The sequence below is a fragment of the Coloeus monedula genome (genome assembly GCF_965178545.1).
Source record: "Coloeus monedula genome assembly, chromosome: 8".
Taxonomy (NCBI): Eukaryota; Metazoa; Chordata; class Aves; order Passeriformes; family Corvidae; genus Coloeus; species Coloeus monedula.
This window is the reverse complement of record NC_138788.1, coordinates 38,191,035-38,261,069: the sequence shown is the minus strand read 5'-3', so window position 1 is coordinate 38,261,069 and position 70,035 is coordinate 38,191,035. Positions and strand designations below refer to the sequence as shown.

Here is a 70,035-nt window from a genome sequence, read left to right as displayed (position 1 = left end):
TCCTTCTCTGTTCTCCCTCTCTGGCTCCAGCCTTGGCCTTGCTGTCTCCTGGGGTCCCCATGGTTCTGCTGTCCTGTGTTGGGAGGGCTGTCCCTGCAGGTGGCTGACATCCCAGTTCCCAGAGAGGGCAGGCACAGGGCTGCTGCCGCTGCTGCTCCCCTGCCTCACGCAGCCTCCCCTTGGGCAGTCGCGCACAGAAATCTCCGTAAGCGTTGTGCACTGACTGACATGGAATACTGGAATAGAGAACAAGAAATAACCTGTTGCATGTTATCCCTTTCTGCTCAGCCCCGGAGATTTTCCATTCCTTCCTGAGCGGCGGGACGGGCTATTCCTTCGAGGTGGACTGGTGGTCTCTGGGAATCATGGCGTACGAGCTGCTGCGGGGCTGGGTAGGGCTCCGGCCGTCCTGGCCCTCGGATCGTGTGCTCTGGCTGACCCAGAGGGAGGGGGGACTCCTCACCTTTGTGCTCTTGTCCCCAGAGGCCGTACGACATCCACTCCAACAACCCCGTGGAGTCCCTGGTGCAGCTCTTCAGCACCGTCAGCGTCCAGTACTCCTCGGCCTGGTCCAAGGAAATGGTCGCGCTGCTGCGGAAGGTGAATGGTCCTCCTGGGCCGGGCTGGGGTCGGATGGTAGCTACTGTGTGGGCAGGACTAGCTGGGAAGTTATCAGCATGTATCCGCTGGTTTAGCTCTGGCTTGCTTGAGGACTCAGAAGAGTAGCTGGTGAGTTTGCTGTAGGAAAGATACACGCGGTGCTGGCAGCAAATAAGTGCCTGTGATAGGAGTTAATGTTGGGTGGGTAACTTGCATAATTAGATTCCGTTTAGTGAGGAGCAGCGTGGCTGGCAGAGGCTGTGCCGGCGCATTCGGCAGGTTTGCGCTGCCATCTGCCGGGCAGCCGGGCTTCCAGGGAATCCAGCCTCTCCCTGGAAGGTGCCAGCAGCCCCCTCAGCCGGGACGGGACCCCCACGTCCCCCCAAAGCGCTGGGGTACCCCGGCCCGGTGTCCTGCCCACGTGCCCTTTACAGCAGCCCTGTGCTCGGGAGCTGCAAGTGCAGCCAGCATCACCTGCTCCGTGCATCGTCACCTTTGGCGTTGGAAAAAGACCCAGTGCTGACCTTATTTTCTGGAAATAGGTTGTGGCCACCTAGGACCAGTGTGTGTAGGACTGTGCCACAATTTAAGGGGAACCGTCCTCCACGGGCACTTTGTGGAGGTCCCACTGTAGGTGCCCATCAGTCGGGAGACCAGACATGCTCAGCTGCAGATGCCCATACCGAGGGGTCAGGACTCAAATCCTGTGTGCTCTGGGAAAATGGCAAGAACTGGTCCAGAGTGAAGGTGGGGCTCCTGGAGAGGGGCCAGGGTGGACACAGCTCAGCTGCCTTGAGCATCCCGCTCTCAGGAGAGCTGGGACACGTGTGGGGCTCTGAGTATGCTCTGCAAAGGTCTCATCAGTTGAACTTCGAGGAAGGTTTTCATGGGATAGACAGGCATGGAATTTTCTGGAAGCCTTGCCCACACCCTGTGTTAATGCACGTGCACGTTGTTTGTACCCTCACATTAGACATCCCTCCAGCAGTGGGACACAGGTGTTGAATCCTTTGAAAACCAGCTCTGCCCTCAGACTGCTGTCTCGCAGAACAAGCGAGCATTGAGAACTTTATTCTCTGTGCTCAGTAATCCATGTGTGTGATGAATGGAGCGGTGTCCCTGGTGTCACAGAGGCTGGACTGAAAGGATGAGCCTCTGCAGGGATCCATGCCTCCCTGGCAGGGGGAGGAGCATGCGGGGTGGCAGTGCTGGGTGCTGTGGGGAAGGGTTGGGCATGGAGGGAGCAAACCCATGCTGATCCAGGAGCCAGTGGTACCTGGTTTCACAACCTCCAGAACATTGTATTAGGTATTTTTCCTGTAGTCAGTTATCTGTTTCCCACAGCAGAAAGGCTCCTTGACGTGGCTGAACCAGTGGAGCTGGCCCAGGCATGCTGCTGCTGAGTGCCTTGTCTTCCTCCTCTTGTGGGAATGCTCTTCTCTCCAGTGTTTTATCACCAGTGTTTTTCCCCTCCCCAGCTGCTGACAGTGAATCCTGAGCATCGCTTCTCCTGCCTGGCCCACATCCAGGCCTCGGCGCACCTGTCGGGCGTGGTCTGGAGCGATGTGTGCGAGAAGCGCGTGGAGCCGGGCTTCGTCCCCAACGTGAGTGGCAGTGATCCGTGTCCCCATCCCGGGCAGGGGCTGCTCCTCAGATTGGAGGAACCACTGTGGGAGCAGAGGTTTTCTGAGGGGGAAGCGGTTTCTGAGTTTCTGCCGTGCCTGACCTGAGTCGTGTCGTGTGTCCTGGCAGAAGGGCCGCCTGCACTGCGACCCCACCTTCGAGCTGGAGGAGATGATTCTGGAGTCAAGGCCCCTGCACAAGAAGAAGAAGAGGCTCGCAAAGAACAAGTCAAGGGATAACAGCAAAGACAGCTCCCAGTCTGTATGTACTCCCTGGGGCAACATCCAGCTGGGAAAAGGCTGGATTTGGGCGGGTATTGCAGCTGTTACTGCCACACTGCAGGAGCCACAGGTTTATTTTGATGAAAACATTTGCCCATTGGAGCGTTTTCAACAACCAAGTATTCCTTTTATGGAAATTTGACCAGACTTTCACAGTAGTGGGTGCTTTGGAAAGGGAAATGAGCAGCAGAGGTCTGGGCAGCCCGCTGTGTTCAGCCTCTGCCCAGCCTGGGCACGAGGCAGCAGCTCCCTGTGTGCCTTTGCAGGGGCTTCCACACGTGGGCTGTGTGCTGGGCTCTCCCCACGCTGGCTGTGCTTCCTTTTGGCTGACAGCACTCCCAAAATACAGGATACATGGATAAATGCGTTATGTTTATGTCAGGAACAGTGTGATCTGTGTTTTATGGAAAACTGCTGCCGTGGATGGCACAAGCCCCTGGTGAAAGCCACAGGCAGCCAGCCCTGCTGCCTCCAGCTGTTGGGCTGAGGTTCAGGGGGTGGGGGCTCCCTCACACATCTGGAGGCTCCTGCGCACAGCTGGGAGTGCTGGGGGCTGCAGGCAGCAGTGAGATGCAAACGGGGCTGCTTATGCATGTTTTGTTTTTCTTCAATAGGAAAATGACTATCTCCAGGAATGCCTTGAAGCTATCCAGCAGGACTTTGTCATCTTCAACAGAGAGAAGTGAGTGTGTAGGGTGCTTTTTTTAGGGAAAAATACTCCTTCTTCTGGCTTCCCATAGGAATCAGTGCCAGTGCCTGACAGCCAGGAGCACCTTGCTGCCGGCTTAGCCCCAGGTGACTGGTATCAGCAGAGGAGCTCAGGTGCTGGCTGTGTATGAAAAATGGTTCTGGCCACAAAGGGAGACCAGATCGGGGATTATTAACTGCCATTAAATAAAATATGCCGTAGAGAGACTTCTGGGATTGAACATGTGTGTGTGACACTGCTTCAGTTCCCCCATGGCACCTCCTCACCCATCCTGCTTTTAGCAGATGATGTTTTGGGAAATGAAGGTGAGGAAGGTTGGACCCAGTGATTGCGGATGATGATCCTATGAATCTGTTCTATGTGTTAAAGTTCCTGGTGGGAATAAGCAAGCAGGGGAAGCACTGGGTTAAGGCCACTACTTCCCCAGTCTGGCGCTGTTTGTTCCATAAGCCGAGTGTGAGGCAGGCTCCATGGAGGAGGAGGGGTGGCAGGAGCCTGGCTGTGGTGTGGGTACTCATGGCCGAAGTCTGGGTGGCTGAAGCCTTGCAGGCTGTTTTGGGGCGTTTCAGAGCAGTTCAGTGTGGTTTGCTGATGCGCTGGGCTCTGTCACGACCTGTTTGTGTGCTCTGCGAGACTCCTCACGCTCCGTGGCTCTGCCGTAGGCACCTCTCGAGCGGTGAGGAGGCACCAGGGCTGCAGCCCACCCTGCCCACTCCTGGGGGTGTTCGTTCGGGGGGTGGCTGTGCGACTTCTGATTCCTCTGCTCCCACAGGCTGAAGAAGAGCCAAGAGCAGCCGAGCGAGTCCGTGTCCGCCTCCGAGACCACGGACGAAGCGGAGGCCGAGGCCGAGCCTCTGCACATGTGCAGCTCCGTGTGCTCCTCGGGCAGCAGCTAGGCCGGGGCCGCCGGGCCAGGCCGCCCGCGCCCTCACCTGCCCTCAGGTGCGCTGAGCACCCGAGCCCGCCCCGCTGCCGCCGGACAGCGCCGGCAGCTCCCCTTGCAGAGCTGGAGCACACCTGAGTTCCCACAGGACTGCCCTCCCGGGCCGTGGGCCGCCAGCCCGGCACCACGGCTGCCTGTCGGGGGAAGATACGGCCTGTGCAACTTGTCAAGGGAGGAGATCAACTTACGTAGTCCTTCTGTTTTAATGTCAAGTTGCTGATCTACACGTTTATAATGCAGTGAGAGGACAGGGAAAGAAGCCATGACCTCGGGTCCCACGGGGAGAGACGAGCAGGGAGGAAGGCCAGAGAGGTGGTGTGAATTTGACTTCGGCATTCCCTGTTCACAGCTGCTGCTCTGGGGATGGGCAGTCCCTGCGTAAACCAGAGCAGCCCCGGGGCCTCTCTGGCACCAGCTCCTGGCAGCCTCCAGCTGTTTGGGTCCTGCAGCTCAAGGATGTCCCAGGCACCTCCTTGTCCTTGCGTCACCTGTCAGTTCCTTTCCCGATTCAAGGCAAATAAATGGGTTTTGTGTACTCCATGGATTCTTCAGGGGCTGGGAAATGTGTATTTGAGATGCAGAATGCATTTAAAATATTTTCTTCCTTGATGTGGCTGCTGCAGGCAGTGAGGAGCCGTGGGATGGATCGGAGGGTCTGGCTCCATGTGGCCAGGTTCAGAGGACACAGTTTATCATGGGCTGAGATTCTGTTGGAGGCAGATGGGGTGGCCTTGCAAGGCTACTTGGTTACGAAAGACAGGAATATCAAATTTCACCCTTTGATTTACTTTATTTTCAGTGTAACGTACAAGTACTGTATATAATTTGCCAATACCTGTCTTAACTTCTTAATAAGATGGGAAATCTTCCCTTGCTGCAGCTGTGGATGTTGCCTTTCTTGTTGCAGGGGCCTTCACTATATCAGTTGTTTAACCTGCTGCAGAGTGGTTTTTGGTTACTGTGGCTAAACCCGAGCCCTGCGGTGCCACACGACTGCTCTGGTGCCCCAGGTGTGCGGTGGGACCGCAGTCACCGTCAAACCATCGGCCGCTGTTTGCTGCCAGACACTGGGAGGCTGCAGCGTTTGCATCCGTACTGGATATTCCTAATGCAAAAATGGATGCGAGATGTTTTTAACAGGCCAGATTCTGTCAGGACCAGTTTTGTTGTGGTTTTTGTTTCCATGAAAAAAACAGAAAGGTGGAATGGTGCGAAGTGATCTTACACAAGCAAGGACACAGTGCGTGTCTCCCACAGTTTTATGTGGGAATTAGTGTGTGGCTGAAATTGTGCCGAGACGTTTTCATGGAAGTCTTTAAGGGTGTGCAGGAGGAGGGGAGCCAAAGCTCTGAGTCCAGTTGCATGGTTATTTTCTGGGCAGAGCCAGTAGATGCTGTCAGGCCCGGGATCCCACCGGGGGTCCCTGGTGTCAGCCATGGGTCCTGCACACCCCGTGCCTCGTTCGGAGCTGCGTTAATGACACCTCAGGGGCTGTGGCCATTCAGTGAGCGAGGGCCGAAATCAGCGTGTCCTCCTGCTCCTTCTCCCAGCTACAGGAGGGCACCTAGGCTGGCTCTGATCCCAGGCTGTGCTGGGGGAACCTGCCCTCTCTGCCCCCAGTGAGTTCCAGTCTCTTTACTGGGCACCAGCGAGGCCTCATTACCTTCTGTCAGAGCTTGCCTTTGTGTGCAGGTGAGCCACGTGCTCTGGCCCCTTTGCTGTGCTGAGCAGCCCCTGCTCTCCACATGGGCAGCCTGTCCTCTGCCCGGGGCTCTGCGCTCACCTCGTGTCTCCATCCCACATCTCTCAGCTGGAACACCAGCTCTATCCTGGTGCAGCAGGTGAGGATCAAACCATGCATTTAGTTATGGATTACAGGTGATTTACTCCACTGGTGTGGGTAGGGTTTTACAGTGAATTCCATTGCACTGTTTAGCAATTTCCTGTAAATAACAGTAAAATTTTGGACTATTGGAATGAGAATGAGCGTCACTGATTTTTTTGACCAAACGATCCCATAGATGAGTGATGAAGATAGATCCTATTCAGCCAGAAGCTCTCAGGCCAGGAGAGGTGTTGGCAGTTACAGGACGTGTGTAATTGATGTTTTCATTGCTTTCCTTAGGACAGGAGACAAGTGGGCCCTGAAGTGGGGGTTGGTGTGTGTGGGAAGGAGCTGACTCACTTCTGAAACTGAGTTTTCTCAGCCCAAACCCTCTCCGTCATCTGTTCCCCTTGCAGCACCCCTCTTCTTCAGTGCATTGTGCAAAACAGCTCAGCGGCACCCAGCAGAAACCAGGAGAGCTTCTGGGGGGATGCCTGGGAATGGCTCCTTCCCAGGGGAAGCAGTCTGGGCAGATCCTGGCTGCCTGGGAAAGCAGCTCTGGACTCCAGCACTGCATCTCCAGGGCTGTGCTGGGGACATTGCTGAACCTGAATCCCCGAGAACAGCACCAGGACACAGAGCTCTGGGCTCATTGTGCTGAGTGGGAGAGACACTGTGAACACATCACTGAAGCGCTTGGTTTTGATCTTAAATAATATTTGGGCTTAACCTCTCCAGAGCCCGTTGGAGACAGGCTTTCACTGACACCTGTTTGCACTCAGCCCCTGGAGAAGAAATGGCAAGAAAAGAGCAACTGGAAAAGGGACAAATGATGGGAAAGAGCTCAGTGTTGTTTTCATTGTCAGAAGCCCTGTGCTGGGTTTCAGTGCTCCTGTCCCCCCTGTGCCCCACTCTGGGCCCCTCTTGTGTCCCCGTCGCTGTGTCCCTGCAATGAGCCTGTGCCCACTGAGCCGGGCTGGCTCCTGTTGGCCCTGCACATCTTTGTGGCTCCTGCCAGGGTGTCCCATGTCTGGCTCACCCCATCCACAATGGAGTCCTGGGCGTTTGATCCTCTCTCCTCCCTGTGCCACTCCCGTGGGTGTTCCCTGTCCCTGACCGATGGCACAGGCTGGGGTGGGGATGGGGAGAAAGGTGTGGGGGCGTGGCAGGGTTGTGGTGCCCATGTTGGTGCCCATGTTGGTGCCATCATTTTGGCTGAGCCCTGGCTACTGCTGCGGAGCAAACCTCACAATGAAGTTGTGGCAGAACCCCGGTCCCAAATCCCAGCTGGGAAGGTGTCACTAGCAGCTCTGGGTTACACCTCCACTACAGCCAGAACACAGGAATTTTCTGTACATAAATATTTAAATACCTGTATTTTTTTGTATGACAGATTTATACAGTGTGTGCCATTATCTGCTGTGAAAAGTCTACAGCACCTATAAATTATTCTCCTTTAATCACTTGCCATGGGATTGTTTTCTTATCTCTGTTGTGTTACTAAGTTTTGCAAAGTTGCATATTTTTAAGTGTTTGCATTGAATTCCACAGCCTTCACTGGGAATTTTGTGCAGAAGACAAATGCCACGTCAGGTCCTGATGTTTTCTTCTGTTGCCAATTCTCTAATACTCCAGAGCTTGCCAAAAAGAGTCTAAGAGTAATAAAATAATAGCAAAAATGCCAGTAACATGGACTTGACCCTGGACAGTGCTGAAATCCTGCTGCCTTGGGAGGGTATTTTTAAAAATTATTTCAGTGCAGATATATGTAAATATATCTTTGTATTTTATGTTAATACATTCCTGTAATTTTCTTGCATGATAATTTTACCACGTCACAGAATATTTAAGTTATGACAAGGTCGTGTTTTTGCAGATACTGCCGGAAGCCATTGCACATGTGGAGTAATAAATGTGTATTTTTAACATTGCCAAGGATTTGGTGTCATTTCCAGGGTATTGAGCTGTAGATGCATGATACCACGGAAGCATCCAAACGCTGGAATTCTGGAACCCAGCCGGAATCGGGGCTGGTGGGACGCTCCCAGGTACGGCCGAGCCGTGCGGGACAAGAGCTGCGGGACGAGAGCTGCGGGCCGCGGCCGTGGAGTGCCTCGGGTGCTGAAGGGGAGCAGCGGGCTCCGGGCGGTTCCATGTCCCGCTGCGCGGTTCCCGGCGGTTCCATGTCCCGCTGCGCCGCTCCCGGCGGTTCCCGGCGGTTCCATGTCCCGCTGCGCCGCTCCCGGCGGTTCCGGGCGGTTCCATGTCCCGCTGCGCGGCTCCCGGCGGTTCCGGGCGGTTCCATGTCCCGCTGCGCGGCTCCCGGCGGTTCCGGGCGGTTCCATGTCCCGCTGCGCCGCTCCCGGCGGTTCCGTGTCCCGCTGCGCGGCTCCCGGCGGTGCCGTGTCCCGCTGCGCGGCTCCAGCCGCTGCTGGTCATTCCGCAGGGACGCTGTGTGTGCGCACGGCGGGCGGGGATCGCGGTGGGGACCAGAGCCCCAGGCATGGCCACTGGCCTGGGACAGCTCTGCCCACGCCGGGCCCCGCTGCCATCGGGGCTGGTGGCCGGGTTGGGAGCGCCAGGGTGAGGCAGAGGTGGGAGGGGAAGGCGGCAGGACCCCGCTGTGACAGGCAGGGCACAACAGCCACGGCTCACAGGGGTTTGGTATTCCCTCACACAGCCCTGGATGTTGCATCTTAACCTCAATAAAAGCAGCCCCTGGAAGTGTCAGGAGATCTCTGCTTTTTCTCTTTGATGCCCCCTGATCAGTGCAGGAATGATTTCTCTCGCTACAAAAGCTGCTCCTCACTTCAAAGGAGCCGTGAAGGCACGAGACGAATCGATGTGTGAGATGTGTGAGATGTGTGAGCCCGGGCTCGTCCCGTCTGCACCGCGCGGCGCCAGCGCTGCCGTGCCTCTGGGGCGGCATTCCCGGCTGTCCCCGAAGCACCGAGGGCACCCCCAGCTGGGTTGTTCACTACGGGGGGAAAAGGTGAAGGTCACAGAGTGCGGGCAGTTTCCCACACACAGCCCTGAAACACAGGGGAGGAAAAGCTGAGGGATGGAAAGGCCCGCAGCAGCCGGGAGTGCTCAGTGCCTGCCTGCCCGTGCCCTTATCACTGTGCCTAAACCCTGGGAACTGGAATTTGCTGGGGACAAACAGGGAACGACCCTCCCGGGCTCATCAACCAGCCTTGTCTTTCTTACCTGCTGGGATTGATCCTGCTGCTGATCAAAGTGCTGGATGTGAGGGAAATCACAGAACCACAGAATTCCAGAATGGTGTGCTTGAGAAGGGACATTAAAGCTTGTTCCTCCCTGCCATGGGCAGGGACACCTCCCACTGTCCCAGGCTGCTCCCAGCCCCAATGTCCAGCCTGGCCTTGGGCACTGCCAGGGACCCAGGGGCAGCCCCAGCTGCTCTGGGCACCCTGTGCCAGGGCCTGCCCACCCTCCCAGGGAACAATTCCTTCTCAATATCCCATCTAACCCTGCCCTCTTTTTTATTTTGCATGGCAGTGGGAAGCCAATGCAAAATAAAAATAAAGAAAAAAGATGCAGTGAGCATGGAAAGCAGGGATAAGCACAGGGATAGTTCAGTGCCAGTCTGCCAGCTCATTTGCTCCCTTAGGAGCACTGCTGTTCTGCGGGAATCGAGGGGTCCATCCCCACTCCAGGCACAAGTGTGGGGACTTGGGGCTCCTCCATTGCAGCCACGGTGCTGCAGAGCTGGGGATGTGCTGGGAAGGGCATGAAGCGTCTCCTCAGTGTCCCTGACCCAGAGCCTGCAGGAAAGCTGTCCAAAGGAATTAGGGCCAGGCACCGTGTGGGTTCCATGGGGGTTTTTTCCCGGAGGCTCTGGCTCCATTAGCAGGCAGCTGTGGGACTCAGCTCAGCCTCTCCTGGCACTGGGAGAGCTGCAGAGATGCTGCTGGCTCTGATCCCTGCATTAGGAGAAGGCTGGGGCAGCTGTGCTGGCTCCAACAGCTCCCTGACAAAGGGAATAAATGCAAACCCTCCCTCCGTAAGGGAAGGGCTGGCAGGGTTTGAGCCTTAGGCTGGCACAGAGGGTGCAGGGACCTAAACCGGGTGATGGGGGAGAGGGAATGGTGTCTCTCTGGGTCTTCACTGGCCCAAGGGCCTGGTACAAACCAGGCCAGCTGTGGGAAAAGGGACATTTACTGCACAGAGACCTCAGAACTTCCTTTGCTAAATGTTTACAAGCTGAGGGTGTTGGGGTGTCCCTGTTACCCCATGGATGTTGGGGTGATGGGGAGGTCACTGCCATCAGACTGTGACTTCTATCTCTCCCATTCCTTATGGAGGTCCTACTGCTGTAATTTAACCTCTATTCAGAAAGAAAAGAGATCATAGAATCATAAATAGTTTGGGTTGGAAAGAACCTTATCTCACTGCACCCCCTGCCATGGCAGGGACACCTTCCACTAGATGTTAATTGCTTTGATGAAATTGCAGGGAAAATCAGAAAATCAACAAATGAAATTAAGTTAAAATTAAATATAAAACATCCAAACAAATGCATTCCCATATGCTTGATGCAGAAATTACTGCAGCATTAAGCTGTGAAATGTAGGTCATATCAGATAATCAAAAAAAATAATTCAACAAAAAATTAAATCCCTCCCTGGTTTACATTTGTGGGTTCATTCCTAATTCATGGATTTGTGTATCTGGAGCTGCCATATGTGTTGTTCCAGCTCCCACTCACAAATCAGATCCCTGCTTGTGCCGCTACATCCTGTTCCCTTTCTCATGCCTGGCTCAGACAGAGCTGGAGACTGAAGTCCAGCAGTGCCCAAGGGAAATTCGGTGTCTCACAGACGCATCACAACATCTCACCAGCCCTGGGACCAGCGTGGGCCTAGAGGGAAACCAGCCCCCACCCCTGGGGTTGTGGGTTTATCTGTAAACCAAGCGGCTCCGGGGGCAGGCACAGCTGAGAAGAAGGGTGGGATTCTGCCCACACCATGGATGATGAGGCTCCCACCGCTCCAAGGGGAGCACAGTAACCTGCAAGTCAGGATGGGATTGTACAAGCCTCGCCCAGAAAAACTCAAGAAAACAACAAAATGGACTTGGGTGGATCAACTACTTCCACCATTTCGTGCTTTCCAACCAAATTTATTCCAAGCAAGGAGTAGACAGGAATGGAAAGCCATTCCTGGAGGTACATGCATGGCTCTATGGCCAGAGGTTCACTCTATGTACACACCTTTAAATATAATAACTGGGCTATAATAATCTTTATAAAAAAGTGTGTCGCACGCACCTGGCCTCCAAACGAGCCCTGGTATTGGGTATTGGACTCACACTCAGTTCTTGAAAAACTGTATAAATAATCTTTAGAAAACAAGGCTGACACCGGCCCAGGGCATGGCCAGGTCCTGGAGAACCAGCACCACTCTGCCCCGGGACACGGGGCTGCACCCACCCCTGAGCTGTGACCACCGAGGGACAGACGCGCTGACGGTGGCTCCGGGAGCACGGCCAGGGCAGAGGCCACTGACTGGAAACCATGGAAGTGCTCATGGGCTGGAAGTCCTTTGATGTGAGCGGGCAGTGGGTGCTGCTGGAAAAGAGCGTGATCCAGCCCGGATGTGCCTTCATTCCCGCCCCGGCCCCCAGCCGGCCCGGCTGACCCCGCAGCCCCGGGTACGTCGCGGTGCCGCATGCACAGGGAAGGGCTTTCCAAGCAGCTAGCGGAGGAACACTGACAGAGAATCCAAGCTGGGAGCGCTACCTCAGGGATCACTCTATTTTCTACCTACGAGGGAAGGGCTGGCGCAGCTGACGAGCGCTCGCTCGCTTGTCCTCCTGCGCGGAGAGCGGCCCGCTGGCCCCTTCCCGGCGGGGACAGCTCAGGACAGCGTCAGGACAGCGAGGTGATGTTGGACCTCCCGCCCGGCGGGGCCATGATCTTCTGCGCCGTGCGCCGGGCAATGTGGTCATCTGCCTGCGATCCTGGGGGAGAGCAGAGAGCGGGGCAGTCCCACTGCTTTAAATGCTCCAACCATAAAAGAATTCCTCAGGGGGAAATACTAGTAATTTCATTATATGTCATTTTGGACACTCTACTAGCATAGCCCAGTTTGGAATGGCTGTATTTGCATGAACTTCTTCATTTTTCATTGCTTCTTTCTGGAAAATGTTATAAATGGCTTTCCTATAAATAAATTTTGTGTATAATAAAATGTGGGGCCTTGTGACATTTATCAAACAATATGGGACCCATCTGATCCAACCAGCTAAAAAGCCATTATGGAAGTCATTTTAGGGCAGAGCATTGGCTTTCCAAGCTCCTGATAGCTGCTGGGCAGGTTTCTGCAGAATGAATGCTGCTGAATCACTGCCTGCTCTGGCTCCTGGAAACAGAGCCCCCGACAGGCTTTGTGCACTGACAGAAACACTGTAGAACATTCTAGAGCTTTCTGTGCTGCGCTTGGTCCTTTGGCTGCGGCCACAGGACAAACTGCTTTACTACTGAGCAAAAACGAAGTTTCTGCTGCTCAGCCTTGCCCGGACACTCATCCCCGACCCACCCCCGCTGTGGGCCCACGTACCGGACAGGCTGAAGCCCGACTGGTGCAGGTTGCGCACGGGCGGGGCCGCGGCTTTGCCGGCACCGGGCGCGATTCGCGGTGCTGCGCTGGGCGCCACGGCCTTGACGCTCGCTGGCACCTCATGGACCGGCCCGTCGTACATCCCCCGGGGCACGCCGTGCACCTCGGCCAGCTGCGGGGACAGGAGGGTCAGGCATAGTGAGGGACGGGCGACAGGGCGAGGGGGAATGGCCTCCAGCTGTGCCAGGGGAGATTCGGGCTGGATATGGGGAACATTTCTTCATAGAAAGGGCTGCCCAGCCCTGGCAGAGCTGCCCAGGGCAGGGGTGAGTCCCCATCCCTGGAGGGATCTCAAAGCCGTGTGGATGTGGCACTTCGGGACGTGGGGCAGTGGTGGCCTTGGCAGTGCTGGGAATGGTTGGAATCAATGGTCTTAAAAGGACTTTCAACCTGGCCTTGGACACCACCAGGGATGGGGCATCTACAGCTTCTCTGGGTTCCATCCCCCCCTACAGGGAGCTGGCACATCCTCATCCTGCCCTCCAGGCACCCCAGGCACCCTGAGGCACACCAGAGTCGTGGCTCCTGCCACAGCAGTTAACTTGGGTTACTGATTCCTGCTGTGCCTTTGTGTAGGATGCAGAGTTACAGTGTCTGCAATAGCACAGGGAAAAGGGAAGGAGGACAGAGCTGTTAAGAAGCTCTTTACATATTTGCATGTCTTTGTGTCTCTTTAAAAAGCTATGCCAGCACACAGGAGGATTTATCTTGCTGTATTTCCAGTACCTATGGGACATCCACCCCTCACCCTCCAAGGGCTGCAGAGCAGGCACTGGGAATACAGCAACAGAAACTTCTCCAGCACAGCTAGGAGAGGAATTCCTCCCTCTACTTCAATACAAACCAAAAAAACCTTTTGCTAAAAGTCATATTTTTGCTTTGTAACATTATAATGGGCTAATAAAACTGTCATTATTAGCTCTAATACTAAGAATTCTTGATTGAGGTGCCAGGCAGTTCCACGACAACACACAGAAAGAAATAGCATTAATAATATTCCTGCTGCTGTTGCAGGTTTGCCATCCCAGCAGCCCCAATTCACTAAAGCAGAGACATTGTGATCAAAACACAGGATAATGGCAAATAAAACTCTCCTTACCCTGTTTCTTGCCTTTATCCTTTTATAAACAAAGTCAGGGAACGTCTTCCTAGGAATGAAGCGACCTGAGCCCTGGGTGACACACAGATTTCCATCTTCAAGGACAACTCTTCCCTGACTTATGACCACGGTTGGGACCCCATGGCACTCGGTGCCTTCAAATATGTTGTACTCCACGTTCTGGAAAAAGCAAACCCTGATATTCAGAGCCTGTAGGGTTTAAAAGAAGGCCAACAATGCCCCCCATTTTTGTACACTGCTCCTCATGCACCATATGTCAGAACTAACTAACCCCTCATATTTCAAATAACAAGATTCCAGTGGGAAGCAAACTGGAGTGGAGAAAATAAACCCTAAAACCCATCATATTAAATGACAGCAATAATTTTATACTTTATATTAAATTGTATTTATATTATTATATTATTTATATACTCTTTATAGAATATTTAAATTATATACTATATTAATCCCATTATATATTAAATTATAGAAATAGTTTAATACAAATTACACTATAACTAATACACATTACAGTTTAGCAGTAGTTCAATACTTAAGTGCAGCACTTACATTTTTCTAGTCCACAGCAAATACATTGACCTTAAGATTTCCATACCAGATGCTGACTGTTTTGGGGTGGTCACTCAGTACCAATCCCACCCTTTACAGCAACAAAAGGGTATTTTCCTTGTATTTTTAAAAGCAAATGCAAGGTCACTTAACCCACACAGAGAACTCCTCCCCTGCTGAATGATTTGATCTTGATAAGGACATGCATTGCTTTCCAGATCTCTTCTAAAACCAGCTCCAGAAAAATGATTTTTAAAATATTTTACCAAATTGTGGGTTTTTGCTGAGATGATTTTCGTAGCCTTGGGGTTCCACACCACCAGGTCAGCGTCGGCGCCCACAGCCACGCGCCCCTTCCTGGGGTAGCAGTTGAAGATCTTGGCGGCGTTGGTGCTGGTCACCGCTACGAAATCGTTCTCATCCATCTTCCCGGGGACCTGGGGCGGAGAGGGGAGGGAGCATCCCAGATGGACACAGCTCCATAGCGGGCACGGTCCCTCCCTGTGGCCAGACCTGTGCTGTCCCACTGGCAGGAGCGGCCAGACACACCCCTGTGCCCATGTGGGGCGAGGGTCTGCACTGCCACCGGGCTGCGGCACAGGGGAAGGGGGATGGGGGCCTGAGCCTTGTCCCTGTGGGCTAAAGGATACGAGAGACAGGTTTTATTTTCCTTCGACTCCAAAGCTTCAAGTCTCTGATAAACAAGACCTTCACTGGTTGGCTCCAACTCCTGTACAGGCACCTCAGGGTCAATGAAGAGGGTTAAGCTCAGTGAAGAAAGACTGGAAGTGAACCTACACAAGTGCTATTTATCATCTTCATTTGCTATCTTAAGAAAAAAGCTATTTCTCTTTGAACAAAGCCCACCTAAGAGAGGTTTCAGTGTGGCTTGGCTCCCAAGCTCCTGCAGTCTGCACAGGGACATCTGCTTTGTGGGATGCAGGATAGAGCCCCCCAGGGATGCTGCCAACAGGGAAGTGTGCACTGGGGTGCCAGGACACAGACTGACTCCACCCTCAGATCAGAGCCCTGTTGCCTGGCAGACACTGAGGTGACACAGAGACTTGTCCCACTGGTGGGGCCGGGGGTGAGCAGGCAGTGGGAAGTATGGCCACGGCCACGTCCTACGAGAGAGACACCCTCTCCCCATCCTCCTCCCAGGCCTCTGGTGAGCACGAGGGGATGGGAACACCTCATCACCCTCAGGAAAAAGTGCTGGAGAGACTCCCTGGTGACTGTGAGCCAGAGAGGAGGGTGGTCCCTACAAAGCAGCCTTTGAAGACACTGGGAAAGCATTTGTGTGTCTCAGTCTCTTGTTAGCAGCTCTCTGAAGCTGCAGCAGTGTCTAGACAGTGTCACCTCTCTGGCTTGTCTGAATTAAGGAGGCTGTGACAGCCTCGAGCACAGGCACAGCTCACGTGTGCTCCCATCCAGCTCCCCCACTGCAGCACCTACCACACACTTCTCCCAGACCACGGACATCCTCTCCTCGATGCCGTTGGTGCCCTCGGGGATGAGGGTGAAGTTGTCCTTGCCCACGGCCTTCTGCGCGGTGGTGAAGGTGCAGTGGGCGCTGCCGGTGACCTGCAGGTCCCCGCTGGGGAAGGACAGGGCAGGGGTCAGGGAGGGGGGCACCGACGGCACCCCCAGGCCAGCAAAGCCCCCCTTGCCGGGCAGACCACGGGGGCACCGAAGGCTGTAAATGGCACCTGGGTGGGTGTGGGCGGGATGCAGACAGCGCGGGTGTGCTCAGGTGCCTGTGTGACATGGGACCCACCTGGACAGCAGAGTGCTGAGGTGATCCGGCGTGCTGGGGTCGGGGCTGATGGGGGGCGACGTGACGAAGGCGGCGGCTTTGGCCCAGTTCTTGCTCCAGTAGTGGGAGCCGTCGGTGCCCAGGCTGGCGGTGATGGGCTCCCCGTACACCACGGTGCCTGCGGAGCGAGCCGGGAATGAGGGCGGCAGGGACAGACACGGCACCGCCGCAACCACACGCGACAGTTTCACTTCGTTGAGCATTCCCAGCCCTTCAGATTCTCCTTAATCCTTTAGATTATCTCAGATGAGTGGGAGACACTGCCAAAGCAAGTTCTGGATCTCTCTGTTACCTCCTTACACCAGACACACATTCCCACAAGCCATCATGCCTTCCTTTAAACCAAACCTGTGTCTGTCTGGCAGCCCCCAGGCTGGGGGAAGCGGTGACTGTGCTCCCCCTTCCATCCATCCACAAGACTGATCCCAGCCCTTCCCACTCCACCCCCAGCCAGAATTTGGAGCTTGTTCCACATCTGGTTTTTTTATTCAGTTCACACATGGATCATGAGTGGATTATTTCCCGTTTCTCAGCTGTGTCTGCCGAGGTGCAGGTGTCACAGTTTCCAGCACATCCCCTCCAATCTTCCCAGCTCCAAGCAATTAGTGCCAGCACCCCTGCCATGGAAACCAGCATGAGCCTCAGCGCCCTCAGAGTGTGGGGGAGCTCAGAAGATAAGGACTTCTCAGACCTCACCGCTAGAATGAGAATCCTGGCTGGATTGAGAGGCTCAGTTACCGTCTGCGCAGGCCAGCGTGTTACCTTTCCTCTTCGCCTGCGCCAGGACGTCTGCGGCGCCCCTGCTCATGACCTTGGTGACATAGAGGGGGCAGTTGGCCTGCCTGGCGATGGTGATGGCGCGGAACACGGCCTCCGCCTCCACCTGCGGGCACAAGAACACGGCACAGGTGTCCCAGCCCCTCTGCACGGCGGGGCCTGGAGCTCGGCGCGAGGGCTGGCGGCGTTACCTCCTCGGGGCGGCTGAGGACGTGCCCCTCCGGCCCCGTAATCCCCAGCTCCAGCAGCCTCTTCTGCTCCTGGGTGGGCAAGGAGGAAGGAGAGAGCAGTCAGTGACGGGCACAGCCTGCCTGGAGCACCCTTTGCAGGGACACAGCACCCTTTGTCCAGAGCCACCCGAGGGCTGGGGACAATTCATGAACCCACCGAGCAGTGCCATGAGTCCCTGGGACCCCCCCTCACAGCGGGGCCACTTCCCAAGGACCTATCCCGTGCTGCAGAAATGCTCCTGCGTGGGAGCTGCTGTGTCCCAAGAGCCCCTCTGGACCTTCCCAGCCCTCAAACACACGGTTCTGGAGGAGGGCACTCACACCCATCGCAGCTCATCCCCAGGCTGCCCCAGCCCTGGTGCACGACTACAGCAAGGGAGAGGTGTTCCCACCACCTGAGCCTGCTGGAGCTGCTCAGGAGCCCCTGGAGGAGGCAGGGATGGGCACAAGGATGTGAGACTGTCACTGGGGTGCAACAAGTGCCACCTCTCCCGAACATTTCTGTCCCTTTGCACTTCGCCATGTGGCACAGAGGAAAGGGAACCCGTGGTGACAGATGCTGAGATGAGCTCTGGGACGTCCAAGGTCACTCACGTGGCACCTGAATGCAGATGTCCAGCACACACCTCACCTGTCCCCTCTGTGCTGCTCTGTATCATGTAACCTCCCAGTCAGCTGGCACTAATGCAAGGATGTTATCCAACACCACAGAGCAGACCCCACAGGAGCCTTTAAAGGACCTTGCTCTTAGAGGATGCTTATTTGTCTGTATTCTTGTCACAGATCTCCTCCAAGTTTGTCCCCAGAGCTCAAGTGTCACCACACTGGCAGCTTACAGAAACACTGCTGCAGCTATGAGCTGCCTGGGGTCACGTTATTCTGCACAGCCGGCTGAGGAACAGGTTTCTAGATAAAATCCCAGGAGGTGGGAATTAGCCTCTATCCTGTTTGTTCAAATAAACCCATTTGAAGGATTGGCTCTGGCTTTCAGTTTAGCCTTCCTCCCACACCAGACTGAACACTGGCGTGACCATGAGCTAAAGGAACTGCCAATCTAACTCCACCTTGTGCATCTGACTGAGGCTGGAGCCAAGACTGTCTTTTCTACAGGTAAAAAGGGAAAATAAGGCCCGTGAGCAGAGGCTTTGACACCAAGGAAATGCTGATGGTGGAGTTAAACACTGCCAATGTCATGGATATTACTGTAAAAGCCTCAAACCTCATGCTTTTCTCAAGTACTCCAGACTCCTACACAACACAGATAATGGGATAAAGCATCACTTAAGGCAGTCAGTAATCCTTTAGGAACCCCCAAAGTGCTTTTTGGGAAGATCCATGAGGACCCTGATGATTCCACAGGACACTCTGATCCTCCTGCACGTTCCTCTGCCTGCACATGCTGCTGCACAGGGTCCCATGAGCCCCCTCCCTCCAAGGCTTTGGGACACCAGCTTCCCCTGCAGGGGCAGGGGCAGAGACAGGGGCAGGGATTCTCCTCCCCGAGGGCCCTGGTCACCCTTGGGGTTCAGTGGACACAAGCACGGCACCTCCTCGATGATGTCCCCGTTCTCTGCGTGCACTTGGGCGATGGCCCCCAGGTCCCGGAGGATGCAGAAGATCTCGTACATCTGCCAAGACACAGCAGGTCCCCAGCGTCAGCCCCACCACCACCCACACTCAGGGTGAGGCTGTGGCTTTCCCTGCATGCTGATGTCCTACCTGGCCATCAGTGCACTGCAGCTTGTCCTTGTAAGCCATGAACACCAGGAAGGAGTTCACACCTTGAAAAAAGAAAATGACATGTGTGGCTTTGTCCATCTGAGAACTCACTGCCCTCATGTGGGCTGGGCAGGGGTGGTTGAACCAGGGGGTTGTGCTGGTGAGGGTTAGACTGTAAGCAAAACAAAGCCAAGGGCTGATGTGAGGAATGTCCCCATAAGCACTGACCCCAAAGCGTGGGAGTTGTGAAAGACAATAAACCCCTACTTTTTGGTGCATCTGAACCAAAAAAAGAAACCCCTGTGGTCCCTGTCTGGGTTTAGGTACCCTTGGTGACTGGCTCCAAACGCACACTCAGCTGCCTCACTCCCAGGCTGGTTTTCCTCCAGTGGTGGCTTCAGTCTATGGTTTATCCTCAAATTTGGACAAGCACCTGGAGGGACAGGACACAGGGAATGGCTTCCCAGTGCCAGAGGGCAGGGCTGGATGGGAGATTGGGCAGGAATTGTTCCCTGTGAGGGTGGGCAGGCCCTGGCACAGGGTGCCCAGAGCAGCTGGGGCTGCCCCTGGATCCCTGGCAGTGCCCAAGGCCAGGCTGGACATTGGGGCTGGGAGCAGCCTGGGACAGTGGGAGGTGTCCCTGCCATGGCAGGGGTGGAATGGGATGAGGTCCTTTCCAATCCAAACTAGTCTGTGATTCTGTGAATTGCTGCTGTATTTTATATAGATAGAGGCAATAAGCAATACCAAACCCTGATCAAATTACAACTGTATTTCATATGTGTTCCAAGGAGTAGCTCCATTACTTCAGCCACTCTGCATTTTAATAGGAAATTCACTGCAAATTTCTATGGTAATTGGCCAATTAAACTCTTGCTTGCAAGACTACAGATTACACTGAAGACACTTAGCTCTGCATTAGCATATCTGAAGGAAAACGTAGTTCCAAACATGGCAATAGGTATTAATGAATGCATGAATCCCTGCCGCTGGTCTACTTTCCTGCTTTCCAGCCAGCCACATCCTGCAGATACCTCGGGATGCACAGGAATTACAGGCACAATGGAATCTCTATGGAATGCTTAAAGCTGAGTTTTCTTCCATAAGCCCTGTCTTGCAGGTTTTTATTTAAATGTTTTTTTGTATACCCGGCAGTTCATGTCAGGGTGGCCAACCCTACTCCTTTAATTTCCAAAATCCCCTTCTATGACGGGGCTGCCAGTTGCCCAAAGGTGAGGGCACAGACCCCGATGTTATGGCAGGAAGCTGGTGCCAGTGTCCCCATCCACAGCTCTCTCCAGCTCACAGGAAGGAGCGCGGTCCCTCTGCAGCGCGGGGTGCCGGGGGGCAGCGGTGCCGTGCCCGCTCCCCGGGGCCCCGCAGTGACCCCGACCTCGGCGGGGCTCCCTCTGCCCTTACCCTTGTCCTTGACCAGGGCCTCCAGCTCCTCCCTCAGGCTCTCGTGCCAGCGCGGGATGTCCACGCTCAGGCCGTAGTCGCAGCAGGCCTGGCCGTCGGCGCGGCCACGCCAGTGCTCGTAGGCGGCCAGGAGGCCGCTCCCCGCGTCCGGGCACACGTGGTCAACTGCGGAGACACGGCGCGGGGTTAGGGATGGGCGGGACACTGCCGGGCACCGCGGGCACCGAGCCCCTGCCAGAGGCCTGCTGCTGTGCGAGCGGACAGCGCGGTGCCAGCTCATTGTGTAGCGCTGCTTAGAGACAGTGGACAAGGAATGTCCCAGAGTGATACAAATGGAACAAGCAAACCCCAAGTTCTAGCTTCTTCATCTTGTTTTCAGCCAGCACAGCACTGTGTGTGGCTGGTGACAAACCTCACACTTCTGCTCTGGGGCATTTCCCACGGGCAGCACCCACTGCCCGGCACTTCCCTCGGCTCTGCTCCCATTCCCTGCACTGGCTGTGGGCTCGGCAGGGAGCTGGGCCAGCACTCTTGAGACTGGTCCTGCAGCCCCATACTACAGTGGCTCTTGGAAATGGAATAGGAACAAAACAGGGCAAAATTATTTTACATTAACACAAAAATTGAGCCTGTGCTTAAAGCCAAGAAACTTGAAATACCCCCATAGTTGTAAAGCTGTTAAAAACAAAAGGTGTTTAAAGTGTTCTTCTGTTTTGCTCTCTGATGAGGTGAGGCAGGAGCAGACACGTATTTTTAATATACACCTGTATTTTTAATATCAGTGTGCAGCAAGGGAAGGAGGCTCTGCATGGTACACAACACCTTCAGTTAGCCTTGTGATGCTTTGATTTCTCCCGCAGAAATTGACATTTCTGTGCTATGAAGGTAAATAAATACCCCTGCAGTGACTCAAGGCCTGGTGTATTATGCTAGAAAACTTAAAGCCTGTTGGAATGTGCTCCCTCTTACTGATCATGGTGGTGCCTCCTGCCAGCGCTGCCTTGGTGCCTTGGAAGAAGCCGTCGGCCGAGCTCATGCCCATGACGGGCGCCTGCAGCCGCGTGTGGACGTCGATGCCCCCCGGCATCACCAGCTGCCCGTAGGCATCGATGGTCCTCGTGCCACCGGGAACTATCAGGTTTTCTCCGATTTGTCTGGAAAGGAAATCAAGATCTCCTCTTAACTGGCAACAACTTTGAAGTGAGGATGCCCAAGCAACCTCTGTTGTCCTCCCCAGGCTGCCAGTGCTTTGCAAGTCTTTCCAGCTGCAGAGCTACACCAGTGTAGCTCTTTCTTGACACTACTCTAAAATGCTGCCTTTGTTTTTCAAAAAGATCGCCAAGAAAAAAATGATGGGAAGGAACCTTGTTCAAATGCCAAGGCACTGCATCATTCTAAGAAATTACATTATCAAATATAAATTCTTAACTTACTTTATTAAACCATCCTCCACATAAACGTCTGCATAAAATGACTGATCATCGTTGACAATTTTTCCTCCTTTGATTAGAAGTTGGTCACTCTAATGGGAAAAAAAACACAGTTTTTAAAAGATTCTTTTGGTTAGATTTCACTTGACTCATTCCAAGCTTTATTTAAATCTAGGATTAATATTTTCCCTCCAATCCCTCAAGTTCAGTGACTATCCAGACTATTCTACAACTACATTTGCAAGAGGAACATTATGAAATTGTCACTTGGAGGAGCACAGGTCTCTGAAGGGTGGCAGGAGCCAGGGGTGCATCGCTGAGCCTGGCAGTCCTGGGTACCCCCAGCTCCAAGGGCTGAGCTGTGCTCCTGCCTCCTCCCTCGGCTCCGGCTAGCTACGAGACTGCTCAGTGCATCTCTCAGTGCATCTCATTAACCTGGTAATTTATTGCCATTCATTATCTGCGAGGCAGAGGCAGATAAAGCCTCGAGGACTTGCCTCACTGCAAAGCCAGACACTGGCACAGTTTTCAGATTTGCAGAATCTTTACCCAGAATCTTTAAGTAGAAAATTTAAGAAGCAGCAGCACTGATGTCTATGTGGAGCTGCAGCCTAATTTCAGAGGATTCCTGTCCTGCTCTTTGGTATTGCTTGAAAAATTATTTCCAGTGCTGAAGTGGGCAGCACAAAGAGCACGGCCTGGGCACAAAACCAGCCGAGGGACGCCTGAGCACGTGGCAGCACAGCCTGGAGATGCTGCACCACAAAGCACCGGGTCCTGAGGCAGAACTGCCTAGAAACATTTTGGGGCTTGTTTAAAAGAGCATCGTTGGCATATAAAAGGAAAATTAAAGAACCGCATTCCTTTTTTTTTTTGAACTGTCAAGGATTTATCGTGTCTTTATTGTTTTCCCTTGTCCCATAACATCAATCTCAGTGAAGCCTCACTGTTGCTGCCCCACGGGAGAGCCTGACGGCCCCTCCCCTTGTGGGGCCCATCTTCAGCCCATCCCCATCCTTATCGCATCCTCATCCTCACCCTCACCCTCACCCCATCCCCAGCCCAGCTCCAGCCCCCAACACCCAGGGTCCGCTTCCGCAGCCCAGTAACGCGGCTGGTCCCAGGCTCCCGCACCCACCGGGATTTTCCCAAAGGAGTTCTGCCACGAGCCAGCAAAAGGAGAAAAACCAAAACACAAGGCATCGCAATCGAGGGATTTGTCCCGACTCCTGCTGGGAAGCGCTGGCGCCGGGAGGAGGGAATCCCCTCCCACGCAGCCCGGCCGGGGAGCTCCGGAGCGGGGGCGGCAGCGCCGGGGCCGCGGGAGCCGCGGGGGACCGGGGAGTGCGGGCGGGGACCCCCGGGCTGAGGCGGGGGAGCAGAACACGGCTGCGAGACGCTCTCACACTCCCAAGCCCACCCCAGGATAAAAGCGTTCCCGAAGCACATCTCCCGCCCCGGCGGCACAGGGAACCGGGGGCACGGCGGGGCAGCCCCGCGGCCGCGGTGCGGGGCGCGCCCGCCTTTGTCCCCCACGGGGCGGCCCCGGGACAAAGCGCTGGGACCGCCGGGCTCCGGCCGGGCCGCGCAACAAAGGAGAGGAGCGGGGAGGCTGCGCGGCGGGGACAGGGCAGGGGTTCGGCACCGCCGGGCACCGGCACCGCCGGGCGACCGCCCCGGGGGCGGGCAGGACCCCGCGGTGCTCCCCGGTGTGCGAGGCCGCCCGCCCCGCTCCATCTCCGCCGGCCGGGGGGACCCCCGGCCCCCGGCGCGGCCCCAGCTCGCAGCCCCCGGGGTCTCGCAGCCCCCGGGGTCCCGCAGCCCTCGCCCCGCGGGGAGCCCTCACCGTGGCGCGGGTCACGCTCTTCCTGCCCGGGTGCGACATCGCCGCCGCCTCCGCCGCGTGTGTGCGGGGCTGCCGCGCGTGCCCGCGCCCGCCGCCGCGCGTCCCCGCCTGCGTGCGCGCCCCCGCCCGCCCCCCCGCGCGCCTGGGGCCGCGGACGGAGACGATCCGGCGGGAGGCGAGCGGAGCCCGGGTGGCGGGGCTGGACACAGTCGTGTCCCCCGAGAGAAAATCGGCCGCTCGGCGCCCGCCGACCGTGCCCTGCTCAAACCCGCTCCGCAGGGATGGTCCCAGCGCCCGCTCCCGGCGCGGGGCTCCGCGGGCCGGCGGGACGGGACGGGACGGGACGGGACGGGACGGGACGGGAGGACAGCCGGACAGGTCCCCGCTCGCCCTCCCGGAGCGGTCTCGGCCGGGCCGGCTCCGAGAGGTGCCCCCGGGCCCTGTCCCGGAGCAGTCCCGTTACCTGCCGGCAGCCGTCGGGCAGCGCAGCCGGAGCGGCGGCTCTCGGGGGCGGCGCGGCCGCGGCGGGGCCGGGATCGGGGCCGGAGTCGGGATCGGGATCGGGGCTCGGTCCCGCGGCGGGGCTTGGTCCCGGGTGGGTGCCGCGGCGGTGCCCCCCGACGGGTGTCCCTGTTCCGGAGGCAGCGAGCGAGGCGAAGTTCAGCGTCTTGTTGTCGAAGGCATCCTCGACGCTGCAGAACATCCCGCCGCGCTTCTGCCGCGGCCGCGGGCTGCCCGCTCCCAGCCCCGCAAAGCAGGCGGGCAGAGCCTCCTCCTGCCGCCCCGACATGGGCCCGGGACCCCCTGCGCTCCCCGCGCCGCTGCCGCTGAGCTCCCGCAGCCGCTCGCCCTGGGGACGAGAGCCCAGCGCCGCGTTAAGAGCCGCCTAAGGACCCCCCGCCCCTCCCGGTGCCCATCCACCCGTGCCCGTCCCCACGTACGACCGGGAGGTGACATCTCCCAGCGTCTGTGATGGCAGAGACAGCGCGGGGTTGGCTGCCCGGGGATCAGCTGAACGCCCCCCGCCTCAGCCCTCCCGGGCATCTCCTGGTCCCCCAGGGTGGCCGGTGTCACAGTCCAGCTTCCCCATCCCCTCAACCCCAAACCAATTCATCTAATTTGAAGGTTTAAAACAGATCTTTTTAATTAAAAGTTCACAATAATTTATGTATTTTACAAAGGAATAGAAAGTCTCTCGATATATATCATAGGAATCACAATACAAAAATATCTGTAAAATTCTCTGATCGATCGCTCCAGCCCCTGGTTTCGGGCTGTCGGTTGCTGTCGCAGCACTGAACCCAGTGTTCTGTGTTTTGGATATGATTCTGGAGTAGGATTAGAGGACACGGGTCATGGCACGCCAGCCAGTGGACCAAAAACCTCCATTTTCTCTGCGTTACATTTTGCATAAGTTTACAATGGTCCCTTTTTATAAACTGTACAGCACATCATACAGGGTTTAATACACATATTCACACGGCGATTTCCTGAGTCGAAGCTAAATCTCTTCCTGTGCACACCCACGCTGCCGGCGAGGGGCGAGTGGCACAGGAGTGCGAAGGAGCCGGCGTCGGTCCAGGGGCATTTTTTCTTCCTGGTCAGGAATTCTGTCCACAAGCCACATAAGGCACTCAAGGAATCACTGAAGGCTACAGATATTATAGAGCAGAATACTGGAAATAACAGCCACATCCTCCAGCAGCTTGAACAAGAAGTCCACGCGGGTTTGGGGTGAGGGATGGCCCGTAGCACCCCCTCCTCCTGCTGCTGCACCCCGCACCGGGCACGGAGGGGCTGCAGGAACGCCCCAGATCGGGGCACTGCCCGCCGCGGTCCCGGGGCTTGGAGACTGTGTTTGTAGGAGATGCACAGGAGCCAGAGTGAGGAAGCAGCAGCCGAGACCCGACACAGCTCAGCTCACCGGCGAGGGCGGCCCCGGCTCCAGCCCGGCCCCGAGCCGGGAACAAATTCCTCACAGACCCCGGCGGGATGCGGGCAGCGAGCGGAACCAGCGGGATCCCTTCACGGAGAGTGAGGAGCACATGGATGGCAATCTCCTGTCTGTGCATTTAAACGGAGGAAACAGTTCTGAAAACATTCTTTGAGCCATTTTTTCTTTCCTATGTACAAAACTTCTTACATATTTATAGTGTCACATAGATAAGCGCAATCCCTTATTTACACACAGACTTGTCCTGTACAGTTGGCTTTGTACTTAAAACCCCCAGGACTAAGGAAGTTAATCAGAAAACAAACCGATATTTGAGACACACAAACACACCAGGCAAGAGCACGTCCTGAATGAAGAGCCATGAGATGGACTCAAGACATTTCCTAACGTGCTCTTTGTCACCTCAACCACCACCTGCAGGGCTTCCAGCAAATACAGTCTTTTAAGACATGAAGTATTTCAGTAGAACTCAAAATGGACTCATTTTAGGCGTGAAATGCAGAAGCAAAAACGCAGCTCATCCCAGAATCCCAGCACTGGTATTGGTATCTGGTAGAATTGGAGCTTGTTAAATCAATTCCATGATATAATCATATGTTGATATCAAAATCCACAACCTTGGCCTTGAAGCGTCGCATCCCTCCAGTACAAATACCACACTTCTCTCATCAACTCACTTCCTTCTGTTTCTGCAGCTGAGCTCCTTGTGCTGGGTTAAAACATGGTCGATGTACACATGCAGGAAGAGGTTGTAGAATTTCAGTATCAAGGGGTTTTCTTCATAGCTTTATAAACTCCAGCAGTGCAGGTACCTACAGAATAAAATAAACACAAGGTTTAACTACAGCTGTGGTCCTCTCCCCTACATGGGATTTTTAATCCCAAAATCTACAACATATCCATTCCATAGGCTGTGCTGGGTTGTGTTAAGCAGCTCTCTGTTAAGTCTAAGTTGGAGTAGGCTTAGCCAGTTACTGTGTTTTCCCTGAAAAAAAATAGATAATTTATTAAATGTTAAATGTACTGCTTTCTCTAGGCTGTGCCGTACATCAAATCATTCATTTTCCTTAAGCAATACTCCCCTAACAGTTTTGGGTAACACTCAGAATATGGTGATGATAGTGATGAATGACGAATTTACAATTTGCCTCATCTGACAAACTCTGGGAGGATGAGTTAAGTACCACGGAGCCAAAATCCACCTCCTCAGGGGAGGAGAGACGGCACGAAGGACGTGGTGCCCGTAGGTGGGAGGGGGCTGCTGCAGCTGCCCTGACCCTTCCCGTGCACCCTCCTTGGACCTGTGTCCGTGTTCTCCATTTCACACTCGGCCGCGAGACCAGCGCCAGGCGGAAGGGGAATTCCTGGGACACACACCTGGGAAGCGGAACAGTTCAGCCAGTGCTAGGAAGGAGAGAATCCCCCATTCCTTGTCCCTTCTCCATCCCCTATTCCACGTCTCTTCACCCCCAGACCTTAGCAGCAGCTGAATGCCCCTCCCCAGCGCAGCCCCTGCACTGTGCAGGGAAAGGATTAACCCTTCCCAGCCCGCCCGGCCGGCAGAGCAGAGAATCCCAGACTGGTTTGGGCTGCAAGGGACCTTAAACCTCATCTCATTCCAACCCCCTGCCAGGTCCTGCAGGTCAGGCGGCTCTTTTGTGTCCCCCCCCCTCCCCGCACTCCCGAGGCCTTGAGACAGGGGCTGCGGCTCACAGGTGGACAACAGCACTCCAAGAATTTCAGAAGCAATTCGTGAAAAGAGACCGAGAAGTAAATGACAGAAAAGAAGCCGAGAGTAGACGACACAGGGGTTGTGCAGATGCCGCTCTGCTTTATTCCCCCGCCTGTCACACCGCGTTCGGGTGCCGCGGAGCGCCGAGCGCTCGCCGGGATCGCGGCGCTGCCACCGCCGATGTCGGTCAGCGCTGCCCGGGGCTGGCTGCGGCTGCGGCGCCTCGGCAAAAGGCACAGTGACCACTCCCTCACCCCGCCGCCTCCTGCCAAAGACAGGGGATTGGTCCAGGAAGCTGTAAAAATGGGACAAAAGCATTTCAAAAATGGCTAATATTTGTGCATCGGAGCATTCAGGGCTTATGGAAAACAGCAGCTTTGCTGAATAGAACGATGCAGGAATGCAACTCCTCAAAGATTATGGATCAAATTTCATGTGAGAAAGGAATCACTGAATCCCAGAATGGTTTGGGTGGGAAGCTTTGACCCCAAAGCCCATCCAGTTCCACCCCCTTCCATGGGCAGGGAATCTTCCACTGTCCCAGGCTGCTCCAAGCCCCAGTGTCCAGCCTGGCCCTGAAAACTTCCAAGGATCCAGGGGCAGCCACAGCTTCTCCGTGCCAGGGCCTCCCCACCCTCACAGGGAAGAGTTTCTTCTATATATCTAAGCTAAATTTCCCCTGTTTCAGTTTGAATCCATTAGTCCTTGTCCTGTCACTACAGTTCCTGATGAAGAATGATCACCTTCATCAGCACAGCCTCTTACCAAGGCTGCAATGGAAGGAGACACATATTTATCTTTATGTATGTGTACATATATATATATATATATATATATATATGTATGTTTATATGTTATACCTATCACAAGGGACCATATGGCTGAGGGAGGCACCCGACAGCATCCTGCGCCGCTGGAAAAAGGTGGGATATGTTTGAGGAGTAAGGAAGAGGCACCAAAACCACCAGGAAATACTTGGACTGGCCAAGTTAATGCCTCACTGAGCCCTTCAAGCAGAGTTACCAAGCAGGTGAAGCGATGCTGGAGGTGTCTCTAAGGCAGCTCACCCCTCTCTCCCGAAGAAGAGTCTGCCAGGATGAGCCTGAGGTTCTCCATCACCTGCTAAACTTGAATCCCACCTGGAATCCAGCTTGGGACACACCCTGGGATCCTGCTGCAGCCTGTGAGCTGTCCGTAGGACAATGAATCAGTCCCCTGAGATCCATGCAGTGGGAAAGAGTGGATCAGAGAGCCTTTGCACAAACACCATGGCCTCAGGGGATGGATCCCATCCTCACCCCACAAGCCCCTTGGACATGGGCATGCAGAATCTCTCGTCTTCCCACTTATGCCCCACGTTGAGAATAAACAGGTGGAATTTCATGTCCATGTAAAGAACAATAGGCCAGACTTGGCTTCCTTGTCTTTTCCCCTTCCTCTCCCGCTGGATTCACATGAGGGCATTTACGGCATATTCAGTGCCTCTTGTGCACACATATATATTTGCATTGAATACAAATGCAAATAACCCATTGGGACCTACTGCAGGGCAGGGAGGGGGGCCCAGAGAACAGGAAGATGAGAAATCATGAGCAGAATAAAATACAGAGGGGAGTTACCTAACCATTTAAAAACGGTGGCCATTTAGTTCCAATAGGTTCCACAGAAAGGTGAACATTTGCTGTCAGGGGAGAAGACAGGGCAGGTCTCAGGGGAGGAGGAGGAAGCTCTTTTTTCTTTTCCCCTTTTCTCCTGGTGAGAAAGAGGAAACTGTGCTGGCTGCAATGAAGCAGCCAAAGATCAGGGTAATACTAGTTACGGATCTTTCCGTACTTACACAAATCTCACCTGCACCCCCAGCTTGGACAAAGTGCACCTTCTTTTTTAAGATGCTGTTTTTTTTAACACCTGCCTTTGTGAGCAGGATGAGGGGGTGAAGACACTCAGGCAAATCTCTACGGAGTGAAAATAATTCTCTGCAGAAATTCAGACTCTTGATTGCATTTCAGGCCACAGTCACATGGTTTTTGTGGCTGGAGGATGGGCTACTAGCCCTGAAAATCTCAGCAATCAGCAGCCCCTCACTGTCCACTTAGTTTGTTACTAAATTCTTCATTTTTAATTTAAGAATTAAGAGGACATCCCAGTGAACATGTCCATGGTGTATTTTTATCCTGTCTATACTGACTTGGAAAATTCTGGGGTTTTCCTGTCTTAAACCAGTCCAATTTACCAGTGGAAGGAATGTTCCCGACCGTATCCATTTATGCTGACAAACGCTGTGAGCGTACAGCGGCAGAGGAACTATCCACGAGCATAAAAGCATTTCACTTCATTAATATTCATAGCCTGGAATCTGAAACGCTGCTCCTGGGCCCCCTGAAGCTTTTCAGCAGCTCCAGGAGCCTGGGGGGAGGCTGGAGCCGGGCGGGTGATGCTGGGCATCACCGGAGCTGGTGCCCCCACTCCCAGCACTGCTCGGCCAGGTCGGGACTGCCAGGGAACAACGACCAGGGACCAACCAGCACAACCATTCCTGTTCACTTTCCTGCACAGTCTCATGCCGTGAACAAGCCAAGGTGGGGCAGGGCTGTGTTTCTGGCACTGGCATCGCCTCCCGTGCTGGAAGCAGAACCTGGCGGCTCTGGTCCCACAGTCAGGCTCTGCCCATCCTCCCCCCACGGAGACGGGGGAATGCTGACACAGGCACGCTACAAACTGCTTCTGCTACAGCAGAAAACAGGGCTGCTCCCTCGAGGCTTAATAGTAGGGGTTTAAAAATCTGTTTCCTTCCATTACAAATCATTTGCTTGTGATAAAATCATGATAGTACCCCTTTTACACACACACACACACACACACACACACGTATATATATATATGTACATAGAAGCCCACAAGATTTTCTTTTCACACTGGATTTTGAAGCAGTGTGTAATAAAAAATGAGAAGAGTATTTAAAATTAAAAATATTTCATGACTCCTACACCACACAGAAAGCAGCATGTGGCTGCATGGCCTTGGTTCTTGTGCTCCCACTAGAACAGGTTAAATACATCTATTTTAATGCTGCATTGTTTTTCCAAAAACGCCTGATTCTGCACTGAAAACTGCTTTGCCCTTTAGAAACCTGGTTTAGGTTAATTGCTGGTAACATCCCCTAATGACTGTGGGTGTTTCACCTGGGTACATGATGCTTATGAATGAACATGGTACCTTTACATATCTTTTTCCTGTAATTGGTAAATCACATTAGAATGCTTTTTAAAAAGAAAACTATTAGAAGCAAGTCATTATGGTGATGGAAAATATGCTATGATAGCTACAAAATATTACTACATGTTGTGTTATCTAAAAAAATAGGCAATATCACTAATATTTCCACACATAAATAACATCAAATTGTTTTCCAGCTAAAGAAAATAAGAGAAGAATGAGAAGCTGTGGCTGCTCCTGGCAGTGCCCAAGGCAAGGCTGGACATTGGGGCTGGGAGCAGCCTGGGATAGTGGGAGGTGTTCCTGCCATGGCAGGGGTGGGTCTGGATGGGCTTTGAGGTCCCTTCCAAACCAAACCAGTCTGGGATTCTACTTGAAAATATTTGTCTTCTATATTAGCAAAAATGGGGATTTTATAAATGTCATTATCAGTTAACCCTTAGAGGGGCAGTGGGTTCATGGCTGGAATCCCTGGTGGAGCACAGGCATCCATCTGCTGCTGCAGCTGGAAGGGCTGGAACGCCCCTGAGGACATAAATCCTTGGGCTGGGAAGTCTCCAGGGGAAGCTGGGATCAGGAATGTCGTGTTTGAGGGGCTTCTGGGAGAACGGCAGACAAAGCAGCCATTCAGCTCCACTCTGGCTGGCAGGAATGGATTTTCTGTCCTTTCCGAATGGACCTGCAGAAACCAGAGCAGTTGATGGCATCGGGCACTGCTGGGGCAGGGGCAGGGACGGCATCTGCCCAGGGCTCAGCTCCAGCAGCCCTCCCTGTCCAGACCTGCTCCTGGGTAGGTGCTGCAGATCCACAGAGTCATAGCCCATCTGGAGTTGGAAGCACCCCCAAGCATCATCGAGTCCAACCCCAGGCCCTGCACAGACACCCCAACAATCCCGCCCTGTGCATCCCTGAGAGCGTTGTCCAAACTCTCACAGAGCTCTGGCAGCCTCGGGAACATGATCACTCCCCTTCCCATGACTTCTCCTGGTGCCCTGCAGAACATGTGCTCTGCTGCTAAATTCATGGCCAGGTCTTCCCTGCAGTGTGAAACCATAATTACACAACACAGTGGGGAACAAGGCACGCCCGGTTCACCTGCTCTGCACATCAGCTCTGCAGGGCCACGCAAACAAATAAAGAAACAGCTCCGAGAGACAGAAGAATCCTAAACCCATCACAGTCTGAGCAGAAGGGTCGCTCCCTGGCACATTTCCTGTTGCGGGCCCCTGGGCTCAGGGGAGGGAGGAGCTGCAGCAATGGCACAGGGACAGTTCAGGGGGGACAGTTCAGGGGGGACAGTTCAGCGGGGACAGTTCAGGGGGGACAGTTCAGCAGGGACAGTTCAGCAGGGACAGTTCAGGAAGGATCCGTTCAGCAGGATGGGTGCCCGGTCAAGCGGAACAGGAGGAGCTGAGGCAGGAAATGCAGGCTGACACCTCAGCCTCCCCTGCACCTGCTCCCGGGAAAGGCATCCCGGGCTGACATCGGGGGGACATCAGCCCTGATCCCACCCCAGAGGAACGCGGGGCCTCTGGGTGATGGCACTGCTCCATCCCGCTGGAACATCTTGCTGGTGCCTGGACCACCTCACCACAGTGGCTTTTAGGAAACACAGCTACAGAGAGCCCTCTCAGAATCTGGCACTTTATGAATTTACAGCCGTAAGAGAATTTTATGAATTTATGAATTTACAGCCGTAAATTCACTGGGAGAATTCTCCCAGTGTGTTTAAGGATGGGAGAAAAGCGGCTTTGATTTGTTGATGCGAGTATTTCACAATCCCCTTCCACGACCATCCCAGCGCTGCCAACGTGCTGTCCCCCGGCCCCTCCGTGACAGCCTCCTGACACTCCGCTCACCAGTTTGCTGTACCCCGGGGGTGTTTACAACATCCTCATTTATAACAAGGAGCAAAGTGCCCCCCGGGGCAATGTGTCTTCAGAAAAAGCCATTGACAGAACAGCATCTCCTCTGTCTGCCTCTACAGATCTGCATGAGGCCAGGACAGTCTTAGTGACTTGGACACGTTCTCCTTCCCCGGGGGAGGTTTCTCTGGGATTTCTGCTGACCTGGAAGTGCAGACATATCACTGGGCACCCCAACCCTCTCCCGTGGCAGGGGCCATTTACACAAACATTAATTTACAAACAGAAGGCATTATTTTTAAAAAGCTAACTTTATAATAGATTTTTCCAGCTAATTAATTCTTCAGGCTAACACTGAGCTTGATAAATTACAAAAATACGTGTCTTTATTATTTGCGAGAGCTCAGCAAGACCCAAATTAAGTGGGAGCACTCTTCAGCTGTGATGAGAACTGAACCTGCTCTGCGCAGGAGTGTTCTAGGGAATGAATGGTGAAATTAATGATTATCTTTAAAACCAGCTTGGTGGATAAGGCTTTTACCCTGCCAGTCCCAGCTCTGTGCAGGGTCAGGCAGAGTTTTCTTTCTGAGAGCAAGCTGAGGATGGAAGGACACCGGACACCGAATTGCTGCTGCTGCACAAATTTACACTCCAAAAAAGCTCTTCTCTACTTCCCACAGAAAGAGGAACACCCATATAAATGATTCAAGAGAAGGCTGGATGGGGCTTGGAGCAACCTGGGATAGTGGAAGGTGTCCTTGCCCATGGCAGGGGGTGGAATAAGATGACCTTGGAGGCTCCTCCCAACCCAAACCATCCTGGGAATCTGGGATTCTGTGCTGTGTATGATATCCCCACAGCAACACAGGAATGAGAGTTTTTTAGTTATAGAGAGGATAAAAGGAGGGCTGGTCCCATGTCCTGCCCTCGGAATGTGCCCAGGAAGCACAACCCAAAGTTCCTGCTGTAATAAACCAGACGTTTTGCTTAGAAGCAAAATCCCAGCAGGTCTGTGTCAAAGTGTTTTCCCGTGGGATTTGGCAAAACCATTAAGGAGCAGCCTCTGCACAGCCAGAGATGTCTGGGCTAAGCAGTGGGATGAGTGAGGTCCCAGCCATGCTCAGACCTGGCTGAGGCTGTCCTTCAGCAGCAGCCCCGCACTCCTGCCCCAGGGCCTCCATCTCACCCCGTCTCATCCATAAATTCAGACTGACATTGTCATTTCCATGCACTTCAGTCTGTAACAGCGCCGGAGACAGCGGAGCAGAAACAGCGTGCAAGGAGACACCCCACGCTTTTATACAAACTGACAATTACTAACCCACTGGAAATCTCTTCATTATTGCTGAGCCCAATCCTGCTCTTCATGGAGAGAGAGAAACCCGCAAGATTTACAGCACGGTAAAAGGGAGTCAAAGCTTTTGAGTCAGTCCCTCTGTGCCTTCCCAGGAATGCCTTTGCTCAACGGGAGTCTCCTTGATGGCCTGAATTTCCCCACACTTCACTTTAAACAAGGATGTTTGGGGTCACCCTGCTCAGCAAAGACTTGCCAATTAGCATTCTGATGATAGAGCTCATTGGTGCCCCTGTGCAGGAAGTCATTTCCAGAGTGCCTGAGCACACACACACACACAGGGCTGCTGATGGAGCCTTACAGGGAATTTCACCTCCAGCAGCTCCCCACCTCCCCTGTGGATCCTTTCTGGAAGGAAGAAAAAAACCTCAAAAACCCCACCCTCTGCTGACAGCCAGAGCACACCAGGAACACAGAACAATTTGCTTACTGTTCACTTGATCAGAATACAAACTCATTTAAAGAAAAGGAATTATCTACAAAACTGAGAGGCTCACAGGGACAGATCCTGCTCCAGTGCTGAAGGAGGTTCCCCTAGGGGAAATGCCCCCATCCCACCACACCTGCTATCCATGGTTAAATAAAAACATCAGGCTCTGAACTCTTTAAACTGGTATTTCTAATTGCTGCCTACAGTAGGAAATACGCTATATATTCTTAATTTAAAATGTTAAGGCCATTTCTAAAGAGAATTTATATTGCTGTAAGAAATACAAGGGTTAGAGGAGGATGGGTCCACCATGAACCTAAAACTGGCTTGCTGCTGGTGACCATCACTGGCATTTTGGGGGAGAAGCATCTCCCCATGACCCCAGAGCACATTCAGCTCCACAGACACCAGTTAAACATGGCAATCTGCTTTTAGAATCATGGAATATAGACTGGCTTGGGTGGGAAGGGACTGCAAAGATCACGTAGCTCCAACCCTCTGCCACGGTCTTCTCCCCATCCTTCTATCACTGGAAAATTTGTAAATAATAATTTAATATTATCAGTGTTTTAATTCTGATTGATGTAATTAAATTGCAATTACATGACTTCTTTTGTTACCAATGGGAAATCTCTACATGGGTCTGAGTGGATCCCGTCCCCCAGACAAGACCCCTGTTCATGGAGGGAGTGTTCCCTTGTCAGGGCATGCATGGGATCATTGGTCATTCCAATCCTCTCTGTGTCAGGCAGCCCAGGGTGACACCTCGTGTGTATTGATCAGAAGGAATTTAGTTCCAGAGGACACTGGGTGGCAGGTGGGCACCGCCTCCTGCGCCTCGGATGCAGCGCTTGCGGACACAGAGGCTCCGAGCTCTCCTTGTTCCCAGCGTGGGGACACACACAGAAATCAAATCTGGGAACAACATTCAGGGGTTCCTTTAGGATTTGATGGAACTGGACTCATGCTGCTGAATTCCTAAAGTGTTCCAGTACAAGGCATCCCAGTACAAGCTGGTGCATCAAGCACAGCTTTTGCTGATGCAGACCTGGGCTTCAGCACGTTCCAGATGCTATTTCCTTTGAATAAACAAATATCAGATGGAGTTATAATAAATGCTGGGGGTTTTAATTAAACTAAGATAATCAGGGCAAAAAATATGGATGCTCAAGCCTTTTCTATAAATGTAAGAGTTAATATCTATAAAAAATTTCTCTTAGGCAACTAACAACTTATTTATTGTTATAAAAAAACTTATTTATTTGGAGACAGGCAAGTGCTACCCAACCCTGTGAGCCTCCAGTCTCCAAAATTACACACACACTAAAACATAACTAAAATACCACCCTAAACCTGCTTGAGACAATAAAATGGCCTGTAAAGCAGCAGTTTCTGGTCCTCCAGGACACACAGTTCCCAGTTCCACCCCACCTCCAGTGGGGTGCCCGTTGATGGGCTCTCTGCTGTGGGGCACCCCTGGGTGCCCACCACTCCTACCTGGGTGTTGTCCACTTTGACCCACAGGAGAGCTTCACCTTGTAGTGGAATTACAATTTGATGCCTAATTAATACATAAATTTGGCGTGTAAGTAACACTTTTGTAACACGTGCAACTGCAGCTTCCTCTGCCACTGTCCCCATTGTGTTTATCTGCCAAGTAACTCATTATCAGCACAAATTACAAAAAAAGTGAGTGAAATTGTGAATTAAAATACTTTTCCAATTACTATTTGTCTTTTCTACGCAAGATGAAAAATATTTTCATCTTTTGCATTTAAAACAAGTATTTTTAAAAGCAGCATGACTGCTCGCTGTCCACACAAATGTGACAAATCTCCCAAAAATTTTGTCTTAAGAGTGACCACTGATCTAAAACATAAAATCAGCATTTGTTATTATATCACACTGAAATTTAACAGCTAAATTACTGCAGTAAAACAGCAATAATTAAATAATGTTTACATAAAGACTCTGGTAATTTCAATACCAAATTCAGTATTTCCTCTGTTATCACCTGAAGCATTTTAACCCAGGTGAGAGACACCAGCAGGTGAAGGAGTTCCAGAGGACACAGAATCCCAGGATAAAGGGGTTTCCAGCTGATCAGCCCATCTTACCTGCCCGGAGCTCTGATCCCTTCCTGCCCCACGCTCCCAGGGAATGGGCGCTGTGGGACCTTGGCCGTGGCTGCCGACAGGACCTTGTTCTGGCCTTGTTCCTGGCCTCGCTCCTGGCCTTGTTCCTGGCCTTGCTCCTGACCTCACTCCTGACCTCACTCCTGACCTCACTCCTGGCCTCGTTCCTGGCCTTGTTCCTGGCCTCGTTCCTGGCCTTGTTCCTGGCCTCGTTCCTGGCCTCGCTCCTGGCCTTGTTCCTGGCCTTGCTCCTGGCCTCACTCCTGGCCTCGTTCCTGGCCTTGCTCCTGGCCTTGTTCCTGGCCTCGCTCCTGGCCTCGTTCCTGGCCTTGCTCCTGGCCTCGTTCCTGGCCTTGTTCCCAGCCTTGCTCCTGGCCTTGTTCCTGGCCTCGCTCCTGGCCTCGCTCCTGGCCTTGCTCCTGGCCTTGTTCCTGGCCTCGCTCCTGGCCTCGCTCCTGGCCTCGTTCCTGGCCTTGCTCCTGGCCTTGTTCCTGGCCTCGTTCCTGGCCTCACTCCTGGCCTCGTTCCTGGCCTCGTTCCTGGCCTTGCTCCTGGCCTTGCTCCTGGCCTTGTTCCTGGCCTCGCTCCTGGCCTTGTTCCTGGCCTTGCTCCTGGCCTTGTTCCTGGCCTCGCTCCTGGCCTCGTTCCTGGCCTCGCTCCTGGCCTTGCTCCTGGCCTTGTTCCTGGCCTCACTCCTGGCCTCGCTCCTGGCCTCACTCCTGGCCTCGCTCCTGGCCTCACTCCTGGCCTTGCTCCTGGCCTTGCTCCTGGCCTCGCTCCTGGCCTCGCTCCTGGCCTCACCCCACAGCCCTGCCTTTCTGTGCTCGGCCGTGGATCCCACGTGATAAATCACACTCTGGAATTTCTTCTGGATTTTCCCCTCTTCACCTGTTTTTCTAGAGGATTCTTTTTCCTTCCCGGTTCCTGTGCCAGCCTCCCGGACTCAGGCTCTGTGGGACTTGTGCTCCCTTTCCCCAAGGTGAGGATATTTTCCAGGTGACATCTTCTATTCCATCTTGCTGCTCTCCCAGCCCAGTGCATGAGAATCAGAGATAATCTGGTTTAGTTCACTCTTTCCCAGGTTGAACTTCTTGCTGGGACAGTGTTAAGCCTTTTGTCATTGTTCAGGGACAGCCAATTATAAATTATTGCATTGTTTTTCTCATCATGGTTTACTGACAACACAAAAAAAAAAAAAAAAAAAAAAAGACAGCTTGATTTCCTGAATGTAGCTTTATGTTTTTTCCTAAAACTGGGCTCATGGGATATTTGACAAAGCATGGGACATACCCAGTGTAATCAAGAAATACCTTGGAACAAACCACTTCATTTTCATTCATATTCATCTTTTCGTGAGCCACTCCTCTGGAACTCTTCTTAAAATCTTCTTTCAAGACAGATTTTTAAAGAACCATGGATAACAAACATTAATGTGTGGCATACAAAGAGGACATGGGCACTTCTACACAGAAGCAATTTGCCACCTGCTTAGCAGGGAACCAAGATAAATTCAGTGTATCTGAATTAGTTATGGTGCTCCTGTCGCAGAGCCCGGGGCTTGTCCAGCAGCAGGGCCAGCACCCCGGGAGGAGCCTGTGGCTGTAGGACAGGGAGGAGCAGAGTTTTTGGCTTCCTTTGTCGGCTTAGTTCTGTCCTTTCCCAACGCTCCCTCGGGGATCTCAGTGGTGCAGGGACTCCCACACAGCCTGGTTCAGCCCCAAGGAAAGGGTCCCACAGACTGCACCTCCCATCGCCAGGAGCAAAGAACGAGACAGATCTGGGGGGGTGGAAAGGGCAAAGTCTCTGTGTTGGTCTCGGGAAGCAGGGCTGAGCTCCTGGGAAGAACAGCAGGGGCAGCTGGAACGTCCTCAGGAGGCTGAAACAAGACAGAAAAACAGCACTCAGAGAAAAGCCCACCTGGGCAAAAATAACAGTCACGAAACTTCTGTGAGGTCCTGCTCATAATTATCTGCTGAACTGCACAACTGATAAAAAAGGATTTGTGACATATTCCATTTATGTTGGTTAGTGGGGAGTGTTTCTCTCCATGCCATCCATGCCGTGGTCATTTCTGGCAGCACACACAGAAATTGGGCAATTTATCCCCTATTTACATGGGAAAAAGGGGGATTTAAGGAGTACCTGGGGCCCTATGGCACAAAGCCTGGAGGAACACACCCTAATAACTGCCATGTTCCCCCAAACCCAGCTGGTTGCTGTCCTGGAGGCAGGACAGGCTCTCTGGCTACTCAGGGAGAGGGGCTGAGGGTTTCCATGGACTTCCAGCAAGGATCAGCTGAAGCAACCCCTGATGTAGTCAGAGGAATAACCCTGGACTGGCTGTTTTCCCTGGCTTGCTAGACGTTTCCTTGCTTTTAAGCCTGCTTAGTTTTTCCTTGTCCTTCCCTCCAAAGAAGGAAATTCTGTTTGACAAGTTTTTGCCTGCTGGTGCCCAGGTTTCCTGGTTTTTTAAAGGATTTGGAGATTTCCATTTTTGGGTTCTCTGGGATGCCCAAGAGACCCTCCAATCCTGCTGATACAGCAAGAGGAAGGCTCTGATGCTTTATGAGAAGGGAGACCAGAGGAGACCCGAGGGCTTACCTTGTGCATGTGGCCTGAAGGACTATGACCAAAGAATGAAAGCTAAAGAGAAAAATAAAAACAAAAATAAAAACTGAAAAGGGGAGGGAAGAGAGGAAAAAATGGAAGAGAAGAAAGAGATTAAGAGTTTACAGTGTGTTTAGCTGAGAAATAGGCTGTGGTTACAGACAGAGTGCAACAAAACTCTCAGGTGAGAAGAAATATGGAGTGTGAAGTAAAGTCCAAGTGCTTGGGGCTCAACTTGGCTCATGAGAGTTCCTGTGTCCCTTGGACTGGTGACAGTCCCTGCCCCTCTGAGCCCAGCCAGGCACAGCCACGGGCTCAGGGCAAATGGTGGGGGGAGAAATATCAGCTGAATTCTCCTGACACCTCAAAACACCCCAAGCCCAGCCCTGCTGAGGTCTGGGTTCAGTCTCAGGCACTAGCCCAGCTCAGCCCCTGTTGTACCTGACCATGGCCATCTCACTGGAAAGGGGTGTGTTCAGCTGAGGGCAGTTCTGGGGTAAAACACAACAGTTTAGGCTGACTGGAGACAGCTCAGTGACACGAACCGTGGCTGCGGCTGCAGGTGAGGGAGGAGAGCCGAGCCCCTCATTCCTGCTGGGAAAGGCTGCTCCATGCAGCTGCATGTCCAGGGGCTGGAGATGGGAGGGAGGGAGCAAAACTCCCAGCTCCCTCCCCAGAGCTCCCGTGGAGCTGAGCCCTCGGCTCTGTCCCTTCCCAGGGCGATGGGCCCCGTCCCTGCTGAGCCCCGTGTGTGGGATGGCGCTGGCGGGTAACAGGAAGGAAGGACTCAGCTGGACCAGTTCACCTTTCCTCCTCAGAGGGACTGCTGCAAATGCAAACTGTTTTCCTGGAGCTGTCCCCCTTTCTCACTGCACTACACACATGAGCTCTCTCTAAGGTTGTTTCCTCGGCCCAGGTGAAATGGAGGATGGTCATGTGCACACACAGCAGCTGTTCCGTCTGCATGACCTTACCTTTTCCTCTAACTCTTTTATCTGTCTTTTTTGGCCTTCAATTCTTTCTTCTAGCTCTTTAATTCTCTGTCAGATTTCAAATAAAAAAATATTTATTAACCAACCAAATACAGATGTACCCAGAAGATGCATTACTTTGGGGGACATAAATTGTATGTGCTGTGCTTCCACCAAAAATAAATTGGGTATTAAGTTGTAGGTGAGTCCTCTGTGATTGTCACCGTGTGTGACAAAGTCAGGAAAAGCACGATGCCCTGTGTGCAGGGTTATCCAAGGCCAAGCAATGCCTACCCCAGGCCCAGCCAGTCTGGGACAGCTCCAGCGGGAGAGGCCGGTGCTCACAAGGCCGTCCCTCCCCGAGCCCCGCCTGCCCTGCCCTGCCCGGCACCCACCTGCTGTGCGTGCTGAATGAGCTCCATCCTTTCCCGCAGGATTTGGGCGTCCCTCTCCCGGAGCTCACTCATCACCTGCCGCTTCCATTGCTCCACGGCGCTCTTCAGCTTCTCCTTCTCCTCTTCTGAAAGAAGTTCGGAAATTTTGGCTCCAGCTTCTTGCTGCAGGGCATCATAGAGCATGGCTTCTAATTCCAGAATTTGCTAATCAAAAACAATATAAAGCTGTCAGCTCGACCTTGTCCCTGGTCAGGTGAGGAGTCTGTGAGGAACTGAACATCTGACCCTGAAAGGCAATGGGAGCAGTGGAGGGGCTGTGTGCTGAAACACAGAAAACTCCATCCAAAGGGAAAATACTTCAGGCTGCCTTCATCCTATGGGGCTCTGAGCAGCAATGGAACTGGGGCAGCCTCGGGGCCCAGCCTAGTCTGCCCCTCAAACATGTGGGAGTCAGCTTCTCCTTCCTGGGGATGGCAGATGGCCGTGGGGAGAGAAAGGAAAAAAAGTAAAGGAAGAGGAAAGGGAGAAGGGAAAAGGGAGAAGGGGAGAAGGGGAGAAGGGAAAATGTAATTAGGAAAAGGGAAAAAGGAAACAGGCTCATAAAAGACTCATTTTGTGAGTCACAGGTATTTTTTACATGTAGTTTTCAGTCCCTCAGTTCCCCTTTCCCAGCTACCCTGCTATCCAGCAGAGGACACAGCAGCATCAGCCCATGCTCCTGCCAGAAGGAAAGACTCCCTGCCGTGTGTGTGCAGCATTTTGTACCAACCAGTGGAAAATGCCTCATTGGGAAGACATTCCCAGCACTTCCTCTGGCAGAGCTGTCAGCTCCCAGAGGGTCTATGCCCAAGAAAATGACCCTGTCCTGTAGCTGGGCTCTGCTCCTGCCCCACAGGCAGACGGATGCACCCTCTGGATTCCCTGAGATGGAGAAATGAGCAGGAAATGGGCTGGCCACACTTCCCTGGGGTCACTGAGCCTGGCACCCTCCTAGGGCAGGTGGTGTTGCCAGACAGTGTCTCCTGCCTTGGAATCCAAGATAAAGGCTGTTCCCCCAGGCAAGCCAAGAGCGAGCTGAAATCTATTTCAGCAACTTTGATATAAAGCAGAAGAAAAGGCAGCAGCTGGTGGCACCTCTGCACACCCCCTCCAGAGCTGGTGGCATCTTGCAAAGCTCTCCATGGCCTCAGGAGAACCCCACTGCAACAGAATAATGGAACTGGTGAGGCTGGAAGAGTCCTCAAAGTCCCCCACTGCAACTGTCCCCCAGCAGTGCCAAGGCCACCACTAACCCATGTCCCCAAGTGCCACATCCACATGGCTTTTAAATCCCTGCTGGGTCTGTTGTGATGATTCAGCTCAATTCAAAATCACGTTTTCCAGCTGAGGCTGCTGCTGGTGTTTGCTCACTGGGTCTCTGCAGAGCCAGGACAGCAGAATGCTCCCAGCAGAACAGTGGCACATGGCAGGAGTTGTGGTACTGATGGTAACTAACTGATGGTAAGCGTGGCATCTTCGTGGGGAAGAACACCTCAGAGCTCAGGAGAATATTCTGCTTTTCCTTTAAAAAACAACACCAACACCTCGCTAACCTCGTCCCAGCAAAACGCTGCTATTGGAGACCTGGATTTCTGCCGGGCCCCAAGCCTCAGGGACACAACCATCAGCCCTCTCTGGACATATTGACTTGTGCAGGAAGAAGGGCAAGGGGACCCTCCTGGTGTCCAGAGCAGCAGCAGTGTCAGCCAAGTGCTCCTTGGAGCAGAACCCCCTGCAGCAGCCAAGGGCAGAGAGAGCGTGCAGATGGCTTTAGTGGTTCTGGCTGCTAATCTTGTTGGCTCTGCTTCAGGGGGGATCATGATTAGCTGCTCCTCATCTCTGGGGGCACAAAGGAAACATGGAAGTGAAGCAAATTTTATAAAGCGAAAGAGCTTTTTCCACTCAAATTCCAGGGCAGAACAAAGCTTCCTTGCTGCTTTCAGGCTGCATTTGTGCCCTGGAGCAAAGCTGTGCCTGGGACATGCGTGATGCCTTCAGAAAATACAGGGAAATGGAAATAACCCACAGCCCCCTCTGCATGGGCTGCACACTCTTTGCACTCCCTGCTTCCCATGAGCAGACTCAGCCTTCAGCTGCACAAACTGCTTCTCAGGACAGCTCAGGGCAGAAGATCATGGAATCACAGAGTCCCAGACTGGGCCTTAAACACCATCTTGTTCCATCCCCTGCCATGGGCAGGGAAACTCCACTGTAAGCTATTACAGGGCTGAGACCATGGGTAAGGAGCCTTGTGTACTTTCCAAGGTTTCCACTGTGCCTTGGTTCCCAATATAGCTCAGCATTTGGCAAAATCAGTCTTAAAAATCACCCACAGGACAGAAAATGTATGGAGCAAAAGCTCCCCCAAATGGTTTGAGACACAAGTAGACAACAGGATGCACAAGGCATAAATACTCATTGCTCCTCAGAAAGTGTAACTGTGCTCTAGGTTTACATAGAACTGAAAAAATGAGATAAATTGAAAGGAAACTTTATGCCTTTTGTGAATATATATGTAAGTTTTCTCTCATTGATGGAAACAAAATGGCTAAAGACTGAAAAGATGGGTGAAATGCCTTAGGATCAGCTAATGATGAACCTGACTTAAGAACAGTTTCATTTCACATTTACACATCCCAGAATATCTCCAGCTGCTCTGGTTACAGAAGCTGTAATCCAAAATACAGGGGAATGTCTAGGCTAAAATATAATTTTTTTAAAAGTAAGACAAGTTACTGAAAATCTCATTTCCTTATCAGTCCTCTACTGAAACTCTGGCCGAATTAAAACTCGTGTTGAGTAAGTTAATGTTCAGGTCCTAACCCTGCAAGGGCTACCAAACCCAAGGAATTCTGTTCACGAGGAAGTTGTGGTTAGCTCAGGGTGCAGAGGATTTGCTGAACTCTCATCCCATGCAGCCCTCAGGGCACTCCACGAGCAGCACTGCCCAAGGCAGAGTTTCCACAGGGGACAGAGCACATGGTGAGTTAGTTAATCCAGGTGTCCCAACTCAGTCAACATTGACATCCCTCACCTTGTGAGCCTGGTCCAGGGACTGTTTCCTGAAGTCCAACTCATCGTCCAGGTAGCCCTTTTGCTTGCTGAACAGCTCCTGGGGACCAAGGAAGAGGCTGTCAGTGACCACCATGGCCCCAGTGCGATGTCCCCTCCCTGTCCCCTCCCCTGGCAGCTCCTCCCTGGTACCTTCTCGTTCTCCAGGTCCAGCATCTTCTGCTGCAGCGCAGACTCGGTCACTTCGATCTGCTGGAGCCACTGAGGGAACAGAGAGCAGAGCCCAGCCTGAGCACAGCCCGTGGGCTCAGCCCCCTGGGACTTGGGGATGTGTCAGCACACAGCAAGTACTACTTAAGTAACAGAGCAAAATTTACTAGACCATTGTATTTTTATTTTCATATGCTGTAGATGGAAAAAAGCCATATTTCAAAGCCTGGCCCTTCCCTTCTGACATTGCTCTGCGAGTTCAGTAACATTTTAAATGAAGCATTGTCCGTCTGCACTGCTGCCTTGTTACCTTTAGCTGGACAAAGCCCAGTTAATCCCACATAAAGCACCATGGCCTTTGGTGTGGAGCTGTCACCTCCCTCACCAGTGTCTGCTCAGAGGGGTCAGATCTTTCTTTCAAGACACAAAGGTGCCAGGAGGGATGCTGTGGTCATTACCTTTTCAGCCAGCGTGAGGACAGTCCTGGCCTGGATGATGACCACCTGCTCTTCATTGGTCAGGTTCTGCACCAAAAGCAAAGCACAATTACAACAAATCCCTACTTGGGCCACTGTTGTATGAAATATATCTGAAATTAAGTATGTTTGAGGAAAAATAAACTAAGGCAGAGAAAAATAATATTGTAATGCAACATGGTTGTAAAAGCTATTGTCACTATTCATTACCAATCCTTATCATACATAATTCTTCCAAAATTCTCGTATGTACCAAAAAGAAGTGACACTGGATCTATTTTTACCCAACAGGGAATAAACACACATTTACACAGGACAAGATCAAGCTCAGCACAAAGAGCCATGGGGAGAAGAGATGCAGTGTTCCTCCCATGCACAGTCCTCACTTTGTGCAGCCAAGTCATTATTTTGGGAAGCATTTTTGAGATGTTGGCTATGCCATCCATCTTCTGTTGCTTTCTCAAAAAAATCGAAGTACTGGAACTGGGCTTTGCATTTCATCCCAAGCTTCAGTGCGACCACAGGTACAGCAGCAGAAGGGAATCCCCTCGGCTGGGCCTCGCTGCTGTGGGGAGCCTGAGTCAGAGTCAGGGAAGCTGCTGCTCAGGGGACTGTGGAGAGCTTCAGTTTAGGGCACTGCTGGGACAATGGCAGTGCTGTTCAGGAGGGACTGAATCAGGGAATCCTGGGATGATCTGGGTGGGAAGGGACCCCAAAGCCCACCCAGTGCCAGCCCTGCCATGGCAGGGACACCTCCCACTGTCCCAGGCTGCTCCAAGCCCCAATGTCCAGCCTGGCCTTGGGCACTGCCAGGGATCCAGGGGCAGCCCCAGCTGCTCTGGGCACCCTGTGCCAGGGCCTGCCCACCCTCAAGTATTTATAGTTCTGGTACTTCCAGGCTGTCCCCTGGTCCTGGGGATGGTGTTTTGCTGGTATCCAGCCTGTCCAGAGGGAGAGCTGGGGCAGCCCAGGTGCAGAGCTGTGAGAACAGTGGGGACCCTTCTGCAGCCCTGGTGCTGTGTGGGGTCTCCCAGGAGGAGCCTGGAGTGGCTGAGGGCTCTGCTCTCCTGGGCCCCTCACAGCCCTGGGGCTCTGCTGATAGAGGAGAGCCCAGGAAAAGACACACAGGGATGTATGTGCCTTCCATGTACTTAACTGGATGTGCAATTACTCACTGCCACCTGCTGAAGGAGAAGCCCTTTCAAGTTTCTTATTATTTGCTTCTCCTTTTCACTCTGCTGTTTTAACTTCTTGTTTAATATCCTGGTTACTATCAAGGGCTTATGGGTTATTAGACCAACTCAAAGCACACAGCTGCTGAAATGCAAAAGCAAAGCAAATGCAGAGCAAGCAAATGAAGAAACCGTGTGTGAGCAGTGGCCAGAAAACACCAAACACCAACATTATTCACCAACTAACAGAAATCTGAGAAGCAATATGGTGACACCGAGCCCCTGTGTTTCACTCTTCAGGTGGTAGCAAAACCTTAAAAAGCCAGAAAATGCTTCGCTCGTAGCCCAAACCAGAGGCAGGACAGGCTGTGCAGCACCAAACCAGGCAGCTTTGCTCACTTCACATGAGGACAGGTATTCCCCAAAGCATGCACAATTTATTAAAGGAACATACACTTACGGCGTTATCCCCTAAAATGTCCAGCTTTTTCATCAGCTCTGCTACCACTATGTCCTGACAAGAGAGAAATGGAGAAGCAGGAGTCAGCACAGAGCATCTGGTTTTGCTCAGGGAGAGGAGGATAGGAAAGGAGAATCCCTTACTGTTACACCTTCTGCCTCGCAGTACACCTGCAGAGGGCTCTTCCCCTCTGTGAAGGGGCCGTGGTGGAAGTTGATGGCAGGGGACCGTCTCTCCCTCTCCTGAAAGGACAACAGATCCTTGGTTACCCACTCTGGGGTGTCACACCAGAATGCAGAATGCTTTGCGCTGGAAGGGCCCTTAAAGCTCACCCCACTCCACCCTCCTTCCACAACAGCCTATCAACATCACTGGTGGTGGCCCGTGGGTGTTTGGGGTTTTCCTCTTTTACCAGGACTCTGCACAGAGCCCTTTGGCCTCCCTCCCTGCAGAGTGCCCCTCTCCAGCAGCCCCGTTCCCAAACCCGCTGTGCCCAGCCTGCACAGCCCGGGCAGGACTGGGGGTGCCACACGTGCTCACCTCCAGCTCCAAGATCCTGAACTCCAGCAGCTCGTTTTGGTCCTTCACGTCCTGGACATCGTGTTTGAGACGAGCCTCCTCGGCTTCCATCTGTTTTATCTGCCAAGTGCACAAAGCAACACGTCCTTAGCACTGCGGGCAGCAGCGTTCCCGAGCCAGGGCATGGGGGCTGTGCTGGGAGAGGAGCTCCAGGGCTGAGCCCACCACCCTGGGGCAGGGGCAGCGCTGAGGGTCCAAGCCCACCCTGACCTGTGGGGGGACACAGGGCTGACCCCCAGGGCCACTGTCCTCGTGCAACCTTGCAGCAGGACACACATGGGGCAACAGGGAATGCCAGAACCCCACTTTTCCCGCAGGTTTATACAGATCTTGTATTAAAAATGAATTCTTTCCAGCAGGGCTGTGCAATACAGATCAGAATATTGAACCTTCTGCATCCCTCAAATACAAATATTACTTGAATAATACAAATAGAAAAGCTGAACACCTTTTCCACCAGTTCCTGATTTCTTCTGTACAACGCCTGCTTCTCCTCAATCCACTTCATGTCCTTGGGAAGGAAATGAACAACACTGTAGGTGAAGCTGCAACGTTTAGCACCAGCACAGCAGCAAGTATTTCACTGAATCTCACATACACACAGACAGAATAATGTTACATGTGAAATTTTAAGTCCATTACTTCCTAAAATAGCTTCCTAAGCTAAACTTGCCCATATAATTTTAACAGCTCTGTAGTATATAAATGGAATAAAAACATTCCAGTGATTAAAAAACTCTTTCAGGTAAAATCTGGTTTGCATTAAAAGGGATATTCCAACTATGTGTTTACTATCAAATTTCTATTTTGCTAAATACAAATTACATATTTCTGCAGATCAGGCAAACTAAACTTTGTTTGGAAGCTAATCTCTTAGTCTGAGGAATATATAAAACCCAGAAATCCCAGAACATTGTTTATCAGCAAGAGCAACAATAAAAGGTTAAACTGGGAAGGCAATGATGAAATGATTAAATATTATTTTATAGTTCTCAAAACCATTTTCTGTTTACTTTTTTCTTTTTGTTTTGGTGTTTTTTTGTTTTTTTTTTTGCTTTGTTTGGATGTTGGGGTTTTTTTTTTTGTCTTCAGAAGTGCTACACAAGCTGTGACCAGCCTGGGAACATTTCTGGTTCCCCAGCAGAGAGGTGGGGAAGGGGCTGGAGTCAGCATTACCTGTCCCTGCTCAGCCAGAGCCTTCTCCAGGTCTTCTATCTGAGCCTGGGATCGGTGTATTTCTGCTTGGAGCTGCTCACGTGTCTGTGGGATATGAGGGAGAAAGGAAACAAACCAAAAACCCCATAAATAACAATTCAAAAATAAATGAAAAACAGAAATAAATCAAACTTTCTCCAAAAGACCAAAGCTAATGCAGATACAGAAAATATTTAAAACACCAAATGTTTTTAACAAATTATTTTGGCAGAAGAAATTTGCAGCTGAGCACAGAGTATCAAATAATCAAATGTAATCAAATCAAGTCTGGGAGACAGGATTAATGATTTTGAGATTTAAGTCAAGATTAACAAAATGGCAAAGCAGGGCTGGCTCCTCACAGCTGGTCATGGCAGGCTGCAGCCAGAGCCTCCCTTTCTCTAGGAAAACAAATGAAAATTATTATGGCACAATTCTGGGCACACCTGGTTCCTTAAATTCGGGGCATATTAAAAACTCAGAACAGACCCCACATGACAAACTGGCAAATTTCATTGATCTTTGTGCCTCTAGTGCCTTATCTATGACTAAGAACCTTATCTATGATTTAGTGATTTAGTGCCATATCTATTTCATACCCATGGGTCATTTTTTTACTACATTTGTCGCTTCCTGCTTATTTAAATAGACACCACATTCCTACATGTGTTTTCTGGAGAATAAATATAATTACTGTTAGCTGTTTTATTTGTTACATACTTTCATAGACCATTTTCCTTCCTTGAACCATTTCTCTGCTATTTATCCTGTTATTTACATGGAAAGTGATCTTGTTTGCATGACCTACACTGCTGCCTCCTTTGGGTTACTATGGAAAAACTAAAATCAGGTCACTTTTACAGCTGGGCATGCCTTGGCTCACTGTGATTTTCTTTCCAAGTGCAATCCCTAATGTTTCAGAGTAGATGTTCATTCTGGGAACACTTTTGGGAATGTCAGTTTTCATGCATTACGCCCTGACCCACTCTAAGTGTTCCTGGATAACATCTTCACAGAACAGATGTGGGAACAAATTAAACCTCTGCAGGCACATTTCTCCTGTTAAACAGGAAGTGTGTCCCTTTCCTGACTGCACTCACCCTTGCAGGCTGGGCATGACACATCCTGCCAGCCCTTCAGAGAGTCATGGAATGGTTTGAATTGGAAGGCACCTCAAAGCCCATCCAGTGCCGCTCCTGCCATGGCAGGGACACCTCCCACTGTCCCAGGCTGCTCCAAGCCCCATCCAGCCTTCCATGGACACTTCCAGGGATCCAGAGGCAGCCACAGCTTCTCTGGGCACCCTGTGCCAGGGCCTGCCCACCCTCCCAGGGAACAATTCCTCTGTACTCCTTGTAACACACAACAAACTCATAACAAAAGCAACACTTCAGGCCAGCTGTCCAGAGCCACAGGGACTGTGTGAGGCAGACGAGCAGACAGAACAGCACAGGGCACTTTGCAATTTAATTAACAGAAAAATGTCAGCTATAAGCCTTCTAAACATTTTATGAGAAATCATGTAATCTCTCAGAGCCCAGAAGGAATTAAAGACCATGCATTATATATTTAAGGCTATCTGAACTAGTTCTGTACAGAAAAAGAGCTTAATTTCAAGGATTTCCCATTAAAAATTCTCCCTGGATTTCCCTTAAACTGATCAGAGGTGAAAAGACCCAGCTGCAGCAGTGCAGGATTCTCAGCAAACCCTTCCCAGAGAGGCTGGCGGGAGCCGGAGCGCCCGGAGCCGCCTGGCCCAGCCCCAGGTGAGCTGGAGAACAACCTGAGCAAGCACACTTGGATCCCCCACCCACCCTCACAATTCCAACCCCTTATTTCCATGTAATATAAGCCATGTGGACCTTAACTTCTCGTTCTGCATCCAAGGTGCCCCCGACCTGCTCCTGCAGCAGGGCGTAGGCACGCTGCAGGGCCTGGTACTCCATCGTCAGCTGCCGAAAACGCAGCTCCGTCTCCTCCTTGGCCATGCCCTGCAAGCAAAAAAAAAAAAAGAAGGGATTAGGTTTGTTTTCTCTTAAAAGTGCCAAAATACCACTTTTGTAATGCAATTTGGAAGCACAGTACTAAAAATCTTTATTAAGTGCCCTGAAGCTGCTTCCCCTCCGTCCTCTACACATCTCTTGCACACACTTACCTCGAGGAAATGCAGTATAGAAATAAAAAGATAATCCCTGGCTTGGAAAGACAAAAGCTTACTTCATATAACACACTAATGACTGCACCACCCTTTCTTACCATAACAGGGAAAATCATCACGTTAAAGGTGAAAATGCAGCTTTCTTTAACAACAAAAGGTTTTCAATTTGGAAAGGAAGCCAAGCCTGACAGCCTCACTCAATTATTAAAACACGACTCCAGAGTTAATAGTTGTAGAAGTAGTGACAGCAACATGAAAGGAGCCCTTCATCTTCTTCACCCTCCTTACAATATCCAGTATGGAATGCTTTCATGTCAGGCTGGCCGGAATATTTCACTCAACATGAAATGGAATTACATTGATGGGTGCATGCATCAACTTCCCACGAGCTGAACAGGGGAAAGAATGTCAATATAGGAATGAAAAATAAACAGGCTCATACATACACAAACACATTCAGATTTCCTGCAGTGCAGCACACACCTGGTAACCATCATGTATCTTTCATGATGGAATTCTGCAGGTTCCCTTTTAGCAGATCTAATTACACACCTGCAGCCAGCACACCATGAAAAGGCTGTACATCATCAGTGGCAATTTTTGTTTATTACAAGATTCTTGTTAAGCCCAAAGCTGTGTAATGGTCCAGTGATCTGACACACACTGGGGAATGCATTTGTAGGGAAGCCCTGGCAAATACACGGAATAAGCGCTTTAATTTGTATTACATTTGTGTGCTCTGCTCTCACAGCCTCCGAACAGCCCCAGCCAGGAACCAGCCTTTCCCTGGAGCCCAGAGCTTCAGGGGAATGTTCCCTTCTCCTTATACAAACACAGACCTTACTGCTCTGTGCCGAGCTCGGCCTGGCCCAAACTACACGTGCCAAAATCTGCAGCCAGCCTCAGAGTGAACACATCTCCCAAGGGTTGTCCAATTACTCATTAGACCTACAAACCTGCTGTAAATTTAATATTCTTAGGATATGACATTTCCAGCTTGGCTAGAAGTTGTGAAGTTACTGAAGACCTGAGATTTAGAGATACTGACCAATATGCACAGTACCAAATTGAACATAAATGTTTAATTTTCTGGTCCGAGGTGACAGAATGCTAGAACAGTATGACAGAACAGAAATGGGAGATAGAAATGATGGAACGGACCAGGAATTTCCTTAAAAATCAGCAGCAAGGTTACAACCAAACCAAGAGAGATTTCTGAGGAGTACCTCTTCCAGGTCGTCTTCAGGAGTGCAGGGGGTCTGGTCAGTGCGGTCAGTTTGGTAGGAGATGGAGGAGCCATCGGACTCCAGGGAAGCCTCCTCGTCGTAGCCGTAGAACGTCTCCACCACCGGCTTCTGACGAAGAGGAGGGTCAGGGGCCCGGGGAGCAGCCCTGGCACCCACAAACGCGGCACCCCGGGGCCTGAACACGGGCACCCGCAGCGACCTCGGCTCCAGGGTGCTGGCAAGTCTCGCTCTGCTGCTCTTCGACAACTAGCCCACTCCTTACATATGTATTTACAATATCTTTCACCCCACCACAGAGCTCAAATGGGACCTAAAACTATTTGAATCCCTGAATGGCATATCTGAAACCTCCCAGGCTCTGCCTTTTTAAACACATTTTCCTTCAAGTTTCTCTATGGCTAAGCACACTTTTTGAGTGTTCGCCTCAACACGAGGTGAGACCTGTGCACTGAAATGCGTTTTAATCCACTGTCATCACCAATGGTGTCCCTCCTGTCAGCACCACAACTTTCACACGAAAAGTTAGATCTTCGAAAAGTATTTTACTTGAAAACTTGAAGTTAATCACCACAGCAATGTGTCTATGGTTTGAAGAAATCCAGTTTCCCACTCAAAGGTGCTTTTTGTTTAAAAGAATGATGGTAAAGAAAGATTTACTTCAAATGCTTGGAAGTCAAAGACAACACTTCACAAATCTAAAGATATTTTTAATTGATGATTTAAAAAAACATATCTAGAGTCTGGCCTTTGGTTTTAATTTGCAGTGGCTAACTTTTGAAGGAAAATCACAGAATCCCAGAGTGTGGAAGGGACACATCCCACTGTCCCAGGTTGCTCCAAGCCCTGTCCCACTTGGCCTTGGGCACTGCCAGGGATCCAGAGGCAGCCACAGCTTCTCTGGGCACCCTGTGCCAGGGCCTGCCCACCCTCACAGGAAGGAATTTCTATCCCATATCCCATCTAACTCTGCCTGCTGGCAGTGGGAGGCCATTTCCCCTTGTCCTGGCAGCCCAGGCCCTTGTCCAAAGCCCCACCCAGCTTTCAGAGAGACAGAACGTGACTCCCTGGAAGGCCTGGATGTGATTTTCAGGATGACAGGAGTTATCTCCCATCGACCTCAATTAGTTATTCATAGATTCATTAGCTCCAGCCTCACTAATTCTTCATCTGTGGATCACAGCACGCTGGCAGTCCCTTACATTAAACCTTACTGTGTCATTTTAGAGCTAATATTTACATTAACACCCTGCCAAGCCCTCATTAACCAGCACTCCCTTTTCCCGGAGCTCTAACCACTGCTTCTCTAACCAGCAATTTTCACATGTTACTAAACTCCATCATGAATTATTTACAGCATGCACATGTTTTCAGGCAGCACCATTAGAAGATCATTTGGAGATGTGTTAATTCATAAAATTTGTCTCCTCTTAAGACAACCACATCCCACCAAAGTCCCACAGGGTAAATGCAGAGCATGAAAAGGCTCAGAGTGCTCGATGCAAACAAGTCCCCTGCCCCTCCCAGGTTTTTCCTGAATATCCCAATACAGTCTGTGAATGTCCTTGAACTACATCACCCAAGTTTAAGTTTAGGACCCAGCTGCAGACCCTTAAGGAGAACCTTCCTATGGCCCTGAGGTGCTCTGAGCACCCCAGCACTGTCCATCAGCACGTCACCATAGAAGGTTTTGGTTTTTTACCTTAGGAATTCTTGTCATTTTTTTCCTTTGCTTCCTGAACCTTAGCAGCTTATCACGTTCCTGCAAGAGTCAGAGATATGTGTTAGCTGTTTGCAGAGAGCAGTTATTTAAATTAACCATGTCAGTACAAGGAGCCATTGGGGAAGCAACAGACAGGAAGGTCACTGCTGGCCACTGTCCCACACTGTCACCAGTCCTGGGTTATTTACTCCCACACTTTCAGGTTTGCCATAGACAACTGGAAATTGCTCTTTATGTCCATGAAAATCAAACTAAAATAAAGCTGATTATAAGCTTTATACTGAGAGCTTGGGTGTCTCCTTGGAGCTGCTCCGTGGGTGACCATGGCACTGCAGGCTTCGCTCTGGCTCTGCTCCCGCCCCTGGCTCTGGTGCCTGTTGGTAGCTCTAGAAGGTGCCTCTGGAACCCTCACAGGGAAGAATTTCTTCCCCTTTATGGAGTTAGGTCGATTTTTTACAGTACTCAGAAAAAAGTCTCTGTTCTGGACTTGCAAAGCCCAGGACTGCAGAGAGGGAGGCTCCAAAGGGGAAACCCTCAGATCTTTCCTTTTACCTGCTTGGTACAAGGATGTGGTGACATTGTGGACACTGACAGTGTGCTGCTCCCACAGCCTGGTGGCCAACCCCAAAGCCAGCAGCAGTGGCCGAGGACAGTTGAACACTCGTTGCTTGGCAATGGGAACAGCACATCCCATCAATACCCATCAGTGGTGTAACTCACAACAGCCCTGCTGATCACAACGCAGGGATGGGGCGGGTAAGGGCAGGGCTGAGCACACCCCAGTAGGGGTGACACAAAGCCAGGGGTAGCCAGAGTGAAAAAATGCAGTTCCAAGGTGACAGAGTTGTCCTGGAGATGGAGACACTCGCTCTCGGCCATCAGGGCAGGTGGTGGGATTAAAGCTTTCCTCTCCACTATCACTGTGCTTTTCTCTGGTGAATAACTGCTGATAAAAAGTCTGCTCTGAGGAAGTCCCTGTGTCAGCTCACTGCTGAATGCAGATGGAAGGGAGAATAAGTATTATTGTACCCTGCCTGCCTTCCATGAACAGCAATTGAAAGCATACATAGATGAGGATGAAGTTCACTCTTACCATGACACTCTTCACATAGCCAGCTGTCTCCAGGGTCTAATGAAAAAGAATGAAATAATGTCAGTAAGTGGACAGGCTTAAAAAGAAAGGAAAGAAATAAAAGTTATTTTTTAGAGACGTATTATGATTTTGGTGTTTTCTGTTTCCAAGGATTGGGAACATGGTAACAAGGAAGCAAAACCCCAAGCCCAGGATTGTGGACCACCCCCTGTACACAGGAACCTTTAGCCCCAGTGGTGTCTCCAGCTGAAGGAGCTCGGACACTTTCCCTCCCAGATCTGGCCACCAGCACATCTAAGGACATGGTTCTGCCATGGCAGGCCAGTGCAGACTGAAAGGGTTTTCCCAAACAGCACACCCCAGATAGCCTGTATTACTACTAAGCACAGAAATGCCTGCCAGGTTCCCCTGCTGCCCACTGTGCCCATCAGCTCCCAGAGCCCAGTCAGCTCCCAGAACCTCGAGTACCCCTTCCTTGCTTCCTCTGCTCTTCCCTTGGTCACTCTCACGTGAGAACAGCAGCCTTCCACTTACCTTGGAGAGCTCATCAATGATGTTTTGCTGCTCAATAACTTGTAGTCTCAGGAAATCCACTTCTCTTTCTTCCTGGCTGTGGTCAAGGTCATTTAAGGAGCTTGGTCTCCTTATTGCTCCAGTTCTTTGCCTCTGGAACCCAAAAACCACAGGGCAGAGGAGGAAATGATCAGGAGGCTTTGCCAAAGGACTTGTCTAGCCCTTCCCTTTACAGCAAGGGATGCATCTCTCTAATGGTTGTCCTGGCAGCTCTCCTGCTCCCCTTTTGCTGAGCCTCACATCCGGGCTCCAAATGTGCCAGATGGTCCTGCTCCTCCAGCTGGAAAAAGGGGCAGAGTCACAAGTCCAGATTTCCTGGGATTATGAGGTGAATCTGGCAGGAAAGTTGAAGGTGAATCATAGAATCACAGATTAGTTTGGGTTGGAAGGGACCTTGCCAGAATGTAAGTTTCCCATGGAACCTGCAAGTTTGGGCCGATGCCTGAGTCCCTCAGCCCCATCAGCTCCACATGCCACGTTCTCCCAGGGGCACACACACTCACCATCGCGATGTTTTCCTGCGTCACAAATTTCAATTTATTTTCCATTCGACGTAAGGCATGTGACAACTCCTCATTCTTCCTACTGAGGCGTTTGTTTTTGTCCAAAATGGGCTTATACTGACTTTCTGCTTCTCTGAGACGTTTCAACTGAAAGACAAAGAGAAAAATAACACCTCTGGAGCTTTTTCATCAAATATATTAACTATTTTCTTTAATTATCACACTAGCAGTATTTTCTCCTGATACAAAGCAGAACTGATCAAAAACTCTTGGTATTTTCCACTGGGAAGAGAGCATTCCTACTTGAGGAGGTATTCTATCTGTGCAGCAAATGTTCAATGTGGGGAATGTATTTATTTTTAAAAAGAAATAAAAATAATCCGAGCTAATGCCATCTTAAAAATCCACTGCTGTACAAGCCAAGAGGGGAGTGACGTGGCACAGCCCCGAACATGGAGCTCAGGAGGAGGCGGTCCCTCCTGCCAGGGTTCCCAAACAGCACAGGAGCAAATGCCCGGGTGTTTCTGGGAGAAGGCAGCACATCCCCACGCCCTCGCCAGGGCTGCACTCACCAGCTCGTTCCTCTCCTCCGACAGCAGCGCGTTCCGGTCCTCCAGCTTCCGGATGATGCCGCTCAGCTCTGCGATTTTCAGCTGGAAGCGCCGGGCATCCTTTTCATCCAACTGCTGTTCCTAAAACAAAGATCAACTGCAAATAACTGTTCGTAAGTGTACACGCAAGAGCACATTGACAAAGCTCAAACTTTTTCTTATCCCAAATGCAAACGTTTTAAAATGTTATCGGGTAGAGGGTAACCCATGGAACCCAACTGACAATGGAAAGCTGCAGGATGAGACCAATGGAAAGTCAGGAGTGGAAATGTAACAAAGAATGCAAATGCAGAGGAATGTATATGCATATGTATATGTGTATGCATATGCAAATACAAAGTCACAAATGGGAAACTTGGAAACAGAACAGAAAATATCAAAACTGAAGGCCGTGTTCCAATGATGCCACTGTTGAACTGAGAGCTTCAGACACATCGCCCACTCTGAGGACTTGGTCATAAGAAACTGGTATTAAAATTACTGAATTACTGAATGGGGAAAATCCATGCAACTGTGCATTGAATAAGCTCTTCTGCCACTAAGCTGTGGCCCTTATGGGGTCCTGAAGGGTCACTTGTAAGGCCACAGGGCACTTATCTGAGTGAAAATGCTTAAATCAAATTAGAAATTAATAGAGATATAGGTAGATGTGTTCTTGTTCAGAATCAGAGAGGAGTTACAGCTACTGACAAACGTGACAGACTTTTCCCCTTCTCTACAACTTGTTCTGGTCTTTGGCAGAAGTTGAGTACAACTAGAAAGAGGCACTTTAGTGCCCACAGTGCTAGTGGCACTTTTGGGAGGTCTAGGGTTCCTCATTCAACAGGTGCAGGAGAGGCTTGGGCCAAAGAATAAAGTAGATTGGTTTGCTCAGGCATGTTTTACACTTGCACTGAGACAATCAAGGCTGTCGCAAAAGAAATCTTGATGAGGATCAGCAATGAGGACGACCTGCACAGTCAGAGGCACGAGGGCAGTTACCCGAGGGGTTTTCTGGGCAAAGGGAGGCCAAAGCAGGGAGGTGCCAGAGTTACATTGAAAAAGCCATTGTGGCGGGGTGACTCAAATCAAATGTTCTGGCTATTGCAGAGAATACACAGGAGAGCATAGGTTAGGAGGTCTTTGGTTCACTTTGTGTCCTGCTGACGGCGAGAGCACTGAGCAGCAAGAAAGTGGTGCCCTGGGAGGCTGTGGGGTATCCCTGCTGCTCTGCACCAGCTGCCTTCCCCATTCCCTCTGGAACTGGCCTCGTACATCTGCTCCCCAAGCCCCCAGCTCGCGCCTCCGAGAGCTTGCACACAAACAGCACTTGGTGAGAAATGCATTTGCATCGTTTGTTGGCAGAATCGTGTCAAACTGTCAAACTAAGGCGGGTGGCTGAGCATGGTACAGTGAGGAAAAGGAGAGAAAGAACAGAAGAATTTCACCCTGCTGACAAAACCAAACCAAACCGACCGGGAAACAAAACGACAGAAAGCAAAAGCTCTCCCATGGCGAGGTTTGATTGGAAATCTCAACGGTTTGGGCATGATAAAAACGAGAGCAGGGAGCGGGTGCCTCGGGGCTCCCCTGCACAGCCATGGGACAGCTCTTGCTCCAGCGTGCACTCATCAAGATTCTGTCACTTGGTGCCATTTGGTCGCTCGTTTAGGTGAAACCACGTGAAAGTGCTTACGGGGCTTCCCGAATGATCTGAAGCGTCTCCTGCACCACTTGCATAAGGAAGTTCCCGCTTGGGGCTGCTCAGATGCCGGTCAGACTCTTTGAGCTGGGACAGTTGTTCATCTAAAGCCTCTTTTTGGAGCTGCAGTCTCTGAGCATGCCCGGCTCGCACCCCTAACTCTCTCTCCAGCACGAAGACTGCTCTGTCCTTAAACTTAATCTCCTCCATCTACAAGGAGAACAGAACACAATCACACAGGCGGCACGGCAGCAGCGGCCCGGCAGCCCCCGGAGCACCCACGGGCACGGGCACGGGCACGGACACGGGCACGGACACGGGCACGGACACGGGCACGGACACGGGCGGCGAACACCGGCTGCGCCACTTCAGCAGTGCTGGCCTCCTCCCCGGGCCGCACAGCACGAAACCTCTCCTTCAGCAGGCAGTTTGGCACTGAAATGACTGGGAAATAGCCTGCAATCTTATCACCGTTTCAGAATACCGTAAAAAAAATTAGAACTTGACATTCACATCACGCTTTGATTGGTTCACTCAAACACTTCAATGATTCGACGGCATTTTGCTTGGATGTCACCTTTGGAAAATTTGGATTAATAATTTTTAAAGAAAAATATTGAAACCTCAGTATCCTTTAAATTTTCAAAATTCCTTGAAGAAATGTGAAATTTTTAAAATTCTTCTTTCCAAAAGTCTCCTGTGTGAGCAATTCCCTTTCCATGAGAGGTTTTACTTATACATAATAAACATTATGCAAAACCAAGAAGTGCTTCAACAACAAATTGTCCAGTGACCTCTAACTCTCTTCTTCCCTGTTTGCCTGTGCCAAGGGCCTGTGCACCTCCCGTGGGACCAGCCAGGATCCCACCCCTGGGGTCTGGCTGGAGTTCACAAGGGTGGTTGAGCCCTTCATGGTCAAGAAGATCACTGGTCCCAGCCCAGCTGGCCCGGGGTGCTGCACACCCTGCACTGGGATCTCGGGCTCTGCCTGGCTGGACCCACACAGGCACATCATCCACAGCTGCAGAACTGATTACACCCACACGCCATGTGTGGTGCAGACGTGGATTCCACAGACAGGCAGACATCACATCCATCCCCTCGGGTGTCTGTGAGCTGCTTTCAGACACCAGAAACACAAGATTTTTGCCATTGGTTTTTGAGACTTTAGACACTTCATTTCAATGATTAGTTTTTAAACTGGTAATAAATAAGCTTCAAGCTGGCCTGCTTCAAATAAGAACATTTTGCCTTCTAAGAGCTGCATTAATACTTTTATCTCTGCTTTGTCTGTAAACCTGGAAAAAAATGACATTGGGAATCAAGAGTCACTCCAAGGACTTTGTTTCCAGTAAATGCCAATGTGGCCCACCCAGGGCAGGTGCTCGCAGGTCACACAGGTATCAGGAAAGCAAAATGGAGCAAATGAAAGGTATTTTGGGTGGCATTGACTAAAGATCCTTTCAACAATGTCCATGAAGGCACCGTCTGCTGACTTTGAATGAAACAAAGACGTAGATGCTCCTGAGCACCTGAGGTCTTTCTGCTAAATGCCTAATGAGAAGAAACCAAAATGGATGTGCAGATGAAAAGATAACACATCATCAAATGATTATTTGTTTAAAATAAGCAGAATATTGGACAGTTGATTCCTATTTGCATGGAAACAAAGACACATTACAACAAAGGCAACACATGAAATTGGGAGGAACAAAGAGACGAGAAAACACAAAATATTTCACAGCATTTCACTAATGGTTTGTTTTCCAGAAAAAAAAAAAATCCCTAAACATAACCTTCACGAACCACAAGGAAACATCAGCATTGATATCTTCCTCCAGCTGGGTAAATTCCCATACATGAAACACGCACAAGTTTGGTGCCTGCAGCTTGCTGTTAGACACAGACAGTGCAGAAACAGCGCAAATGGAAGGGAGCATCTCTGGAAAGACGTCCCTCAGCACCGAATGAAAGGAAGCAAAGGCAAGGCCACGGGGCCCACAGAACTCACGGGCAGCGGTGCAGGTCCGCAGGCGTACAGCTGTACCGGGCTGTACCGGGCTGTACCGGGCTGTACCGGGCTGGGCTGGGCTGTACCGGGCTGTACCGGGCTGTACCGGGCTGTACCGGGCTGGGCTGGGCTGTACCGGGCTGTACCGGGCTGTACCGGGCTGTACCGGGCTGGGCTGGGCTGTACCGGGCTGTACCGGGCTGGGCTGGGCTGGGCTGTACCGGGCTGTACCGGGCTGGGCTGGGCTGGGCTGTACCGGGCTGGGCTGGGCTGGGCTGGGCTGGGGCCGGGCCGGGCTGTGCTGGGCTGTGCTGTGCTGTGCTGGGCTGGGCTGTGCTGTGCTGTGCTGGGCTGGGCTGTGCTGTGCTGTGCTGGGCTGGGCTGTGCTGTGCTGTGCTGTGCTGGGCTGGGCTGTGCTGGGCTGGGCTGGGCTGTGCTGTGCTGTGCTGTGCTGTGCTGTGCTGTGCTGGGCTGTGCTGTGCTGTGCTGGGCTGGGCTGTGCTGTGCTGTGCTGGGCTGGGCTGGGCTGGGCTGTGCTGTGCTGGGCTGTGCTGTGCTGGGCTGTGCTGGGCTGTGCTGTGCTGGGCTGTGCTGTGCTGTGCTGTGCTGGGCTGTGCTGTGCTGTGCTGGGCTGGGCTGGGCTGGGCTGTGCTGTGCTGGGCTGGGCTGGGCTGGGCTGGGCTGTGCTGGGCTGTGCTGTGCTGGGCTGTGCTGGGCTGTGCTGTGCTGTGCTGTGCTGGGCTGTGCTGTGCTGGGCTGTGCTGGGCTGTGCTGTGCTGTGCTGTGCTGTGCTGGGCTGGGCTGTGCTGTGCTGTGCTGGGCTGGGCTGTGCTGTGCTGTGCTGTGCTGTGCTGTGCTGGGCTGTGCTGTGCTGTGCTGTGCTGTGCTGGGCTGGGCTGTGCTGTGCTGTGCTGGGCTGGGCTGTGCTGTGCTGGGCTGGGCTGTGCTGTGCTGTGCTGTGCTGGGCTGGGCTGTGCTGGGCTGGGCTGTGCTGTGCTGGGCTGGGCTGGGCTGGGCTGTGCTGTGCTGGGCTGGGCTGTGCTGTGCTGTGCTGGGCTGTGCTGTGCTGTGCTGGGCTGGGCTGTGCTGGGCTGGGCTGGGCTGTGCTGTGCTGTGCTGGGCTGTGCTGTGCTGTGCTGTGCTGTGCTGTGCTGGGCTGGGCTGTGCTGGGCTGTGCTGTGCTGTGCTGTGCTGTGCTGGGCTGTGCTGTGCTGTGCTGTGCTGTGCTGGGCTGGGCTGTGCTGGGCTGGGCTGTGCTGTGCTGTGCTGGGCTGTGCTGTGCTGTGCTGTGCTGTGCTGTGCTGGGCTGTGCTGTGCTGTGCTGTGCTGTGCTGTGCTGTGCTGGGCTGTGCTGGGCTGGGCTGTGCTGGGCTGGGCTGGGCTGTGCTGTGCTGTGCTGTGCTGTGCTGTGCTGTGCTGTGCTGTGCTGTGCTGGGCTGTGCTGGGCTGTGCTGTGCTGGGCTGTGCTGTGCTGGGCTGTGCTGTGCTGTGCTGGGCTGGGCTGTGCTGGGCTGGGCTGGGCTGTGCTGGGCTGTGCTGGGCTGGGCTGTGCTGGGCTGTGCTGTGCTGGGCTGTGCTGTGCTGTGCTGGGCTGGGCTGGGCTGTGCTGGGCTGTGCTGTGCTGGGCTGGGCTGTGCTGTGCTGGGCTGTGCTGGGCTGGGCTGTGCTGTGCTGTGCTGTGCTGTGCTGGGCTGTGCTGTGCTGGGCTGTGCTGTGCTGTGCTGTGCTGGGCTGGGCTGTGCTGTGCTGTGCTGTGCTGGGCTGGGCTGTGCTGTACTAGTGCTGTGCTGTACTAGTGCTGTGCTGTACTAGTGTGTTGGGCTGTGCCGGGGCTCTGGCTCCTCTCCTGCTCCCACCCTGCCTGGTGGCTCCAGAGCTGGCGAAGGGGCGGCAGCGCAGGAGCATCCAACCACCTGCCAGAGGCCCCGCTGCCATTCCAGAGCTGGGATGAATATTTATGTGTCTGCTCATTCGAAAGCAGCCCCGAGCACGGCTGGTGCCAATTACAGGAACAGCAGCCCGTGCAGAGGGAGATGGGCTGCTCCCTCCTGCGCTCCCGGTGCAGCGCCCGCAGGTCCCACGCGCAGGCGGCTTTGAGCCGTGACTCTTTTTAAAGTTATTATTTCCATCCTGATTCAAATCCAAAGTGTAGGGTCCTGGTTGGAACACCTCTCCCGGCAGTGTTCCTGGGGCCTTTGCAAGTTGCCACATGCTGTCAAAAATGGCCTTTGAAGCTGCCGGTGCCTGGTGTCAAAGGCAGTCCCCCAGGAGGAGAATCCCCGTCCGATGGAGCTGCTCCACGGCACGCACAGCTCCCATGGTCTGCGCTGGCAGCCAGCACATGTGAGGAGACCTGTGCCCCCTCGATGGGACTGCCAGGGAGCTGCGAGCCGGCTGATGAGGTGCCCTGGTGAGAGCAGGCAGGGCGGCCCTGGGGTGTGACACCCCTGAGAGAGGGGTTCGGGCACAGGGGACACATGCCCTGCTCGTTCACCCTCCCTCTCCAGAGACAAACCCCACTGCCTCCCTGTCCTGGGGTACCTGACACCCAGCAGCAGCACCAGATTGCCTCAGAGTCACAGAAGGTTTGGGTTGGGAGGGACTTGGAAGCTCAGCTTGGTCCAGCGCCAGGGTAACCATCCAGTGCCACTTGCAAATGTCATGGATGAAGCATGGGGTGTCCCAGACCTCCTGCTGGAGGCAGAAACTCCATGTCCAGTGCCAACAGCTCCCAAGCTCTCCCAGAGGCCACGAGGCCCCAGCCCAAGCCCTGTGTTAGCTGTGTTGTAGTACAACAACAACGACAACATTACAGTCCAGAAAAGAGTAACTCCTTGTTTAGGTCCACAGAGAAAAATGTTTGTAAAACCTGGCCTGTGAGACACCAAAGGAATCACTCAGAATGAGGAGGTTTCCTGACTCTCCTAAGCATAGGAGTAATGTTGTCTGGCTTTTATATACAACAAAATCCTTCAGCCCAGGTTTAGTTGGAAGAAATACTGTTGTAAATGAGGGTCAAACCACAAATGACTAAAAAAATCCACAGGTGGAAAAAGGAAGGATTCACCCTGAATGTGTGCTGAGCCACCTCTATTATCCCAGATATGGGGGTTTCTCACCACACGAGGGAATCAAAAGGAGAAGATAATGACTAAGTCAATCACCAATAAAATTAAAATTTAAAAAGTCAGCTTCCTACCCTTTGTTCTGATCCCACCCTTTACATCAGACATCTTCACTAATTTACCACTGTCTGGCAGAGAGCTCAGGGTCTCTGAGAACACAGAGGTTCAGAATGGTGCTCAAAACCTTGATCCCCTCTGGCTGTGGGGTGGCATTGCCATGAGGAAGCCGTGAAGCTCTCCATGTCCAGTGGTCTCACAGAGCGATTGGTGCAGGTTATTAAAGCTTTTGCTACTCGTAATCAACTAAGCTTTATCTAGATTGAAAATAACCACTCCCCAGGCTCTAACAAATCTAATTTCCTCACTTTTCCTGATTTCTCAGTCCCCTGATAAAGGAGACAGGAGTGAGGAGGCTGCAGTGGCCATGGCTGCGCAGAACTTCTCCTTCCTGACCAACCCAGAGTTAATTAAAGTTTAAATGCTCTTCACCACATTGAATTTTGGTCCCCACTTAGCAAACATCAAGGCCAGTTAAGCTTGAGGAACACCCCTGGCCTTTCCCTGCTTCCCCTGGCTGTGCACACACTAAGCAGGGAGTGCTCCTGCCCATACAAATGTAATTAAACACAGCCGTGCAGTATTTTAAGGCAGTTTAAAATGCACAAATTGAAATTTAAAAACGGTTGACTAAAATTAGAAATTCTCTCCAAAGGAGGCCGTTGCCACACGTACTCGTTACCATCTGCAAGGGGATTTCATCTGCTGCAGTCCCACTGCTGAGGTTGTGAGCCAGGGACAGCTGAACTGGGTTAGTTGAACGTCACACAGGCTGTACAGACACCATCGGCACGAGCCATATGTGCCAGCACAGCACACGGGCCCGGAACAGCCTGAGCACATACTCTGAAAAACACATTATTCCCTTTCCTGGGCTGCCCACGGTGCTGGAAGATGCTCAGCCCTGCTCCGTGGGAATGGGCCGAAGCCATTGGCATCCACCCTGGCCCTGGAAATAACTACAGTGAAGAGCTGGGGGCTTTATTTGGTGAATACTCAGAATCACAGAACCTCGAGTCCAAGCTCTGCCCCATCCCCACCTTGTCCCCAGCCCATAGCCCTGAGTGCCACCTTCAGGAATTCCTTCAGCACCTCCAGGGGTGGGCACTCCAAACCTCCCTGGGCAGCCCCCGCCAATGCCTGGCCACCCTTTCCATGAAGAAATTCCTTCTGATGTCCAGTCTGACCCTCCGCTGGCACAGTCTGAGGCTGTTTCCTCTCATCCTGTCACAGATTGCCAGTCAATGTAAGCACAAAAAATGCCCTAAAGCTGTGTCAGTGAATTCCTGATTCTGTTACCAGGGCACTGCACAGCCTTTCCTCCCAGACATCAGAGCCCTCCCCACAAGGTGCCAGGAGCCACCAGCTCCCACCAAAATAACTGATGGGGGACTCCATGGAGCTGAGAGTACTTGAAGCCACCCAGGAAGCACTCAGGGCTTGGTAAAATCATGGCACCAGGTAATTTCATTGGTGCAGTGAGCCAATCTGATTCTTTCATGCAGGAACTTTAAAAAAGTTTGATTTTCAAAGGCAATTTAGAAAACATCCTGTCAAACCACTCTGTTCCCTATAACTAAGACCATATTTATTTTACATCTTCTACATTAAAGGCCATTAGTGGGGACTTTTCATGTGATGCAGCAAGTTTATTTAGGATGTCCATTATCCCCCCATTCACTGTGATGTATGAAATCAATGCATCAGTGATGTATGGTTAGAGAAGAAGGTACTTACACTGCAGGATATTTGAACAGCATCAATAGATCAGTTGGTTATAAATTATTTTAATATCCTCTTCATAAAAATAAAATAACCTATGAAAAAACCTTAATAACCTGAAGTGTGAGAGAAGAGGCAGCTAAATAAAGGTCGGGGACACTCCACTGCTGGTGTGTCAGTCCCTGCAGGCCCTTTGGCTGTCAGGGCTCAGGTGATGCTGTACCAACATCCTACCAGGGGAGGAGGTTCTGCAGGTGGTCTCTGTAGCATGGTCACACTGCCAGCCTTTGATGTGGGGCCAGGCTGCAAGCTCTTTGGGTATTTAAAAATTTTTTTTTAGGATTTGGATAACAGCTGAGGGTTAATGACGTAAAAGAGTCCTGGATGGGTTTGTACCGGGACACTGAGGGCTGTAAAGCAGCATGGCAAACACAGAACAATGGTGACATCACATAAATACTGAGACAAGACCCAAAACACACATCACGAGAGCATGGATGTGTCCCCATGTCCCTGGGAAAGGCAGCAGCAGCTCAGGGATACACTCCCTGCACTCAGGAGCGTGGATCACAGGGCAAGGTCTGAGAGAGCAGCAGACAATAAACCCCCGAGCCCCAGAAGGTGCTGGTGGCCTGCCAGGCTCTGGTGCAAAGGCTTCCCTGGGAGGGAGCTCCCTCCCACGGGGAGTTCCCCCCTTTTCCAAGCACCACGATCCTTTCCAACCTCCCCAACCATTTCCCACACGCGCCAGAGGAAAACTCCAAAGCCAGAGGTGTGAAACTCTTGCCTTTGGGACTGGAGCTGCTGCACCTGAGGATTGTGTGTTGGATTAGGTGAGGGCAGGCTGAGCAGCCACGCACAAAGGGTCCCTGAGGGTCAGGTGAGCAGGGCCAGGTGAGATCCCAGTGACCTGCTCAGGTGGGAGCCTGCGGAGTCTCCGCTCGTGGGACCACCAGAGGAGCTGAACCAGCCCCTGTCCTGGGGAAAACCACCAGGTATGGAGAGGAATTCCCCCTGAATGCCCTGCTGTGTGTGTAGGACGGAGGGGTGCAGAAAAAGAGCATTTGGGACTGTGTAAGCCTCACTATGAGAGGAGGAGGAGCTCACAGGAGCTAGCAAAAGCAGGGAAAGGGAGGGACCAAGGTGGATCAGGAAGGAATGCTTGGTGAGGAAATAGAGACATAACCCAAGAAACTTAACTGTTGAAGCATTCCCCTGACCAGCCAGGAACCCGAGGGCTCTTCCTGATACCTTCAATGTGAACAACATTAACAGGCTCTGACACGGATCAAGAAGTTTCTTACAAAACATCCTAAAAAACCAGTTTCCCTCTGCTAGTAAATGTAAAACAGACCTGGAGCAAGCCCCAAAGTGTCAACACCCATCCTTATCCACTGAGCTGAGTCCAGCACCGATCATGTCCTAGCAACAGCATAAGTTACAGCAGCAGAGAGCAACACGTACCAGTCTGCGAATTTCCCTCTCGCACTCCCTCTTGATCCTGGTGATCTCCTCCTGGTGCAGGTGATACACACTCCTTATCTCCGCTGCTTTGATTTTGTCAGCTTGGATGACCATAGTGAGAGCCTCCTCCACTTGTTTCTTAGCCCCCTTCAGCTCCGAAATTTCTTGCTGCATTTTGATTTTCTCCACCTCAAAGCCCTTCTTGGCCTCCTCCTTGGCCTCGGTGAGCAGCACCGTTTTCACCTTGTCCGGGGCCCCGTCGCGCACGGCGTTGAGCAGGGTCTGCAGTCTCTGGATTTCATTATCTTTAATTTTAATTACTCTGAGTAGTTCAGCTTCGTGCTGTCTCAGAAGTGTTTCTCGAACAGCTTGGAGCTCTTTCATTTTGTCTTCATGAAGTTTGACTTTGAGCTCTGTGACCACCACTGTACTTTTATGCTGTTCGTGCTCCTTGATCTGCTTCACTTCCTGATTCTTCTCCCTTTCCAACTTGCTGACCTATAAGGAAAATAAAAAATTACAGTATTTTCAATCAACCAAACAATGAATACATATCATAATATTATTTTTAAATGGTGCAGGTGACTTTACAGTATTACACCTCAATGCTGGTATGCCTGTGTCTACAAACTGGTGGTAGCAAAGACCTTTCTTTCACTGCAGGCTTGTGTTTAATACACATTTAGGAGCCAGTCAATACCTTGTGAGTAAGTCTGAGTCCTTACTTAATTCTGCAGAAGCTCTCACAGCACATTCCCCCCAAAATATGGGAAAAATGAGATGCCAAGCTATCACTTTGGCACGCTCAGGCATGCAGACCAAACCTGCACACGTGTAGTCAAGCTGCTGTGAAACTCCTGTGCAAGCTCCTGTGAAGCCCCAAACAGCTGCATTTTACCAGATGCTTTTTAAGCAATGAATTATTCAGCAGAGATAACTGACTATACCTGACCACACAAGGCTCAAATGATGTTTCAGTTTTAAACCATGCCATAAACCCTAGAGAAGCCATGGCCGGAAGTGGCTGTGAAGGACAAGGAGAAGGAAAACCAAGTCCTCAGCCTTAAAGCTGCAAATGCTGCTTCACAGCAAAAGGATTAACAGATGTTCTATTTATATGTACGTGTGTGTTGGATTCATAGTCTAAAATGCCTAATAATGATGCAAATTAATGGGAAAATGCAGACTATCATTGTGTCCCTGCATGCTAACACATTTCTATTCTGGAAGCGAAAACACCCCGAAGTTTATCAGTGGAAACTGATTCGGGGTATTAGGGAAAAGCAAATGAATGTTCCATGCTCTTGCTGAGAAGTGATCTGGGGGCAAGAGCTGGAAACGCTTCGAGCTGAGGCTCCAGCCCCATCAGCTGTCCCTCTCCCAAAGGCTCAGGGAGAAGCTGTGTCTCCTTGGAATCTGGGAATTAGCACAGGAGGCAGAGCTGAGATCTAGTATTGTACATGTGGGTAAGCAGCCGGTTTGAAGGAGTTTGAGCTCAAAATCCAAATGAAATTAGCGCAAAAGGGAAAGAGAAGAATCACCAAAGAGAATTTTGGCATTCCTGAGCTTCCTGAATAGCACCAAATTGCACTCAAAGGAAGGGAAGCTGCCCACCTTACTCTTCTCCTGCTGCAGCTCGATCTGGATGTCGGTGAGCTTGGCCCTGAGCTCCTCATTGGCAGCCTGCAGGGCGGCCAAGGCGTCGGGCTTGTCCCCCCTGGCGCGGCTGCTGGAGCCCCTCTTGGCCATGGTGAGGCCACGGCAGGGAGGGCCCCAGCCCGGCCCCGCTCGCTCCGGCTGCTCCGCGCCCGCCGCGCTCTACATCTTCTGCGGCCTGTAGGGATGGACAACACAGCCACACACCCTGTCAGCGCGGGGGACACACCACCCCCAGCCCTCCCAGGAGCACGAGGTACGTGTCAGCAGCTGAAGGGGCGGGATTCCCTGCACTAAGTGTGGAATCACAGCTTGCTTTGGGTTGGAAAAGTCCCCTAAGACCATTAAGTCCAACCGTTCCCCCAACACCACCAGTGACCCATATCCCCAAGTGCCACATCCACATGGTTAGTAAATCCCTCCAGGGATGGGGACTTCACATCTGCCCTGGGCAGCTGTGCCAGGGCTGGACAGACCTTTCCATGGAGAAGTTTTGCCCAAGATCCAACCCGAACCTCCACTGATGCAGCTGTTTCCTCTTGTCCCGTCCCTTGTTCCCTGGGAGCAGAGCCTGACGCCCCTGGCTGCACCCTCCTGCCAGGCAGTGTCCCATCCCTTCATCTGCACTGGGATTCACACAGTGCAGAGGATGTGGGTGTTCAGGAGGGACATCCACGCACCAGCCCCTGGCACTGCCACAGCTCGGACACAACAAGCGCTGGGAAGACTGTTTTCATAGAATCATGGAACCATGGCATCACGGGATGGTCATGCTACAAAATTCCATTGCTCAAATTTGGGGAAATATTTCCCACCTTTTTAATACTAATCCTGTTAACGTGGGCAGCAATGTTCTTGGCCGATGACCTTCAATGCCTCGGTCTGTCCCTCATGACTTGCGGTCAAACCACAGCGGAGGCACCGTCCCCTGTCCGGGCACGGGGATGGGGCTTAACAGGTCAGGGCAGCTGCAATGAGAGAGTAATAATAAATGGTAACAGCAAAATAGCAACAAAACCGACCTCCACATCAACATTGTAATAAAAAATAGCCTGGTTTGAATTCTAAGAGCAAAAGCCTGAACCTATCAGGGAGTGAAGGGCCGAGAGAGGCAGCTGCTCTGGGGATATAAAAATGGGATATGGAGCTGGGACAGTGCTCAGAGCATCTGGGAGAGGGGCTGGAATTTGGGAGGGCAGAGCTGCTGAGAGTCACTACACATCTGCATTGGCTCAGAGGGAGAGGGGGGAGGCTGAGACTTAGAGAAACAAGTGGGAGAATAAAATAACATTCCTGGTATTAACTGTCCAAACCAAGGTGGTACAAACAGTCTCAGTTCTGCTGTTTCTCAGGCTGGTGCCTGAGTTTGTAGCCTGGAAGTTTCTATAAAAAGAAACGTTTGGTTGGGCAAAGAAATAGAAATAAATTAAACTTTAAAGATATTGCCTGAAAAATCTATAATGAGTAGATGTTCTTTGCATTTAAGATTCTTGCTGCTTTGTGCAGGCAGACACAACACACCAATGGAGGTTTAAAACCCTCTTTCTTTATTGATAAAAAATGGGGCAGCACGTAGCCACAGGCACAGAGTTCTACCTGCTGCAACGAATGAGGCCTTTGTGCACATTACAATTATTTTCTTAGAGGATTTCCTCCAAAGGCAGAGGCAGCAGTGAGCCAGGTTAGTTCACAACCTGAGGAAACGAGAAGCAGTGACCAACAAGCTTTAACCACTTCCACATGAATGGCAGACAAATCATAATTTGAATGGTACAAGGATTTGAGAGAGTAATTGCTCACAGGATTCTTTTTGACAGACGAGGGCTGTGAGAATTTACATTTGTGTGCTGACAGAAAAGAAAACTCAGGAGCTGGTACTGTGGAGCAGAGTTCATTTGGTGGGAATTCTGTCTGAGGTCAATTTGTAGAACCACATATCCTGATACTTAGGTGCTGCAGCTTTTTAATTTTCTTTAAAATGTTACGAAGGGTTAATGGTATGAATTGACACATTTCATGCCAAGCATCTGCTTGGATCATCGAAATCCAACTCCTGGCCCTGCACAGATAGTCCAAGAATGACCACCCTGCCCACTAAACCACATCACAGACGTGCAGCCCTCCTTTGAGGAGTGAAGGGAAGGAGCCTGCGGAGGTGGAGCCTTCCCTTCTGGACACCAGTGGGGAGGTGAGCACTGGTGAAGGAGTGGCAGTGCCCGTGTGTGATGCTGCAGCCAGGTCTGATGCTGGAGACAGCAGAGCTCAGCCCCTGGCAGCTGCCCCAGCGAGCAGAGATGTTGTTATTGCCAGGATAAGGATGGAAACAGGACTGACAGAGAAAGGCAGCTCCAGTGCCAACCGTGACCCTGTGTGTGTGCACGGGGACAAGTGTCATTGTTGGAGCCATGAAAGTGGTCGTTTGTGCTCACAGAAGTGTGGCCCTGCAGCAGGAGCAGCCGTGTCTGTTGGAGCATGCCCCGCGCAGAGAAGCCAGCTGGGACCCGCGGCCAAATGCCAGGCCAGGCTTGAAAGAATAGTTATCACAAATACTGGGAGAAAAACAGGCCATGAAAACGTTCCCAAGCCAGCACCACTGTGCTGATACAGAGGCAGCCAGGAGGTGCCTCATCCCGGGCTGAGGGAACACAGAGCTGCTGCTCAGACATCGGGGGACACGCGAGGATCTCGGGAGCCAACGCCGAGGTGCCAGCACTGAGCACAGACCCTCAACAAGCCCCGTCCCTACAGGGAACAGAGCAGCTCCCTGGCACCCCCTCCCCACAGCGCCGGGCACAGGAGACATTCCCTGGAAAACCAGTCGCCTGCCTTTGGATTTCTCCTTTATTTTTCCAAGGAGTTATACAGAAGGGGCAGCTATCAGACACATCACCTTAAGAGAACAGAAAGGTCATCATATTTTTGATGCTGGGAGAATAGATTATGCATCTGATTCCTGGCATGTTTGATATTGAAAACAGCATCAATAATGCATCAGAGCTGCCTTGAGCAGGGCTCAGCGCTCCCTTTGCCTCCTGACTTGCAATTCAGACATCAAGACTAATTGGGAAGTGTGTTTTCTAGG

At 52.0% G+C, this 70,035-nt stretch overlaps 3 protein-coding genes across 20 annotated transcripts in view; 1 reads left to right on the top strand and 2 right to left on the bottom strand.

Annotated features, from left to right (window-relative positions):
* Window positions 1-4,109, top strand: part of STK32C (serine/threonine kinase 32C) — a gene marked incomplete at its 3' end in the record, with an annotated part of 7,549 nt that extends 3,440 nt beyond the window's left edge. The window contains exons 5-10 of the mRNA XM_082285742.1: window positions 289-392; window positions 484-600; window positions 2,079-2,204; window positions 2,353-2,484; window positions 3,119-3,186; window positions 3,986-4,109. Of these exons, the coding sequence (XP_082141868.1) occupies window positions 289-392; window positions 484-600; window positions 2,079-2,204; window positions 2,353-2,484; window positions 3,119-3,186; window positions 3,986-4,109 (671 nt within the window). The remainder of the gene's footprint in view (window positions 1-288; window positions 393-483; window positions 601-2,078; window positions 2,205-2,352; window positions 2,485-3,118; window positions 3,187-3,985) is intronic.
* A 7,762-nt stretch (window positions 4,110-11,871) lies between these two features.
* Window positions 11,872-23,570, bottom strand: DPYSL4 (dihydropyrimidinase like 4; the record flags this gene model as incomplete). The annotated part of the gene is made up of 14 exons (XM_082286450.1): window positions 11,872-11,963; window positions 12,563-12,734; window positions 13,722-13,901; window positions 14,561-14,731; window positions 15,750-15,891; window positions 16,072-16,228; window positions 16,873-16,993; window positions 17,079-17,147; window positions 18,665-18,745; window positions 18,837-18,898; window positions 20,256-20,420; window positions 21,225-21,409; window positions 21,689-21,777; window positions 23,532-23,570. 14 exons carry the CDS (start codon window positions 23,568-23,570, stop codon window positions 11,872-11,874), a joined length of 1,725 nt encoding a protein of 574 aa, XP_082142576.1.
* A 15,270-nt stretch (window positions 23,571-38,840) lies between these two features.
* On the bottom strand, window positions 38,841-67,046 carry JAKMIP3 (Janus kinase and microtubule interacting protein 3; the record flags this gene model as incomplete). Of its 18 annotated transcripts, none has more annotated exons than XM_082285624.1 (21): window positions 38,841-38,891; window positions 39,799-39,864; window positions 40,191-40,349; window positions 43,264-43,341; window positions 43,434-43,529; window positions 43,886-43,975; window positions 45,554-45,613; window positions 45,703-45,801; window positions 46,100-46,198; window positions 46,587-46,649; window positions 47,315-47,398; window positions 49,195-49,323; window positions 50,717-50,845; window positions 52,437-52,496; window positions 53,551-53,586; window positions 54,085-54,216; window positions 54,627-54,773; window positions 55,199-55,318; window positions 56,913-57,128; window positions 65,298-65,795; window positions 66,912-67,046. In XM_082285624.1, 21 exons carry the CDS (start codon window positions 67,044-67,046, stop codon window positions 38,841-38,843), a joined length of 2,547 nt encoding a protein of 848 aa, XP_082141750.1. The 18 variants fall into 18 exon arrangements, with proteins under 18 accessions (XP_082141750.1, XP_082141751.1, XP_082141752.1 ...); XM_082285625.1 differs by having other exon boundaries at window positions 40,191-40,394; window positions 43,434-43,502; window positions 43,910-43,975; XM_082285626.1 differs by having other exon boundaries at window positions 40,191-40,394; window positions 43,434-43,502; window positions 43,910-43,975; window positions 45,560-45,613.
* Between the last annotated feature and the right edge of the window lie 2,989 nt (window positions 67,047-70,035).